General features: G+C 49.8%; 2 protein-coding genes across 5 annotated transcripts in view; one reads left to right on the top strand and one right to left on the bottom strand.

Moving 5' to 3' along the window:
- Positions 1–31,209: 31,209 nt before the first annotated feature.
- LOC119110180 (dihydrolipoyllysine-residue succinyltransferase component of 2-oxoglutarate dehydrogenase complex, mitochondrial) lies at positions 31,210–43,139 on the top strand. 2 transcript variants are annotated; one of them, XM_037233920.1, is made up of 10 exons: positions 31,210–31,313; positions 32,442–32,586; positions 34,003–34,106; positions 34,647–34,782; positions 36,627–36,926; positions 38,212–38,329; positions 38,758–38,956; positions 40,542–40,635; positions 41,930–42,087; positions 42,321–43,139. In XM_037233920.1, the coding sequence occupies exons 1-10, from the start codon at positions 31,254–31,256 to the stop codon at positions 42,453–42,455; spliced, it is 1,449 nt and encodes a 482-aa protein (XP_037089815.1). In that variant the 5' UTR covers positions 31,210–31,253; the 3' UTR covers positions 42,456–43,139. The 2 variants fall into 2 exon arrangements, with proteins under 2 accessions (XP_037089815.1, XP_037089821.1); XM_037233926.1 differs by having other exon boundaries at positions 36,630–36,926; positions 42,321–42,455.
- A 15,199-nt stretch (positions 43,140–58,338) lies between these two features.
- The window catches only part of LOC119106907 (putative E3 ubiquitin-protein ligase sinah), a 24,639-nt gene continuing 10,888 nt past the window's right edge, over positions 58,339–72,089 (bottom strand). For 2 of the 3 annotated variants that reach the window (XM_037230258.1, XM_037230265.1), the window contains exons 2-3: positions 64,090–64,488; positions 58,339–59,394 (exon numbers count right to left, since the gene is read on the bottom strand). In XM_037230258.1, the coding sequence (XP_037086153.1) occupies positions 59,233–59,394; positions 64,090–64,362 (435 nt within the window). In that variant the 5' untranslated portion in view covers positions 64,363–64,488 and the 3' untranslated portion in view covers positions 58,339–59,232. Of the gene's footprint in view, positions 59,395–64,089; positions 64,489–66,999; positions 67,082–72,089 lie in introns of those variants that run through there. The other variant, XM_037230273.1, reaches the window with a different exon arrangement.

Here is a 72,089-nt window from a genome sequence, read left to right as displayed (position 1 = left end):
CGATTAGATCATGCGAAGCAACAATATTTGTGGAACAAACCAATCAATTGGTATACTCAAGAATGTTTTCAGCAGAACTGCACTATGCATAACAATTTGCTACAAATGCACATTTGCACACCATACGTGCAAAACATCTATTTCCCAGGATGAGATTCAGCCTGTCAGCAAACGTGGCTGAGACCATCCTGAGACCAAACAAGACCACAGCTGGCTAATCGCACAGGGAGGGGTAAAGTTTTGTTCCCACATGACCAATGTCTCCTTGCATTGAGGCAAATATGTCGCCTGTTGACTTTTATTATGACTTATGAGCACCAAGCTACACATGACTCCAAGCACTGCCCGCTAAAATCATTGTCTCTTTTGATGCACTTGGTGTCGCACAAAATGCTAATTGCAAACTGGTTTAAAGCTCCTGTTGTCAGCTATGTTTTACAAAGGGCTATTAAAAGTGATTTCTGAAACACCCACTTATTGCATATTAGCCACACGCTGCTGCTAGCATGTGCCAGTATGCTTTTCTCAGCACTTGAAATCCTTAGCACCAGCCAGCACAGCTTTGCCACTGCAATGTGGTAAATTGGAGCGTGTATCTAAGCTAATTTCACTGCTGCCTTAATGTCTCGGTTATTTGCGACAGGAGCTTTTTATTTGTTCATTGGAGATGGACACGGGCTATCGAAAGCTTATGTTAGCCGCTGTGTTCATGGCGCCGCGTCAGCCTTGTTCCTGGCTTTTGGCAAAACGGTGGCACGGCCACTAGAGCGGCTCCAGCTGCAGAGAATGAAAGAAAAGTCATTGAGGATGCATGGGCTGCCCAACGTGATCGGTGGGTGATTCAGCGATTCCAGTTTCTGGAATGCATCTCATTTGGTTCCTTCCCCCAGTACAATCCTGGTGGCTGGTTGCGATCACACATCATATATGGTTGACTGCAGACCTGTACCCCTGCTTGCGATTGATATTTAAGAACAGTGTAGAGATATCGGTGTGTCTTTTTCTTGCCACGTTGATTCGAAATGCCAATATATATATATATATATATATATATATATATATATATATATATATATATATATATATATCTATATATATATATATATATATACATATTGTCGCGCTAATTTGACATCTTGGCATGCTTATAACATATCCCTTTCGGCGTTCCTCTCCCTTGAGGGCTAAATGACTTTTTTAAGCATGATTTTGCAGTATACTACTGAAAATTCAGTGGCGTTACCCCAGAACAGAAATCGGTCTGTGAAAAAGCCAACGCAATGAGCTTAAGAACAAAAAAGAACAACGAAGAAAGCTCCCGGACTTGACTTGCCCTTGAAATCTGGCGTACCGGCGGAGGGGTGGCCGACTGCGCGTTCGTCTGAGATTAAATTATGCACACCCCAAAAATATTGCCACCGTCATATATGAGTATTTTATCAAGGTGTTAATTTTATTTTTCATTGCTTCGTCTTACACATGGTGAGTGGTACCGCCATGACCACTGATTAGAGATATGCACGCCTGGTTGTTACCGAACAGGGCCTTTCCGACGAACGTCCATGCTTGAAGCTGGACACCTTAGCGGTACAGAAATGCTAGTACTCATATATCATGAGCTGGCGCTCATGTGCAGGTTATTAGTTGCATTCATGTTAACAGCTCTGGAACACGGAAACATTGGCTCGGGTTGTGTCACCCACATCGCGGTGCATGAAACGAAATGAGGCATAAAGCTTCGCTTAACTTTCCTTTGCCAAAAAAGATTCCACCACCAACTCCGTACATCATTCGCTCTTTCAGCATCTATGGGGGAGGGGTTACCTAGCTCTTGAATAAGGCTCATTTGGAAAGCAAAATATTTAGGTACCAACGACCTCCGCCCCCCCCCCCCCCCCCCCACTCCACGTTATGGTACCCAGCGTCTCAGGTGACAGGGGCCGGTGGACCGCGCATTTTTTCTGAGTTTACCACAGATGCCTTCCGACTGTTAAAACACCTGTGACGCGAACTCATCCCGACCCCCGCACCGTTAGGAAGACCTGGTCGCGCCCCTTGATACACCTATGCATGCGAAAAACCTTTACGGTCGGAAGGTTTTGCGGATTCCTCTTTGAGATGAAGAGATGCATAATCGAAGGAGTCTAAAAAATCAGGACACATTTTCTAGCGTCTGCACCGCCAAGCCGACGTCAACGCAGCCTGTGTTTTGGATCAGCCCTCCCTTGAACGTATGAGTTTTTGTCATTGTTGGGGCGGGGGGGGGGGGGGTCAAAACACGAATGGTGGTCGCATCTGTGGTCATATTTCATTAGCAAAACGATGTGAATATAGAATGGTAGAACAATATTTTCTAGGATATATTAACGGCATTTACATCGACGTGACGGTACTTACCAGCATAGAAAACGTATATATATAAATGGGAGTGTTCCATATTTGTACGGGATTTTGAAGTGAAATAGCCATCTTGAAGATCATTTGGTGCAGTTCACAGCCCGGCCCTTTCAAGACCTAAGCCCCTCTAGTTTTCGAGCTACACGCCCGCGAAGGTGCGCAGACTTTTTCGCGGAGACTATTTCAACGTCACCCAAGGCATTCATGTCGCCATAATAACGTTATGACAAGTCAAGTCAAAGGGTGAATGGCTTTTATTGCATTAGCCTGCCTGGTTATCACGAGAAATGAGCTCAAATCCAGAAATAAACAAACTACGGCAAAGGAAAGACAGGGTGAGAAAGGCCTTCAAAAGCTGTAACACATGCGACATTAAAACATTAATTGTACGCCTCAGAATGGTCAAATCTGGTAACAACAGCCCGAGTTGGTTCTAGCCTGACATCTGATGATCTGAACGTAAAGAAAAACCAGGGTTTTAGTAGAAGATTAATAATGATGCAACTAAGACGCGCAGACTAGAAAATCTCCGACTATAGTAATGTATTCAGTGCGATACAGCTAAGAATCACGGTCCAGAAAATCTCCTCGTAGTATCCTTCCTGCGGAAAGCAGTTGTTAATGGGCCCTTATGAGGATAATGGATCAATATGATCCACATTACCCACATGTTACCTATACTATGCGGTAGCAAGAGGTCATCGCTGACGAACTGCCATTTTCGGAAGCTGCAAATTTAAATCACGTGGTTGACATGCTGTAAACTCAGCCAGTCAAATTTCAGCACCCTTCTCCAAACCGCACAGAAATAGTTACGGCAGACCGTAGGGATGGAAACGGGGGGGGGGGGGGGAGGGGACCTGGGGTCTACCTCGCTAGGCCGGGGATAAAAGACAACTAGCTTTCCGCCAGCCGTGACCGGCGCCGCATGGCCATGAATGGCATGATAATCATTGGGAATAATAGGCTGCGCGGACTAGCATCCGAGAAGTTGACTGCTGAAGGATAATTATTTTCTCCAAAATTTGGAAGTTAGAAATATTTTAGCCTCACCAACTGGGTTCAATCTACCATCTATGTTGTAAGGGACCTTGTGGAATCCTGCCCCGATGTAAGTGGTCAGGCACAAGGCACTGCACCTAATGTGCTCCTAAACAACTGTCTGCTCGCAACATACACCAATGGTGGTGACAGGTTTTTGAGGGTTGGATGCACGATTGGCTGTGGTGAGGTGGGCTCCAAGTTAGGAATGTGAAACAGCTACATCCACATATGTGTGATACGAGTCATCTGCAATAATCGCTCCGGTTACGTACATTGTATAAGGCATTTCCCATACAGGCAGGCAATGGATATTTTTTCCAGAGCGCTTCCGTTAGGGACCTTTGACATTCAACGCGGTTGCAATTGAATGCCAATTTGGCGATCCAGGCATACATTAATCTATGGTTCTGGCAAGCATGACGTTCCTCATTCGCAGCATGACAAAATCAGGCAAAGAAAGTAAGGAGACAAGGAAGCTGATACAAGCACTCAAAATACACAAATGAAACAAAAAGGCACACTTTGTTTAAGACCTTGTAAACAGCCATCAACCAGCGCCTCAGGTGCATATGCCGTGTGCTAGATAGTGCGACTCACTCACCTTTTTTAACTTGTCCTTTGGGCCGGGGTGCCGCTACCTTGTACGAAAGGTCATTGAACTCTATGGTGACTGGTTGTGACTGGGGTAATTTGCTAAACATTGTGACGGCCTTGTGACTTGCAGTCGATCTGTGGAACGGAAGGCAATCGTTTCATCAGCAAATAGAACGGTAAGGTTTTGACGACACAACTAATTGAAATACACGGAAGTGCAGGCCACCCCGTGAATAGGCATACATGCGACGTTGCTTTATATCGAAAACAGATCAGGGTCTATGGGAAATTCAGCGACGTGGGTATATCTATCCATACAAACATAAGTATACGTAATACCGCTGGCAATGCATGCCAGGAGGAGGGAAACGAGGGACTCATGCTGAGGGGACTCAAACTGAGCAATCACGGCTATGGTTGACGAGGAACGCACATTATTCCACCCGATAAAACTTGAAATAAGAGCTGGCCGCTGTCATTGCCGGCCTGAAATCTGGCCTCATCAGCGGGATTTTGCCACGGGTACAAAACAGGAGACGAGAGAATGTCAGGCTTCCCAATCTCGTCAGGCGTTTTGTTCCACGTTACACCTACATGCGCTACATGAAATACACAGAATTGAGAAGACGTTTTCCTTTCCTTTTAGCAGCATGCATATTATAAGCTTTGCCTGCCATCGGAAACGACCAAGAGTACCTAACTCGACGCTATCGACAAGGCTTCACATCTCAGCGACGCGCCCGTGCCGACTCCCGGCCGGTCACAGAAAACACGCGCTTCAGGGCGGTCCTCCGATGTCTCACACGATCTGGCGGTCACCTATTCCCGGCACAAAACTGGTTTATAATCGTGAATAGCCCAACCCAGTGAAATGAAAGTGGAAGCCAACCCGACCGGCTGGGATAGGGCCGCGCGGGCTCCGATCCCGTGGTGTGGTTCGGGCTCAGCCCAGCTGGCTCCGGCGGCAGCTGGCACGCACAGTCTCAGACGTACGCCATCCTGCGACGGTCTCAGACACACGCCATCCTGTCACGGTCTCAGGCGTACGCCATCCTGTCACAGTCTCAGACGTACGCCATCCTGCCACGGCCTCAGACGTACGCCATCCTGTCACGGTCTCAGACGTACGCCATCATGTCACGGTCTCAGGCGTACGCCATCATGTCACAGTCTCAGACGTGAGCCATCTTGTCACAGTTTCAGATGTACGCCATCCTGTCACAGTCTCAGACGTACGCCACGCTGTCACGTTCGAGCTTCTATCGACGCACGCCAGCCTCTGGGTGGTCTCTGATACGCGACTTTATTCCGGTCCACAGGAGATCAGAAGCATCTCGTTCGGCTACGTTCAGTAAGATCACGCTTGGCACGGGAAGACACCTCTAAGGAACGGTTGTCACTTCTAATTTAACCACACGAATGCTGGCAAGTTTCACGCTAGGAAAAAAACAGACACGTCTCGCTCCGTAACGGCACCAGCGCCTGTTTGCAAACCCAGCCCAACCAGACTGCGAAAGACGGTAGGTGCGCCGAGTAGTCGGCAGATAGCTCACACATGTGACGTCTTAAATCCACACGGCAATCACACAGCTGCACCCACTCGAACCAGACACATGCAGCGAAGGCGGGTCACCTCGGGGAAACTTTGACACGACCTCCATTCAGCGAAATTTGAACACGTTGGTCAACCTGATCAAGGATTGCTGCGGCAGTGCTGTCTTCTGAAGGTGAGGTAAAAAGGTTCTGCACGTCGAGCCAGGTCATACATTGGTCACATCGTGTGAATTATTCGCCAGCACTTACTCATGCGGTTACGTATTTTACAGTCACTGCATACAACCGCGGCATATGGCGATTGCCTGAATCCTCCACATGGCCGCACTTTCTGGTTGACCCGACACACACACTCCAGATGGCCGCACTTTCTGGATGACCCGACACACACACTCCAGATGGCCGCCATTTGCAACTGCCGGACGCATTCCTAGTTCTCGAGTGAAAACAGCTACGCTTTCTTTGAGCATAAAAGGCTGCGCAGGGGTACAAAAAAAAAAACGCTATTTCGTTTTCACCGACATGGGGTTCACTTCACGGATTAAATTTCTAGGATCCAGTCCAGTCCAGTCCGGCCTGTCCAGATTCAGTCCGCCAATCCGCTTTCCCCAATTTATAAATTCAATCCCGTTCGGTCCGACTCACGAGAAAAATGCATCAGATCAATCCGTGCCGATCAATTTCCACATCAAACGGAGTGTACGACATTTGTATGAGGCTTTGAACTGAAATATCCGTATCAAAGATCTTATCACGGAGATGGAAAGATATTATGCGGAGTATTCGACATGTATGAGGCTTTGAACTGAAATATCCATGGTGAAGATCATTCAGGGCAGTTCACACACCCCGGCCTTTTTAAAGGGTGTGCCCCACCTTTCGAGCATATTTCAAAAACATAACCTAGAGGAAACTCAGTACTAGTTACATCCAATCAGAACACTGGGTAGTGTCATTGCCGCACCATCAGTATATAATGATATCAATTGTAGTTATTTTAGGGTCCAAAGAACGCTCTTAACGCATTGTGACAGCAATATGCTTCTTCCCTGCAATCGCGATCATCGTCGTCATGACACCCGCCGTGCGCATCTCTGCTCGTGCGAATAAAGAAAAAAACGTTTGTGGTTAACCCAGCGGGCAAGAAGCTTCTACTACTGAGAAGCGCACTGGTTGAAGTTTAAACCAGTGCGTCACATGGATCATGTGACACTCCATTACCAAAACTAAAGTGCACCTCGAAAAGAGTCACTGTGGTGAACGCCATGGCGGAGAAATCAAACCCACGATGTAACGTTTCGTTGAATTCACGGGATAATAGCTTCAGGTTTGGTCATCTTTTTGCCGTAACAGAGTGTTTCAAGCTTTCGTTACATATATTACACAACACATTCTGATATATTAGAGTGTTGCAAACATTACAGAACACACACGCTGCAAAAAGCAAGGCAAATGAAATGTAATGGTTTTATGGTCGTGAACGGGAAGTCGAACTGATTTTTCCCCCGCGGGGTCACATGCTTCGAATAACAATTCTGAGCTATTCAGATGAGTTTTGAGAAAACTGGTATACCGCTCAAATCGTACGCGTCTGATGTAACGGTAAGTGAAAAGTAAACAAGGGGTGAAATACTCCCTTCAAGACGTAATCACTTTATTTTCTGAGCTACACAACCGCGAAGATGTGGAGGCTACTGTGGGGAGACTATTTCGAGGTCATTCCGGCATCCATGACGCCATAATAACGTCATTCAAATCCTATCATTCCATTAACCATGCAGCTATTAAAGCCGAAAATATACTTTCCTTCGCTTTGAGTCGTTCATGTCTGCCGTCCGTGAGCGCGACTTCCAGATAGGACGGCCGTCAATATTCACTACACAAAGAAACTGGGCTGTCTAGAACAGTCTTTTCCACTTAAAAGTACACCAATAGTCACAAGTAAACTCATTTAATCAGGTATGATGCCTGCTTTAACATCTCGCAATGTGAAACATCCACCTTAAGGTGTTGCAGAATCTCAAGAGCAACTTTTGTTAGTTTTAATATTAAATTTAAATTTTTCTTTAAATTCCATAGAGAAGATGCGCAATAAGTTGCTGTAAGCCCGTGGGTGCTAAAATACTAAATATAGCTTGTTGCCTATTGGCAATGCAATTCTGCACAAAGATCAGAACAAGGCCCATCATATTGCTATGTAATTATATCACAATTATTGGACGAAAGCTCACAAGTACCGCCATATCGCAGGAGCCAAAATCGTTTCTGGTCCAATAACCTAAAGGCATGAGCACTTTGTCCAGCATTTTCAGACTCCAGTTAGGTGCAACATACCTATACTTGCCACTCGATAGTTTGAGCGGCACCCAATTTACAAGCATAGGGCAAACCCGATCTAGTACGCTACGCCTTCCAAAAATCTAAGATGACCATCTCATCTCATATAAGATACTCCAGGTGTGCATCGGTTTTCGGACACACCAACTGATGAAATAGTGGAAACTGCGACCATAGTTTCCTGCTAAACGACCGGCTGCAACACAATTATCGTCCACATACGGGACTGCCCACTAGTGCCAGCCAAAAAAGAAAGATCGGATGGCATTTAGTCAAAGTGTGGAACGTCTCTTGTGCATCGTGAGAGCCCCAGAGTCATACGCAAACGTGACTTAACAGAAACTATAGTGTTGCGATGGAGCTATGTTTTTATTTTTCTCAGACAGGAGCTTGTTTTTCAAAACTCGGTGGTGTGCTGCCTACCAACGAAACATGCTCCTGCCCAGTTTTTCAACTCTGAAATGCAACATCACCTACAATGTTAAATGGGGTTGTTGACAAGATCAGGAAGGCTGGTAGCTGTGCTATTGTGAAGTATGCTATTAGACCATTGAATATTTATGTTACCTTGGGAGGAATGAGAGCTCTAGATTTCCTATAGTATGCAAACATGAGTGCCACTCATTCTTTTCAAGTTGTCTATGTGATATATTCATCAGATTTTGTTTGTGAAATATGTGGCTGAGTTATGTTGTACGTAGCCTGTTTGTACCTTGCTGTGTTTTACTGGTTAAAAGTCCTTTTCTGAGTTGATGTCCTCATTGAGCAATACATGGAATATCTAGGAATAATTTCCATTTTATTGTTTTTCAACCATTCAATCTACGTGGCCTTGAAATTTGGAAATCCGGCCAGGTGGTGATCCACGCTTTGGTAAAAATATAATAAAATGAAATCTCATTGCATATATATGGTACTAAAGCGATGATACAATGACATTACGTCAGATATGATGATATCATATAACATATGATGGGCATCATATCTGATGATCATGTTTGCTATTAGGTTCCTCTGGAACCCAGGAACCACAAGTTTTGACGGAAGTAAGTTCATATACCGGCCAATCCATCCTTGAATTTGGTGTCTCTAGCATTCGTACTTTGCAAAATCGCAGGGTGTGTCCTTCAACCGGCCACACAGATACGTGCTAAAGCCTAAGATCTTCTGAGCAGCTGCAGGGCCCTCTAGCGGCGATCATAACGGTGTGTAGTTTTATAACCGGTACTTAAGGAAACGCTGTGTTCTGACGCTTTAAATCGTGTCGTAATGTCAACAAAGGTCATGAGCCAACGACAGCTCGGGTTGGCTTATGTTAGTTGCGTGCTGGCAATCGCCAGCGACAGGGGCGACCCCACGGCCGTTCTCTCAACTTGCTGCTGGATGCCTTTCCTTTCCAGGTGGTTGTCATCGCTCCCCAACCTGCTCTGCACGACAAATGGGGCGTCATTTGCTCGCACGCTGGAGAACAGGTTCCCCGCGTTCAAGCTGATCGTTTGCGCGCGAGGTGTTTGGCACGTATCATCTTTGACAGAAAGTGCATAGGATTGAGTCACAGAACAATAATATCACACGTGCTTTTCCTTCTTTGGGACTGTTCCACACGTGTCCATTCCCTCCAAGTCTGAAATCCACTGCAACGAACTGTAAGCCACTGGTTCCAGTTGGCACACTGCGGTTATAATACCGCAACCTGAAATATCACTTTCCACTATTCGGATTTCCACAACGAGTCAACTTGGTTGTTATGAAAGTGGAAGTCGTTGACAGTATTGCCGTGTTGCGGGACTCATGCCTAATGCAGAATTATCATACCAAACAATGCACAACCGTAATGCCAGGGAGCAATATAAAAATATCCATACCAGAGAATGACAGGGGTTAACCGCCCAGACCTATAGTCAGCTCAGGTGACTGCGAATGCATCCTAGCTTTTCCAGAAACCCGACCAATACCCACGGCGTGTATCGGCGTCATTTGCACCGCGTCGCCGCCCATCTAGCGCAATCTCGCATGCTCGGAGCACTCACCACGCCCACACACGCGATGTACCCTTGGCACGGGCCAGGCGGCCTCGCCCGCGGCGACTCTGGCTGCTCCAGCGCTCAGACATAGCATGGGCTTGCAAGTGCGGCCGCACATAGACCGAGCGTGATGCGGACCGCTGACCACAGACCGGTCACAGCTGAGCCCTGCACCGCCGCAACGCCTCGAGTCAGCGTCGCAAAAGTGGGCACCCCTTCCTATTGGACTCCCCGCCAAGTGTCGCGCAACGTTACGTGAGCGCAGTTAGGACAGGTGTCGAAAAAGGCAGGTGTACCAGCCTCTGTAATGACAGCTTATCAAAACATGACTTTGTTGGCGATTCCGGTGCTGAGCTGGAGGCAAACGGTTGACAAAGGCTGAATAAATGACCGGCCTGGCGCACCTGATGGCACCAACACCAGGCGCAGGAAATGAAAAAGCTAAGTCTTTTAAGCGCGTTGCAGCTTAATACTATGGCGGACATTTGCAGAGATGTGCGGCTTTTGCATGCCGCCAGCGGCAGCAAACAACATGGTATGCGCAACTGATGGCTTATCCATGCCCCTAACAGCAATGCATCACAATTCTAAGGTGTGGTGGTGCACATTGTCGTAATCGAATTTGTAAAGCAAAGCATGTTTTATGTGCTAGTCAGCAACGTAACAAATCAATTGGTCACAAGTTTTTTCCATAGACAAGTTTTTCGCGCAACGCCACAGAGCGCATATCAAAACTCAAAGGACTGTTCCGTATTTGAAGATATTGAAGAAAACATCAGTTATTATGAAAGAAGTTCACTCCTATCTTTAGAGTGAAAGATTGCTCGAGACAATACATTCTCACTATTTAGTAAAAACGCTGCTCAATAAGTTACCGTGTCTACCATAAAACGCTCTCATGATGTCATGTCACCACCAGACTGACCGTGTCAGAGTTGCCACTTAAGCGGACGGACTGATTCACTTGTAGTACTTCAATCTCGTGAGAGGTGGCCGTAGCGGTGTCGAAAGTGCTTCCTGAGCCGATTATCGTTACGTGCTCTTGTTTTGGCCCTTTTCATCGCATTCCTGCATATTGGCCAGTGATTGTATAGTGTTGGCTTGCATTCATGTACCCGGCTATGGCTACGGCTATGGCGCTTTTCTTCAGAACTAAAGAAGAGCAATAATAAGACTGGAAATCGAATAACTTTATTCGATTGTCAGTCTTAGTTTTTAATAACTCGTATCACTGCCAACTTCCTGCAATATATAACAGAGAACAGGAGTGGAATTCGAAAGTTGCATTAAACGCATTGGAAGTCGTGCAGTGCATTCCACATTCACAACTGCCCACAATGCGGCATTTGCGCCTCACTTCACCAGCATAGCACGTTAACCCTTTGAACAAAATAGTCAAGTGATCCTTCATATCTTAGGGACACAAAAATATAAACGTGAATTCAAAATGTAGTTTTATGATACCTTATTTGCAATCCATTTGATATCTTTAACTATCTTAAACTATCTTTATTTCATAAGCTGTTTGGTGCATTGCGAGGAGCATTATGCACACAAGTAAGGCAGTACTAATAGCCTTATTCCTCGGAGAATGACCAGGAGAATGGAGATACAGTTGCGTTGATGTTTATGCAACATGCCTGTATCCAAACGAATAGCAGAAGTAAATCAATTATCATTTTAATCAATGAATTTCTAATAATATAATTCACTGCTGCTATTCGTTTCGACGAAGGCACGTTGCCAAAATATCAACGCATTTATATCTCCATTCCTTTGGTTCTTCTCCCAGAAATAAGGCTACAACTACTGTCTTGTCTTTACTTCAAAGAGCTGATAGAGTATCGGGAGACATGGCCCACATTGTAAAGGCCCAGCCTAATACAGCAGGGTCCAACCAAATAGAGCCCCAGCCCAACATGAGGGGAGGGGGGGGGGGGCAGCTCAATCTCGCGGGGGCGATGGCCACCCCAAGTAAATACAAAGTTCTACCCCAGGGTGCAGACGAATTACGATTTAAAACAGGACTGCGTTTGATGATCTGGAACTTGATGCCAACATGCATCAAGCAAGGCGGTACGTTACTTCAGTGAAATCCCACCAACCTCTGAGAAACGAATTTATTGGGCAGCGCTTCAACCACTGCCAGCTCACTGAGCATAACAAACTTATGTAGACAAATGCACGACTCTACTTCATTCATAAATGTTCAATATTGGCTGAATCACATGGACAACACCATTTGATTAGGCTGAAAAGGTCACGCCATTATTTTGGCTGACCTGGGCGTCTCTAGAAAAGGCCGAAAACGAGAAGCGCTGTCCTACAATTCGAGTAACATACGGTAACTTTGTCATAAGAGCGTCTCGGTTTCAGAAGCAGATCGTATTACAAATGTAGACCTTAAGCACCCGGGCTGCTATACTTTGTCTCATCATGCTGGGGGTACGAAGATGATCAAATATTGAATCATGAGCATAAGCCGGCAAAAGCATTAAACATTACCATTGTTTGCCCGTTTATGACCACCGGCTTTTGTGCCTCTGGTTGAACCATTTCAAACATTAAACATTTCATGTACGTGAAAACGAACACGCCCTCTTTCAGCACCGTTGTAATTCATAAGAATGCCACTGCATCGGCACGCTGGCTTTTGTTTTACACGCGACCCATACGTTCATAGCTCACCGGAGTAAGCCCATTGAAACGTTGGCACCTGATGTACGGAACAAACGTCCTCGTCTCTGGAACAGAGCTGATAATATTTCTAACTTAATCTACTCGTGATGACTCCGGTTTTCGTCAATATCCTCAAGCTGTCGGTGCTCTAGACATCGCGCGGACAGATTCTCTTCCGCCCACATACAACTCAGCACATCATAAAACGGGCTTCCACCGTCGTTCTCCCACGCTCAGGCCGAGGGTTCCACGACTCGTAGCACACCGCGCGGACATCCCTCCTCACGCACAAGGAAGACGTTCTGCTTCGAGAAGCAAAATATCCGCTCCATTATAGGCAGTGCACATGAGTGATCAGTATAAGCGAGACCGCCTACGGGGCTAGCGCATGCCTGCGCACCACGCCGCAGACCTCACTCTCGCCGACTCTTTCCTAATTCATAACTACTCTTTTCATAATGATTCATCTATGCTCCATCGGCTCGTTCTCGTTGATGATACTTGCCTATTTTTCATAATTATTCATCTATGCATCAGTCGTTGAAGACTACTCCGTCAGGTTCACAGCCAGTTACAAAGTTTGTGCGTCACTAAGACGCCACGGAGCAAACATCATGTGACGTCAGCCACGAGAGTAAGCAAGGGACTTCAACGGCGAAATTAGACCTCACACCACTGCCAAGCATGAGCAAAATTGTTAAAAAAGCTATTCAAACTGCCAAGCATGAACAAAACTGTTTAAACAGCTAGTCAATGTGTTAATAACGACTTAAACCAACTTTTGAACAAACAGGGAATTTAGCAACGTCGAATGATCAGGTTTTACTAAAAAAAAGTGAGACTTTTCATAAAGTACTAAAGCACGTGAACCCATACATACGAAGTACCAAGAATAAAGTATTCGACAAACGTGTGTTCGACTGTGGCGACAACCCACGGAAAGCCTTTCCATGCTTCTCAAAACAAGCTTTTGCACCCTTGACATTTTATATGTTAATGATGTTTAAAACATCCCGTGAGGTCCGTGAAAAGCATACAAATCATAAGTAGTTTAACTCACCGTCTTTATCGCTACTTGCGACCCATTTGATGCTTACCATCTGATCAGAAACCTCTCCAATGTGAAATATGTCGAATGACTTAAAATCTCAGAAACGGTCAAGAATCTTTAGATGAAACAAGGTGATGAGCACGGCAGGTTTAAATGAAAAACTGCGCCGTCGCAAATCAAATAAGTTTGTGAATATATGTAAAAATGTGCCTTAGATAAAAACGCATGTCTGCCCCGGTGGCTCATCATCATATCTTAAAGATGTAAACATCCGATTTAGAAGGGTAAAAGGATGGTCCATAAACAGGCAGCCATGGTACAGCAAAACATCCGAATCTGCACTCCCTTCAAGTTCTTGCCTGATTTTCTTGAAATGTTTACCAAATGTTTACTGTGCCATCCGAATAATCCGCTACACTGAACCTGGCGACCTCAAGCTACCATAGTGAGCTTCAAATGAACGGGAAGCCAAGGGATGTTGCTGCAGTATTCTCCAATCTCAGAAGCCGACCGCATGTCCTGGAATAGAGGTGCCTTTTCCCGATTTTTCAAATTGGCCCCGCGCACAAAACAGGAAATTCTGAGAGCCTATCTGGCACCAAAGGAGATGTTTTCAGCATAGAGATCTTTTCAGCATAGTCACAAGCGGCGAGGAGAAAAAAATTAAGTACGGTAGGTCGAAAATATTCACAGCGACGCATATTATGTACTTGAAGGTGGCAAAAACATCGCGCGTGCCCCTGATACGAGGATACACTGTGTCCCGGCGCATTTAATCATTTAGTCAAAGGAATTGAATTGACTAACAACTTTGGTGGATCCGTCATGTCAGGGTAAGCAGTGGCGTGGCCTGGATTTCGCCCAGCAGGGTTCATGTCGGGTCAGAGGGAATATTTTCAGTCACGGGGCTCTTTCTTACTATTGGGACTTTATTGTTTCATTCGGATACTTTTTCTGACTCGGGGCCCTATTCGGATGCTTTATGATCCATTTTCATGTTCAAGAACTCCTTCGAGGGCATTGAGTAGTCAGAAATTACTGGATACTTCGACCCTAGACAGCCTCCACCAAGACTGCCACAGAAATGCCCCTTACGCAACACCGAACATGCATAGGCGTAGCCACGCCGCAGTAAAGTCTGGCGTAGCACCGTCTGGCGTAGCAGCGTCTGGCGTAGCAGCGTCTAGAGCAGCAGCGTTTGGCGTAGCACTGCCTGGCGCAACAGAGTCTGGTGTAGCAGCGTCTAGCGTAGAAGCGACTTTGCGGCAGCAGTTTCAGCGCATGCAGGCAATAAATTCGGATGGTCCGGATTCGGCGCGCGGCTACCATGAATTTCAAGACATATAGAGTCAATGTTTCAGAAGATGATGATAGTCTCAAAACACCTGTAAGCAAAATTATCCAAAAGCATTCTTTTAATAACAGTCCAATGTGGCCTGGCCTGAAATCGGCGCTAGTGTGCTTCCAGTTCAGGGTACTGACGTCACGGAACCGGCCGGCGCCGTAGATACAATTTATTGTGCTCACTGTGCTCCCACCATCTCGCGGATGGGCGTGGTCCGAGAAGCTCACCCCCTGGTGACGCCACGCGGGAACGTAGGATTGATCATGGTACAAATATGGAACTGATTTCAAGACTCATTCGGCAATTTGGCACGCCGTGAGAGGCTAGTGGGGCACGGCGGACGGGCTCATGGACGAATATTGTCTAAACTATACTGTCTCCCGAGCAATCGGTAAAAGGGTCGTTGGGATTCTTCCACTCATTGCATGGGCTCGCAATCGGAAAGAGCGCGACGAGGACGTTCCTTTAATGAATGGATTTCAGGCTGAAACGGACATTTAGATCCAATGTCTTGCAGTAGAATTTCAAGGGAACTTATGCAATATAATGAGGGTGGCACCAATCATTTCTAGCCATAGTGTCCAGTCCAGCCCACTAGAAACTGGAAAAGCACGTTAGTACGCCTCGCCGTGTATGCCTGGACGGACGACCTCTCGGTTACGGGTCCAACGCACCACCAACCGCATCACCCATCCCAGACCCACTTATCTCGTCAGCCAAACAAGCTCGCTAGTGGCGTCACTTTCAACTACATCTGCCGAGTAGAATTGGTTGCACAACTGCCACCGTGGAGCTTTAGTGTTGCAGCCAAGTCCTGCAGAGGCCCATTCCTCCAACGCCACAACACGCCACCTTGTGTGGGTAAGCCCACGCCATAAACATTCTCGAAACCAGCGTCACCAGATACACTGCTATGTTGGCCCCGTCATGGCCTACGCGATTTTCCACACTGGCGTGCACCCATCACTGCAGATCATGACGCCAGCCGTACCACAGTCTGCACTGCGCACACAAGGTCGTCGGTATTGGCTCACGTGAATCAGTGGTAGCCCCGCGCCGTGTCCCAGTCTGGTCCAGAGCTGACGCTCCGAGGTCGGAGCGGCACCCGCAGCCTCCGCAGCTCAGTGTGCGCCACAGCGCTGCCTCTCACTGGGCGCACCCAGCCGCAGACGCGCACTTCTCCCTGGCGGGGCCGGAGACTGTCTGTGGCCGGCGCCGCCTCCCGCCGTCGGCTGGCCGGCAGGGACGGCGCCAGGGACGCCCGGTTGGGGGGTGGTCACTGGCCCGCTCTCACCGGCTGGCCCTCCGCGCCGCCGTCACGGACGCGCCAACCAGGGGCCGCCCATCAGTGGCGTGGGATTGGGAGGGAGGTGGGCACAAGGGGCACGTGCCCTTATATCCGGGGGGCCCGGATGGACGGTCAAGGGCCCGATTTGAGAGCCCGATGGGCTCAAACATTTGGCAGACGGTCGTAACAGGCGTCCCAGTCTTGCGGGCCGGGCCATCAGATGCCATCCAGAGGGCCCTTTGCGCCGATTGGGGACTACTGAACCAATGAGGGCCTCTGTATCGGTCAGGCACCACCAAAACCGAGCAGCTCCGTGTCAGTCTGGGCTGAAGGTCCATTTCCCAAGCAGTGACAAGGCTTGGGCCCGTGTTTACAATGGTCGTGACTCATGAGTCAATGAGGAACCCCCGGTTTTGGACAGGGGCCCACAGTGCTTAACGGTGGGTCCTGTGATGGCAAGTTACGCCGATTCGACTAGGGTCAGTGTTCAAAGAGACCTGAAGAAAGGCCCAATGAACCCTTTGGGACCCACGATCGGGGGGCCGATCGCAAGGCCAAAGGCCCAAAGGGCTGGCCGCACATTGCATGAAGAACCACAGCCCGAAGGGCCGCAATCAGCCATGCCAGGTCAGAGGGCCTCTTGCACCGAGTGAGCACTCCGTGGGATAATGCGGTTCTCTACGATGGCCAGAGATTACCATCACCAAACTGACGGCTCCGCGCCTGTCTGAGCCCCAGGGCCTCATTCCCCGAGCAGGGACAGCACGGGGCTCGCGATTGGCATTGGTCGGGGCTCCCGAAAAGGTGAGTGTCGTCTGAGCAGTATGTAGGAGACAGCATGAGCCTTGTCGGCCAGAGACCCACAGTGATCAACAGGGGGCTTGTTTTACATGAGGCCTTGGATTGGCCAAAGGCCGCGCTCAAGGGGGCCGAATAGAGGGGAACGAAGAGGGGTGAGAAGGGCCCCTTCGGGACTCAAGATCCAGAGCCTGATTAGAGCGCTGAAGAACCCGAAGGGCTGGTTGTAGGTCGCGTTAAGAACTCCCCCTCGCAGGGCCGTGGCCTCAGATGTCAGTCGCAGGGTCTCTTACGCCGGTACAAGACTTCTGGGACAATGCGCGGCCCTACTTCTGCCAGAGGCTACCAACATCGAGCAATCGGTTTCGTCTCAGTCTGAGCCCCGGGTGTCCATTTCCCAAGTGGTGACGAGGGCGGGACACGCAATTTCCATTGGTCGGAACCCCTGCTGTCGAACCGAATCCAGGACTGAAACTGAATCAAGATCAGCTGAATCAAATCAAGATCATTGAATTGAATCTGGAACTGAATCAAAGGTCCTGCATCAGTTAGGGGCCCACAGTGCCTAACAGGTGCCTCTGCGCCGACAAGGGGTCCCAAGTCGGCCAGGGGAACATTTGTTGAGGACAGGGACTGAATCCCGAGTGTCGTCGGGCCTCTTGCATTGGCCAGTCTCCTGACAATGAAAGAAGATGTGAGGGCTTATGATGAGTCCACAATGAGACAGTGGAAGAGTCTTGTGTCAGGCAGGGCATTAAGTACAAAAGAGTGGGCCCTCTATGCAATTTTAGTAATGGGCCGTTTAAGGGAGAGCTCCACATTTCGATGGGGTTTCGACCTGAAATAGCCGTCTCGAAGATCATTCGGTGCAGTTCACAGCCCTTCCCTTCTTAAAACTAGAATCCTCTAGCCACTGAGCTACACGCCCGTGAACATGTACAGACTTTTTCGTGGAGAAAATATCAATGTTACCGAGGCATCCATGGCAGCATAATGACACCATTGAAATCTCCCCCCCCCCCCCATTCCATTGGGCATGCGGCCATCAAGGTCAATAAAAATATGATTGTCGGGTCTCTCATACCTGACGTTTGTGAACACCATTTCCAGATATGACGGCCGTCAATTGGCTCTCAATCGATTTTGCGCAGGTTGCGATGGCGCAATTAGACAATGACGTATTGATGAGCATGTTTACAAAATACGTGAATTGTGTTGTCTATGGCAGTCTGTCACATCAGACACATGCGACTTGATTAGCAGCACCCGTCTTCTCAAATTCCTTCGAAATAACTCAGAATTTCGATTTAAGGTTTCTGACACTGCGTAAGAAATCTCATTTGGCTCATCGCTCACCCCTATAATACTAATGTGTTTTGTTTGCACATATTTCCCAACGTGCGATTTCTGTAATGCTTGCAGCACACCGTCGTGTCAGAATGTTTGCGTAACAAATGCTACAAAAGCTTGAAACACTCTGTTTGGGCAAACAGGTAGGTTACCATGAAACTATGACCACCGCGAATTCAACGAAACGTTATACTATGTCTTTGATTGCACCCCTATAGCGTTTACCACAGTATGGGCGCGGGAACAGCGGGGGGGGGGGGGGGGGGGCAGGGCAGTTTTCTCCCTCCCACGTTTGAACTGGGGGGAGGCGATGCTCTTTTTACTTTGACCGGGTCAGGGATCACTTTGCATAGCAACTGATCCCTGACAGGGCTGATACTAAGGCTTTCATATGGCAAATCAAGTTTTTGTTCTTAAAGGAATTCTTGGAAAATGCGAGCCGGTTATGCTTTTCCTTCACAACGTTCAGAACAAAGCATTGTTTTTGGCTGCCTTCGGTTTTTTCCTTTACGTGTCTTCCGTGTTTTTGTGGAGACAAAGCTTCAGCTTGGCAGCGTTTGACTGCTTTTGCTTTCCTGGTCAAGATAGTGCATTTACCGGCGGTGAATAGATTCTTTATCACCGTTACCAGCGCCATCATGTATGGTAGTTGTTGCCGTTGCCACCAGTTTGTTCCAAAATGACACGCTCAGAACAGCCGACGTTGTTCAGATTCTTCAAGAAGAACCCCACGCGCCAGGCACGAGCATTTTCTTTGGCTAAGCCTCACAGAGTTCATCACAGATTTGTCGGGAAAAACCGTGCCTATGTTCGGCCTGTTCGATGCCTTGAGTATAATTTATTTTAACAGGACAATGCGCGAGATATGGTGTCTACCGCCTGCAGGCTGCCTCACCATTTGTTTTCTGGGAAAAAAATAATTTGATTATTAAAGTTTGAAAATTCAATTTTATGTGTGCCGTGCTGCACCATCTTATTGCTGGTACCCTTCCATGGGTACCAATCCTCTACTACCAATCATCAATATTGGAGATCATGTGTGATCAGAATATTTGGCCATGCCTAAATCAAAACATTGTGTGTGCGTGTGCATGTGCATGTGCGTGTACATGTGAGTGTATTTGTGCGTGTGTGTGTGTGTGTGTGTGTGTGTGTGTGTGTGTGTGTGTGTGCGTGCGTGCGTGCGTGCGTGCGTGCGTGCGTGCGTGCGTGCGTGCGTACGTGTGTGTGTGTGTGTGTGTGTGTGTGTGTGTGTGTGTGTGTGTGTGTGTGTGTGTGTGTGTGTGTGTGTGTGTGCGTGTGTGTGTGTGTGTGTGTGTGTGTGTGTGTGTGTGCGTGTGTGTGTGCGTGTGCGTGTGTGTGATAGCAAAGTCTGTCTGCAAAACCTTGGCATTTGATTTTGACAAGCTTGTAGGAAACTTTGGATGTTGACACTGGCTCTTCATCACCAATGGTGATGAAGAGCACATAGCAAAATATGTATGTCAACGTTTCTAAAATTTGCATGAACACATCAACCCGCTTTTCTGCATTCGGTGAAGGTGTGGGGCAGCTCAGATTTGAGTGAAGGGATGGGATCTTGTTGGGCACCAATAGTACAGCAAGAACACCACCCTGTGTAATGTCAGGCCTACCGCACTGGGTCCTTAATCTTTTGTTAGTACATTTGCGAATAAGTACTGCTTTGCTCTGCTACTGTTTTCGCTGAAGCATGTAAGAGTTGAAACTGCACTGATAACTGTACCTGCAGGTGCCTTTCTGGAATCACGTAACTAGCCAGATCTGCCCAACACCCCTCCCCCCCATGTTATAGACTAGGAAGGGGTAGATAGATATGGCAGGTGTCAGCGACATTGGTAGGGGTGGTAGGGTTGGATAAACTGGTGCGTTGTTGAATTTGTATTATCAAGGAGTAACCCACCTCAGCTAAAAAAAAAAAAACGCTGCAGAAGTCAACATCTCCTCAGATAAACTAAAGACCTGTTACGCAACGACATAGCGAATACCCAAGACAGAATGTATCTAATCTCATGCAAAAGACGGTGTGCACTCAACACATTTGTAGATGCGCATTTGACTGCAGTATATTCTTGTTATCCAACCTTGGGCGGTAGGCAGCTGATAACCAATTTGTAAGCAGTAAGCAGTTGGCCCCTTCGGTTGGTAACGAGAGAGGGTCGATGAGACCGCCTTACGGGTTTCTGAGAATATATCTCCGGCATGTTGTACAACCGCGCCAAAATTTTTGTTGGCTGAAAGAGCTATTCTGGTTACCTGAACCGAAGTATAATGAGGCATATATTAGCTCTGATGCGTTAATTGCGCGTGTTTTGACACCAAAAACGTGTCTGTAGCGTTTCTGGTTTCGGAGAAACGACGGTTTTTAGGAACACTTCGCGGCAATCCGCGGCTGGCGCGGACGGCAGGTTGCAACCGATCAGGCCGCTGATCACGCGCAGCGGGCCTAGACTGTTACATTAACGGAACCCTACATCATACATATATTCTCAAAGCACACATAACTACATAGTGCTGTGCTCAGAATTACACAAAGGACACGTCTGTTTCAGTTTTATGTTGTTACGCGACATCATTTTGTAAATATTAACATATCAAACTGCAGTAGTTCGGTTTTCGGGTAAATTAAACTGTTTTTCTAAAGCATTGACCTTTGACTTCGTTTTGTGGGGCCAATCATTGACAGCCGCATACAGATTATTACCAATCGCGAGATCTCGCTGAGACCAATCCACCGGCTCTTTCCCGCGCGACCCTATCTTTCGTAGCTTGGAGACGGCAGGGAAGGGGGGGGGGGAGGTGGAGTCGCATTGACCCCGTTCCCCGTGTTAAATGCATTCCAAGATGAATTTCTATATTTCATTTCCTACTAACGCTGGGCCCAACCAGGAATAATTCTGAGCAATCGCCGTGGTCGGAGCTAAGAAACTGCTCTTCGTTCCGGATCAATGCTCTCCAAAAATGGCAATATTCTGTCGCCTAAATAAATTTCCGGTTCAGTATAAGCGAAAATGGGTCCCCAGATGCCATGAACACTGCCAGTAACGCTACAACCTGCTTGCTAAAAGCATGTTGCAGAGTCCCATTCAGTCCTCTTACTAATTTTCTACCCTCTAAACGAAATGACTGAGGCTATGAGAGAATATGTTTGTTGCAGTTTGCTCGTCAAACGTCTTCTGTTAACTCGATGTCGTAATAGCGCGAGACCGTAAAGCATTTTATTTGATATCAGAAAGAAAGGTCTTGATCTCCCAGTTCTTCGTTATTCTGTGTATGTCAACGCTTACTCGGCAACGCTTAGCCATTGCCTCAAGGTATACAAGAACTGAAGGCCGATTATTTTCCAAATAACTCATAACCCATAAATGTTATGAGTGAAGACGCGAAGGAATATATATATATATATATATATATATATATATATATATATATATATTGATGTGGATTTGCGCGTAATTTGCTAACCAGTTGTAGCCAGGTCAATGATTGAACCTGTGGTCTGATCGCATTGGAAATGATTACAGCAGGGTGAAAGTAGCTATGAGGGTGCAAGTGTCAATACAATGGCAAACAACCTTTTCATAATATTTCGATGGTCATCGCCAGTCAGACCAAAAACAGACCTCCGCAGTGGCTAGCGGTGCACTGGTGCTGAACCCCAGTGTACGAAGTGAAAACAGCGTGAAGTCACCGCAGTTACAAAGCAAAGTTACTGCGAGCTCTACCTCGAGATGCGGTAGATCGTAGCTAAGCATATCGTGACCGTCGTTGGCATGAAATAACTATGGTTTCGTAAACATCTTTGACATTTCCAACATCATTACTTTCTTTCTTTGGTACCGTGATTGTGAAAGCCGACGGCATTGGATTTTGGGATATGGATACCATGATGTGCTGCGCTATCGTTGTATGAGAGCTCATTTTGTTCTTAAATAACTATTTTTCCTAAAAAAGATCACTTTTTTCCCTAAGAGGCCGAAATTCTGGGATGACAGAATGCGGAGAAGGCTTATTTTTCCCCGCATCTCCGCTTTATAACCATATTTCGTTTGCCCCCTCCCAAACTTTGAAATTGTTCCCACCCCTCTGGACCACATTGTCTCTTTTCAAAGTGTACTTTGGCTTTGGGAATGGGGATATCACGTGATGACGCTCCGGTTTGAACTTCAACCAATACCTTTTCGGTAACAAGCCCTTGCCCGCTGGGCCAATCACAAACGTTCTTTTATTCGCACCAGTAGAAGCGCGACCGGTAGTCGTCATGACGACGGTGGGTCTCGATTGCAAGGAAGAAGTGCAGTGCTGTTACAAAGCGTTGACAGCGTAATTTGATTCGAAAATATTAAAATTGGCGACCTTTTTATGTTTTTATGCAGTGACACTTCCCAGAGTTATTATAACATATAACTAATCCTGATGTTTCACTGAAGTATATTTTTGAAATATGCCGCCAATATAGGACCTCCCTTCAAGCTGAAATAGAATATGTTTGCTAATTGGTGGACTACCTGCGTCGATAAGAAATCTTGTTGCGTCAGTGAAGGCTCCAGCATCAACCTGGGGCCATCTAACCGGGTCAGAGGGACTCTTGCGTTGGGGATGGCGTCATAATGCATGATGAAGACGCATTCCTCTAATGGGATGCAGCCCACGTGAGTACCTAGCCAGGATGGCAGCTGAAAGAGATCACACGCTGGAACGAAATGGTCCTTTACCCTTGGCTGTAACGATAATGTGTCCCCTAGTGTTTCACCTAGAGGCCCCTTGCTCGGAAAAAGCGGGGGTCTCATTACCGTTCCATTGAGAAGATCGAAATAAGGTTAAAGAATGACGGAGAGACCAGCCCATGATTGCCTAGGAACGTCCGTCCTTTTGCAGAATTGGCTTGTGAAACAGCTAACATAAAGTTTTGATCCTACAGTAGCGATCTTTGGAGTAAGAACAGCTTTGGCCAGGGTTGCATTTGCCGTCAAACCGAACGGCGTTGGCTGTGCAGATTACACCAGGCGGAAGGCGCCGGCGCGAAAACGGCCGTCATGAAATAATGTTCCCAAAAGTCTTTGAAATCAGTTTGTGGCCATCAAACATCTAACCGGGGCGTAAACCTCACCATAAGGATTTTGGAGATATCCTCTGAACAGAATAACAGTTACAGCGAAAAGAGAAATAGATATTTTACCTTTACTCTCTTAGTTCCACCAGCAGATTCTAGCACAGTTTGACAGTAATCCGTTCGTATTAGGTACATAAAATTCAGACAAGTGAAACATTCGATAGGAATAACCTCTAAACTTAAAACATTATGTCCCAAAACGTTCAAAGGTACTTCTGTCAGAAGTCAATAATCTGCATCCGCCCTTTGGCCGTCACCTGGTGTTAGAAGCGGTACCAACACCATATGAAGATTGGGGAAGCATATGAAAACATACCGAGATTTTGGTTCCCATGAGTATGTATATATATGTATATATATTGGACATGTGTGTATAATATATAAATATATATACGTATGTATGTATATATGAGTACTTAAGGGGAAGTTTTCTATTTGTTCAATGCTTCGATCAGGTCCATGATCATCTTGAAGGTAATTATTGCATTTTAAATATGCAGTTACAAGCACGGTACATATGATAAAGTTCGGTTCCATCCCATCAGTACAAAATGCATGCTCGAGATTTTGACACGCACCCGGGTGGCACAGAAAACAGGAGCGCATGCCTAAAAAAGGACAGGATTGCAAACAGCATCGAAATGTCTTCAAGATAGCTGATGTCGATTTCAGTGCAAAACCACATATCAATGTTTGTACCATCTCCCACATCATGTGCCACATTCCCTTCAAATGCCCTTCGCTTCGCTTTGGAACGGCCTAAATTGCCACCTGCAAATAAATATATCAGACATAGTTGCAGCATATCTCTCGATGCAATGAACCTCACAAAACAAAACGAAAATTAAATAAAGTGGAGTGCGCCATGAACATTATGAACCTTTTCGTTTCGAAAGTTTACTTTGCAATTAATCGTCATGTGCCGGCCATGCCCAGAAGTCCCGGTGGTTAGGTCGTGGGCATTAATGCATGAGTGGCCGGCGCAGCGGGCTTAAGACCGGTGGATGCATACGTCGGTTCGGTTCCGACCCGCCCGACCCTCCCGACCCGCGCAGGTCCGTGGGGTATGCGGCGCTCGCTCCTTCGACCCCCCCCCCCCCTGGCCCGCACTTCATGCTCTTCAAGCACGACAGCAAAGTAAACCCCTTTGCCGATGCGCCGGGGTCTGAACCTCACCAGGGGCTAGGCTGCGTTGCCCAAGCTCCTGAGATGAGGGGCACCCCAGGTGATTACAGAGGTGATCACTGTGATCACAGATCAGCTCAGAAGCTGTGACACCGCGTCCGACTCTAATCTGCCCTTTACAGGACGGATGACCATACAAATGTAGTCCGGGCGCAGCGGCCACTGTGCCGTGAGCATAATCACTCATGCGCATGTTCGCACTGATGACGTGTGGTGTTACAACATTGTCACCTGGAATGCCACTTCTGCATGTAAGAATCATTTCAGGTCCAACGTGAGACAACTGTCGGTGGCCTGGGGTGCAATTAAATGATTACGGTTACGTTACTCCGTTACGCGAATTCAGAAACGTGTTGGCGACACGCGCCATTGGGATCATTCCGTAAGCATGCAAAGCAACAAATACAATTTATCACACTTATGGTGACCTTGACATTCGCCGCAGATGGAAACGGCACCAGTCCATGCTGTCTCGTGAGAACTGTCCACGACGCTACCTTGGTTTGTCTTTCAGCAGCGACATTGCAGGCTACTTTGCCTCCTCAGTTCTAAGACGACGCGGAGCCCCCTCAGCGCGAGCTTCGACACCCGACCACGCTCAATTCAGGCGTGCAAACAAGGCTAAATAACGAAATCCCAAAAAGGCAACGCCGTCGCCGTTGCGCGCGTTGCTGGAGGCGCTGCAGCTGGCTGCGCCCCTGGCGCAGTCAGCTGTTCTGGCGCGGCCCACATGGCGCGCCGAGTCTCAAGGCCATCCGGTCGGTCGTCTCGGGTTGGCCCGAGGTAGAAAATAGAGCCGCCAGTTTTGTGCCCGCGGGCATGCGCAGCGCAGGTGGGAGAGGCCACAGGGATTTCAACGGGTAGCGCTGGTTAGGTGGCAGGTGTTGAGCGACTGCCGAGGCTGGACGACCTTTTTTAATCCCACAAGGCGTTGTAGGACAGAAAAGAGGATTTCGCCAAGGGTAGGGTATAGAATAAAACTGTATCCAGCGAACCGAGCCCGGCATGCGCGCTCAATTTCTTGCTCGTCGTAAAATCGCATCGCGTGTCCTTGATCTGATTATACGTGTCTGCCTGGAAAAGTAACTCAACATTCAGTTAGGCTATTTTAAATATGTGTCATAAATTTGGTGAAGTACAATTGGAGGGACACGGTAATGGACATGTGGCCCCAAGGCCCTCTGTATGTTTACACCCCGATACATTTTCTTTAATAGTTTTTGCGCCGACTGTTGTAGCCCGCTTAGGTTGCAGCCAGCACCGGGCAGCGTCCATGGTGGGTGCCAGGCCGGTGCTTGCAGCTTACAACTGCTTGTTTGCAGCGTGAAATCCCGCGGGCCAGCTACAGTCCGGCGCATACTCCGTTTGCTCTGGTTAAAACATTGTCAAAATTTGAACCCCTGACATGCTGGAAGCTGGCCGTTCCTGCTGTGTTCTGTAGTCCAACTGACACGCCGTTAAAGTTACCGCCAAAAGTTACCTGAGCATCTTGTTCTCGGCGTCCTGTGCCCGAAGCTAGAAGCTTTTGTTGTCGCTTGCCGCCTCACAATAAATTGGCAGGATGTTTATCATGTGTTTGTGAATAATACACGTCCCAACGCCAGAACGTGTTGGTACGAAAAGGATCGCCAGGGACGCTTTATCGATTGCTGACATTGACTTCGATCCAAATGGTCTAAAAAGTCATAGCAATGCACGATATGTGTACATATCTGTACATACCATATGATTTATGTGTACATATCTGTACATACCATATCTGTACATATCTGTACATATCATGTGTACATATCTGTACATACCATCTGTACATATCATATGATATGTCCTTGAAATATTAACAGAACTTATGAGTCATTAGGACCAACAAGAAATAGGCTTCGCCAGTCCCCGATCTGAACTTATTCAGGGTTTTTGCCAGTGTGTAGAGAACAACTTCCAATAATCGTCATGGTGGTGCGAGTTGTCGGAAAAATGACGGTTGTAGTAAGCACACGCCCCACCGACCGATCGGCCGGGCACAGGGCGGGGCGGTAGCTGGCCGGCCGCTCGGCCGTGCGAAGCCATCACTGCTCTCTCAGACACCAGGGACGGGGTGTCTCGCATTGTGTGCAGAGCAACACGGAGAGGACGAATAACCTGAACGCGTCATCAGTCCGCATCGCGCGCAAGCAGACTGACCACTTCTGTCTCTCGTCGATACAGCCTGGGTTTCTCTTTCCAGTACGTCATTCGCGTGTCGTGTGCTTCGCAAGCGATGACCTGAGCGCGGTCTTTAAAACACAAAGCGGCCGCAAATGAACGGAAGGAAAGGAAACAACGGCATGTTAGAGAGATGATGAGCTTGGTGGTTTGTCAGCCGAGATCAGAGGGAAACAACACATCAAACGACGGCAGCACGGCGCGTCGTGCGTTCCGAGATGTCAGCAAACTCAGTGAAGCCCCACTGGCACACACAGCCAGGAAATTAGGGAGGCGAGAAACAAACACAACCCGTGGTAAACCAGTTCCACTGGCTGCTATCGCCCGGCGATCCACTCTTAGCCAGAATCATCAAACTCGACATCGACAGACCCCTCCGCCTGCCGATGGCCATCACAAGCTAGTTAGGGCACAGTAAACAGAACCCAAGTCCTCAAGGACATCGAGGGATGAAAAAGTGATGCAAATGAAGATGAGGGGGAATGCAGCGACGCGGTCGGCGCTACGAGTTGGCCTTGCTGGTGTTGTTGTTGGCCTTGTGCAGCGTGTTTGTTCGGTTGAAGTGAAGGATGGGAGGTTTACGGCTGTTTTGATGCGCTGCCTGGATGTGCATTGACTGGAATGTGTGTCAGGATGCATGTTACCGTGTCTAGTAATGCTGTAGCAGGCCGGTCGGTGTCGCGGAACGTACAGGTTTGTCCTGCTTACCGGCTACTGCACACAAACGTTCACATGAGATTCGTAAGCCCGTGCGTGCTGCGCATCCTTCCATGTTCCTGGTCATTAGCCTTTCCACAAGCCAGACGTGTTTTGTACGTTAAGTTTCGGGTATGCCGAGTGTTATCAGTACCTATCTGCAAGGCGCCTGGTGGTTTCGTCGGTACGCTGGAAGGTTCCTTCAGCATCGTTCCAGTTTTGGCCCTGCCTCGACACAGTTCACTTTTGTTCGGCTTACGACTGTTACGTGGATTGGTGGTGCGGTCTGTTACGCGGCTGTGATGCGGCAGTTATGCTTATGGTGTTCGTCCCGCGGCTGGTCCTTCTCCGATGGTGCCGTGCTGTCCGCGACCGTGCCGTCCGCGGCCGTGCTGTCCGCGACCGTGCCGTCCGCGGACGTGCTGTCCGCGACCGTGCCGTCCGCAGTCGTGCTGTCCGCGACCGTGCCGTCCGCGGCCGTGCTGTCCGCGACCGTGCCGTCCGCGGCCGTGCTGTCCGCGACCGTGCCGTCCGCGGACGTGCTGTCCGCGACCGTGCTGTCCGCGACCGTGCCGTCCGCGGCCGTGCTGTTCGCGGCCTCACTGTCCACGTCCGTGCTGTTCGCGGCCTCACTGTCCACGTCCGTGCTGTTCGCGGCCTCACTGTCCACGTCCGTGCTGTTCGCGGCCTCACTGTCCACGTCCGTGCTATTCGCGGCCGTGCTGACCACGTCCGTGCTGTCCACGTCCGTGCTGGCCACGTCCGTGCTGACCAAGTCCGTGCTGACCACGTCCGTGCTGTTCACGGCCTTGCTGTGTGGCTGTTGGACCGCCGCGACGGTGGCTGGTGAAGCGTCGCGAGGTACTGCGGGAAAGCGATTGTTGTTGCCTTTATGTGTGTGTCGGTTGTCGGCGGCGTCGGTTGTAGTCTGGTGTCATGTTATAGCGATGGTCCGTCGCCGTTACACTTAATTTGAACGTAAACTGCTTCCTTGTGGTAGCACTTGACTCAAACTTAACGCTTTCTTTGTAACACTAAATCTAATCGTAAGTTGTTTCCTTGTTGTAACACTCAATTTAAACGTTACCTGTTCCCTTGTTGTAACACTTATTTGAACGCAAACTGTTTCCTCGACGTAAATGTCTTGCCACGTAATAGGTAAGGTTCCTTTGACTAATTTGTAATGTAACACGGATCCCTGTCATCACTGGAACTGTTTTCATCTGGTTTCTGCCCCAGTATTGGTGTTTACGTTTACCTCTCGTCATGCACGGTAGTAGAGAGTCACGGTCCAGACCTGCTGCCGAGCGGTCGTGATTCAAGACCTTGCAGAGCATAGCCCGGGTCACTCGGCCACGTCTACAATTGGGCCCTTGCAGCGATAAAGAATCTTTTTGCATCGATGGAGGGCCTCCAACGTCAGGAAGGGGACCAATGTAAGATGCATGCATTAAGGACCTGCGGATCGACCTGGGGGAGGGGGGGGGGGGGGGGGGCGCCATCGCGTGCCGAGAATGAGAGCAGGTAGGTGTCACGCGTTGGGACGGGATGGTCAGTCATCCTTTTCCCGAAAATAGTAATGTGCCCCTAGCGTTCTACCCAAGAGACCCCTTTTCCGTGGAAACGTAATGTATCTCATTGGTGTTCGATAAAGTAGATTAAAATAAGGCCTCAAATGGAAATTACGAGACATGTCAGCCTGAGAACGTCCATACATTTGCCGAATCCACTAGTGCGACAAATCGCATGAAAAGTGTGCGCCTGCGCGTAAGCAATCTTAGGAGCAAGAACACCGATGACAGAAGTTGAAGTTTCCGTCAAACCGAGCGACGTTGGCCGCTGCAGATAACATCACGCGTCAGGCACTAGGCGCTGGAGCGATCGTTTTAAATAAATCGCTCGGAAGCATTTCAAAGGTACAACAGTAAGCACCAGAAGTACAAGTACAAAGTACAACAGTAAGCGCCAGCGATTCTACCCGTTCATTTCCAGTTCTATCGCCAGATGCCACCACCAATTTGCGGATTTCCTATATATGTATTGGTATAATACGTTCTAAACGTACGAGTTGATGTCGTAAAGCATTCAAAGGTTCTTTCATATGCGTCATCAGTTTTTTCCGCCCTTAGCTAACGCCTAGTCTCAGCTGCGGGGTCGATGCTGCGCAGCCCGCGTTGATTGCAACGCCGGGCGTCGGGTTTTTGTTTTCGAGGCTTGCCAGCGCGCGTGCGGACTGTGTGCCCCGGACAGGGCACACAGTCTGCCTCGCGGCCTCGAAAGACAGTGGGGCGCTCGCCCAAACGGATCAGGCGTGTTTCCACGTGATGAGCCAGTGAATGTGCTTTAGCAGTCAGGCAACTCTAACAAACGGTCAAAAGGAGGCGTTGGAGAGACAGACCGCTCCACTGAACGGTGATTTGGGATGGCGGCAAGACAGTGCGACGTTGAATTTCGTGGGACCTGGACTAGACGTTCAGCGGGCTCCACCAAATGGACACACGGAAGACACTCGAGCGGCTCCTCTGGACTGCCTAACGGCAGTAGCCGTCAGCCAGACAAACATATACCGTCGGACCGTCTGCACTCCGGCGCCCCCGGCCCGCCCGCGCGCTTCCAGCCGCTAGCACCAGCGCTGGCGACACTGTTGGCACATAGGCGAGGAGCAGCGAGGTTAGCACGCCCGCCTGTTCAAACCAGTACGAGACGTCCGAGCTGGTCACGGTATGGAGCAAGACTTTCCCATTTTGGGGGACTATATATATATATATATATATATATATATATATATATATATATATACAACTTCCAAGAATGAAAATTCTGGACAAATTATGTGTTTGCTGCGCTACCTACTTTACCTACATGGTCTATAAAACTACTGGACGGTATTCATGAGAAAGGTGGGGTGTTCGAGGACAGATCGACAGACATACGCGATGATCTTTCCACTGTCGGAAAAATTTGGTCACCGGGGAATCGATCACAGCAGAACCACAGTTAACACGCCTGTGAAAGCTGGTCTCCCAGGTGAGACGCTTCGAATTGATAGCCTTCGACAGTTTCGTGTCGCATTTTTTTGCAGCAGAATCTTCGACTAGCAAATTAGTCCACTGCAACCGACGAATGCCGACAAAATCTACGCAACGGCAAGGGTTGGAAAAATGTGGTTAGTATAGGCATGACACTCATTAGCTCATAGCAAATCTATTAATGCTGTTAAGATCAAGACAATTTCTGAAGATGAGTAAAGGAGTGATTTCTCATGCTAGTTTGCTCTTCATTACACACATTAAACAACGTAGAATGCTCTTTGAATAGCTACATATAGTTTGACATGAAATATGCCATACATTTTTTCGTAACGATTTGCTATCGTTTTAATGCATCTTAAAAAGCTTACGATCTCGGACGCCCTTCCAGGGGCTCAGCAGCCAAGTGACCAAGTAATTCTCAGTGACGTCACGTAGCTCGCCGCGGAGTGGAGGCAAATTGTTTCCTGAGCTTCACACATGCATATGGCCTTGCGCTCGTCCGGCTTAGAGGCGGTGGGGTCGTGGGTGTCGGGTGGGGTCTGGAAAATGTCGTACGTCCGGGCATCAAGGAAAATTTTACACTTTTGTGCGGTGAAATCAAAGCAGGTAATTTCAATTTCATGGCAAGCTGCCATGAGCTCCTAAAGTACGTGCGGAAGTGGGCGTACTGTACTTTTGTATGCTTGGGGGCATTAATGGCGCGAATGCTGCTTTTCCGTAGCCGCAAATGCTGATAAAATAATAGTGTTTTGGCACAGTATAATAAGTTAAAGTAAGTTGTTGTCATTTTGTCAGGTAGTTGATTCTAGCTTTCATATCCTATTATTGAAATTGGACAACTTGCAATGGCTCAAATTGGCCGTGACTTGAAGCTGAACCCAGCCAAAGTGAACCACTGAGAGCTAAAGTTGAGCCCAAAGGCCCTCATTCCGGTGCCTACTGCCTGCTGCATTAAGTTCAGTGTGGGATCCATTTTTACACTGGGCCAGATTGTGAATGGGCCAATACCAGGATGATTAACAATGCCTGCATCAGGTTTTAAGATGGAAATCAGTGCATTACTATGAGAAAAGGACCTCTATTATGTATCCACATGTTGGATGTTTTTGAAACCAGCTTAGTGGTCATACTCATTACAGATGTGTGTTGGGAAAGATTTGGTTTTACATGTAACTGCTTTTAGCTACATGCCAAGATATGTGGCAAACTATTGCTTACCAAAAGTTGTGTCTCAAATGCTTAAAATCTCTATTTTTGCATATGCTTTGCCGCCATTTCATGGACCAAGTTGCCATATGCTTACTTAAGCAGTCTGTTGTTCACATTGTTGGCCTGGTGGAAGCTGGTGCTGGGATTTATGACTGTAACATTTAGCACAAGTCCCTAATCAGGCATACTGCTTAATCTCATTCAACTGGAGCAGACAGTAGCAATTGGCCTAAATAATTGTCTGCTCATCAATGTTTTGGCATTCCCTTGTACACAAAGCCCTTTGCAGCTATGCCAGCAAATTTTGTGAGGACAAACCTTTCTAATAAGCTGGAGTGGCATAGTTTGGGTAGTGGGTGCAGAGTAGATGCTGCAAAGTTTGCTCAGCAAATGATCTTATTCAGTCATTTGTGCATACCATATAGAATATGCTCCTTTTTCCCTCCTCTGTGCATCTCTTAATAGGGGTAAGCAGTGTGGAGTGTTTTGTGGCAGGAATTGTTGAATGTTCTGGTCATGTTGCAGTGTTCCACTCCATGCCGGACATATGGTCTGGGCCCTGCATTATGGGTGGCCAGGACCGAGCTGGCTTCCCTCCGACCCGCAGAGGTCACCAGGAGGTGGCAAGCTAGTCCAGGCAGCCGTACCATCCGCACATCAGCCATACTTGGTGGGTGCTGTGGCTGTGTTTTGTTGGCTGCCATGACCTTGACTTTTGCTAGGGTGTAACTGCCAGTGACCATGCAGACATGCTCAAACAAACTGGGTGTAGTGACCAGATGTAGCATGAGATAAAATATGCTGCAGGATGCCACCAAATGTAAGCCAGGTGTCATGTGGTAAGATCAGGATATTGTGTGCCCTGTACTAATTGTGAGAATGAATGGATTTGGAACGTGATTGCGTTTGACATTTGGAAAAACTGACATTGTTAGGTGGAAACAGTATAAAGATTTTTGTACTTCACGGCTGTTAGGAGAATGGAAATGTTTTGATCTCTCATAGTGCTGCAGTTTATTTTTGTCCATCTTGGTGGGCATTAAGCTCAACTTTGATACAAATTAGTCATTATTCCACTTGAACCAAAGTTGGTTCCATTTGAGCCATACTGATTTGGTTGCCATCCATGCTGCAGCATGGCAGAGAGGGTCTTTGACTTCAGTGCAGACTGTTGCCCTCTCCCCCCCCCCCCATTGGCACAAACAGTTGGTACATTCCAAAGTTGAAAGAGTTTATTATTTGCGGCCACGAAACAAATGTGAATATCCCACAGTGTGGTATTATCACATCTGTCAATGTGGGCCATGGGGAGACACGCAGTGTGGGCGACGGTGTAACGGAAGGGCGGAGCCAGGCCAGGCATGTGACGCTGACGGGATCGGTACCCACCTCCCCCTCGGCACAATGGGGAGGATACTCTGGATCACGAGCAGTGTAGGCTGCTCAGCCGCCGGTGGACACGTGCGCGGGCTGGGAGATTCGTTTATTGGACGCCATGTTTCGTTCCGAATAACAAAGGGAAGGTAAGCTGATGCCAAAATATCACTGAGATGAAATAAATAGCTTAGAAATCAATAGTTTAAAAAAAACAAAGTAACCGAAAATACCGAAGGAAGTTAGACAGAATACTGCAGTGATGCCACAGATGCTGCAACGCAGAAAATGCAAAAAGAAAAAGAAACTAACATCGAAAGTGCCACCCTGTGACACGTGGAGGCATCACAAGTGTTGCGAGCACTGTCGTACCGACACGCTGTTCGCTACAGCTGGCGTGTGTTCAGAGGAAGTGACCGGTACATATGAACTTTAGCACAGACAGGTGCTCTGAACGGCGGTCTGTGTTATATTTGAACGGTGGCCTGTATCACATATGAACAGTAGCCTGCATCACATCTGAATGGTGGGCTATATCACATATGAACGATAGCCTGCATGACATCTGAACGGCGGCCTGTATGACATCTGAACGACGGTTTGTATCACATCTGAATGGCGGCCTGTATCACATATGAACGGCGACCTGCATCACATCTGAACGGCGGCCTGTATCATATCTATACACAGGTCGGTGTCGCCTTGTCCGCAGGTGGTGAGGTGAAGGTGGTACAGGTGCCTGCGTTCGCCGAGTCTGTCTCTGAGGGTGATGTGCGCTTCGAGAAGGCGGCCGGCGACTCCGTCAAGGAAGACGAGGTCAGAGGTCACTTGCACTGCCCTCCCCGATACATTATCCATATAGTCCATGCAAAGGCAATGCAGTTTCTTGTCACTGTTTTCTTTTGTAAAATAGTTTCGTTTTGCATAGTTTTGTGGATGCAAAGCGATGCATGCATTTTTGTTTTTATGGAAGGTGTATTGCTTTGTCGGGATCATATCGTTGCATGTTTAACAGACAGCGCCAGTCAAAATCTCGCCCTGCTGATTTTGACATGTTGCGATATGCTTAGAACCTCCTCCGTTGGCATCAGTTAAGGGTCATAGCAATTAACTACTGCCTATTTACACCAGTATCGCAGCGCATTAGATCAGCTGAGCAGCCTCCTGTTATCCCCCGTTTGCACTCCGGCGGTAAAATTGATACCTGAGAGGTTTCCGAGCTTTTTCACCGCAGCTGCTCAGCGCGCCGGTTGCGGGTGTTTCTCCTGGCTGGTGTCGCCGGCGGCCGTGCGTCCAGCCCACTTCACTGACAGTGACAGTGGCGGTTTTGTGTGACGGGCCAACTCCGACCGGCAGGTGGTCGCCGAAATCGAGACTGACAAGACGTCGGTGCCGGTGCCGGCGCCCGTCGCTGGCGTCATCCACGAGCTGCTGGTGGCAGACGGCTCCACCGTGAAGCCCGGCACAGACCTGTTCAGCATCGAAGTGGGCGGTGAGTCCGGCCCCGGGCCTGCTGCACGTGGCGAAGCACACAGCGCTGCCGTTCAAAAGACAGGAGCGTAACTCGCGCGCGATAACTTTTCAGGGGAGTGTGTTTAAGAGATTTTTCTTTCTCAATGGTGACCGACGGACTTGAGATGTCCTTACGTTACGTTACGCAAAAAAGCACGCAAGTAAAGTCCCCAGATGCGATGTTCTGCTTCGTTTGTGGTCGGACGTGATAAGTTTTGTCTTTCGTGCCACCAGTGCCCAGGTGACTTTTCCTCAAACACAACTGTGTGACGTTAAAACGGCGTCTTTGAAAGTGGTGGCACTGAGCTGCATAAATGGCTCTGTGTAATGAAGAGTTTGCCGAACTGTTTTTGCCAAGTTGCAGAATGCAGGGCCACAGGACAGGTGTCAAGCTGTAGTCAGATGGTGTTCATGGTACCGTCTTTCTAACAGCTGGAATGGTGGAGCACGGTCATTGGGGTCACGTTCACAGCGAGCAACATTCGAAGTAAATGCCCTCCAACATGTCAGTTGATACAGGTTTAACGTTAAGCACGGCTGGTTGCAAGGTTAGCGTTATTTGAACGTGGTCGTATTCTAAAATAATACCTGCAATTGCGTAAACGCTTGAACGTGGTCGTACCCCCAAATTATGACTCAAATCACGTGCGATGCTTACGTAACGCGTTCCACTTGAATCATGACATGTACAGATCGCGCGCTTCGCTTTTTTGTGATAGGGCCTTTACAAGGTTAACAAAACACCAGCTCTGGGACAGGCCCGAAAGCATTGTTAAAGTGAGAGAAGATCGAGTCCACTTACAAGATTTAAGTGGCCAAGATCATCCAGCACAGTGGATTCAGCGTGTATCTTAACTGCTTTGTTTTTTTTTACTTTGTCTTCTGAACTTTAGCAGTGCATAGCCTTTTTGTTTTTTCAGGTTAGAGCTTATCATCAGCGGCCGTCAGCTGCCCGCAGTGGCGGTGCGCTAGTAACGTGCGTCTGTTCAGTCACGTCGTTCATGTCAGTTCTGGCGTACTGTGTAAGCTCCATGAGTATTATCAAGTGTCTTGACCTCATCGTGTCCATGCCCATGTTAGTGCAGTGAAATTGGTGGCCATAGATAAGACAGTAGCATTAGCCTCATTCCTCGGAAAAAACAGAAAGCAGAACTCGATAAAGGCATGTTGCCGAAATATCAACCCAACTGTATCTCCATTCTCCCGTTTTTTTTTTCTCCGAGGAATAAGGCTAATGCTACCGTCTTATCTTTGTGAACAAGGTCCCTCGCCAATGCACTGAGGAACTTACGTAAATTGGTGGCCAGATTCGTTTTACTGGATTGGATGTGCATATGTAAGCCCAAAGTGTAGTTGTTAAGTTTTGTATTGTACTGCAGGAACACATCCATGAATGCATTTTTACAATGCCTGCGGTGCTCGTCAGCTCTAGACATATCGTGTTCCGAAGTACAGTGTTTTTCTCAAATGATGCGGTGGTAAAAATCTAGTCTATTCTCTTTGTGTGTTGCCATGGGTGGCAGTAACAGTTTCAGGGCATTAGACATAAACATTCCAAAGCACCTCACGGTATGGTAAGAATAAACCCTTGGTCATGATGCTTGTCTGCCTGCGGCAGGCAAATTTAGTCCTACTTCTTGTTTGTCGGGCTCATACCATTTATGCTCTTCAAGCCACATCCATCGCAATTTGATAAGCTTTCTGTCCCATGAAATCCCAAATCAGGACCTGGGACATCTCTTGTGTTAAAAGTACGTGCCTGCCTGCGGTTCCCGACCGCAGTTATTCCGCCCATTGCGCTGCCACTGTGTTATTGTGTTTCAGCAGCAGGCGGTGGTGCCGCGCCATCTGCGCCCAAGAAGTCCGAGGAGCCTGCTGCGAAACCCGAACCGTCCGCCGCCCCCGCAGAGGAGATCCCTAAGGATGTGCCGGCAAAGGAGGCTCCGAAGCCGCAGGCGGAGCCGGCGACCGCGGGGCCGATCCCGAGCCGGCCGCCGGCGCCCGCCGCCACCCGGCCGGCGGCGCCGTCAGCCAGCATCCCGGTGGCGGCGGTGCGGCACTCGATGGCGCTGGAGAAGGGCGAGGTCAAGCTGCCGCCGGCCGACCCCACCGCCGAGATCACCGGTCAGTACCCACCTGTGGTGACCCTCCCGCTGAGGTCACCGGTCAGTACCCACCTGTGGTGACCCCACTGCCGAGATCACCGGCCAGTACCCACCTGTGGTGACCCTCCCGCCGAGATCACCGGTCAGTACCCACCTGTGGTGACCCTCCCGCTGAGATCACCGGCCAGTACCCACCTGTGGTGACCCTCCCGCTGAGGTCACCGGTCAGTTCCCACCTGTGGTGACCCCCCGCCGAGATCACCGGTCAGTACCCACCTGTGGTGACCCTCCGGCTGAGATCACCGGTCAGTACCCACCTGTGGTGACCCCACCGCCGAGATCACCGGTCAGTACCCACCTGTGGTGACCCTCCCGCTGAGATCACCGGTCAGTACCCACCTGTGGTGACCCTCCCGCTGAGATCACCGGCCAGTACCCACCTGTGGTGACCCCACCGCCGAGATCACCGGCCAGTACCCACCTGTGGTGACCCCACCGCCGAGATCACCGGTCAGTACCCGCCTGTGGTGACCCCCCGCCGAGATCACCGGTCAGTACCCGCCTGTGGTGACCCCCCGCCGAGATCACCGGTCAGTACCCACCTGTGGTGACCCCCCCCCCCGCCGAGATCACCGGTCAGTACCCGCCTGTGGTGACCCCCCGCCGAGATCACCGGTCAGTACCCGCCTGTGGTGACCCCACCGCCGAGATCACCGGTCAGTACCCGCCTGTGGTGACCCCCCCCCCCCCCCGCCGAGATCACCGGTCAGTACCCACCTGTGGTGACCCTCCGAGATTACCGGTCAGTGCCCACCTGTCGTGACCCCACCATGGAGATTACCGGTCAGCAAAATATATGGCTAGGTTTGAGACTGGGTGGGGGGTGGGGGAGGGAAGCAAATTAGAGTTGCATGGGTCAAATTGCTGGAGGGAACAATCTTACCTTTGCCTTTACTGACCTTACCTTACCTTTTTACCTTTGAATAACATTCGAATTGGGAAAGCATAAATTCTTGCGTTCTAGGTGCAAAATTGTGAGGATAGAATGACGCTGAAAATTGAATGGGACATTGTTCCCCAGCCCCACCCCCCTTCTTTCCTACCGTAATGATTACATGGTTGCTGGTCAGCGCCCGCCCGTGGCGTCTCCCCCGCTGGGACCACATTTCTGAGGCGACCCCTGCTGCCACGCCTGTGCATCGTCGGTTCGAACAGCCGACGTTATCGTGCGTCTTCCTGCCAACGCCAGCGCACGTGACGTTTCAAGGTCACGTGTAACTGATGGCTGCGCGCTTACGTCGCAGGCACGCGAACCGAGCAGCGCGTCAAGATGAGCAGAATGCGCCAGAGAATAGCGCAGCGACTCAAGGACGCTCAGAACACCAACGCCATGCTCACCACCTTCAATGAAATCGACATGAGGTGCGCGGCTGAGGAAGCGGCCATGGGTGGCTTAGCCTGAAGCGGTCAGGTTCCGGGAAGCTGGAGCGTTCATGGTTCAGGAAGCGGCCTGTGGATGGTTTATGTTCACGTCTTGCATGTTGGGCTCATCCCAAGTGTGACAGATTTTTTGGGTAACTTGAGACTTGTTGCCAACGTATGCTGCTATTGTTTACGATGAAAGCACACATTGGACTTAAAGAAAGGTTTCGGTAAATCTGTATTTCGCTCCACCAACCTGTCATTCTGAAATTAGAATTATAATCCTGCATGGTGATAAGTAGCCCTGGTTTCTATGGTCAAGGTGAGTGGGGTATTGTGGAGTATTTAATCGATACAGGTCTCCATGAAATCAAAATTAGCTCTCAATGCCTCTTTTACGTCGATGATATGCTGTCCTAAATCTGCAGCAACATCATGCAGCTGCGGAAGCAGCACCAGGAGGCATTTGTGAAGAAGCACGGCATCAAGATCGGCTTCATGTCCGCCTTCGTGAAGGCGTCGGCGTACGCGCTGACCTACCAGCCGACGGTGAACGCCGCCATCGACGGCAACGAGATCGTGTACCGCGACTACGTGGACATCTCGGTGGCCGTGGCCACGCCCAAGGTGAGCGGACTGTGGGAGCCGGGCCGGTCGGCGGCTGTCTGGCCGGCGCTCCCTACACCGGTCCCTGGCGGCATCCACTGCAAACGGTCGTACGGACTTAGCAAGATTCTGGGCCTAGGTGACTCACGTGAAGGTTATGCGGTACGGGGACAAATGCTACCACCAGTTGCTCCATGTCTAGTTTTGCTCAGCGGTATGATTTTGCATGCGTTTAGATAGATGATGCTGTGCAATAAGTCAACATCGTGTCATTATTTCAGAGCGATCACATCAACCCATTTTCCGTAAAGTGCATGTTGCCTTATTGCATGTGCATGCACCTTATTCCCAGAAAAGCAAAAGGGGATATTTAGGTTCCTTTTTCCCGTTACTCTTTGAAACGACGTTTCTTATTGCACGGCCAGAGCTTTGGAACAGCTTTACAGTGTTTGACATGCGGGGGTCTCGGAAATAGCTCGGGGTGTCCGATGACGATTCAGACGGAGCATTATCGGTACATTGGTTTCATAGTGCGTGGCTCTCGGTCTAGATCACAGATAATCCCACGAGATATTTTGCGAGATTACTGAGGAATCTGAACCTTACCGGTCGGTAACAAGATAAGCGTGGTCTCTACAAGGTACAGGCGAGCCAAGGGACAAACGAACACCACGTAGCCGAACTGAGTCTGAGAGAGAGTCATTGGAGCCTAAAAAGCCTGGATAGTCCAGTTATGAGCGCTTAAAGAGATGTCTGGAGCTTTTAAATACGATCGAGAGCGTGTGGCGAGTCGGTATCAGAACAAAGTGGCCTGTTATCGCGACACCGAGACTTCCAGACTATTTTGCCCCGCTATAGCCGTCGCTTTGCGTCAGGTCGTTGTAGGGTTAGTTTCTGTGACGTCGCTCATGCATTGATGTACTGATGGGAGCGGTGCATTGGACCTAACAGCGGAGCGGTGCGTAGCGCCTGACAGCGGAGCGCATAGGGCCTAACAGTGGAGCGGTGCGTAGCGCCTGACAGCGGAGCGCATAGGGCCTTACAGTGGAGCGGTGCAAGGCGGCTAACGGTGTGTAGGGCCTAACAGTGGAGCGGTGTGTAGGGCCTAACAGTGGAGCGGTGTGTAGGGCCTAACAGTGGAGCGGTGTGTAGGGCCTAACAGCGGAGCGGGAAAAAGGGCAAAGGGTGTAAAATGGTGCGACGCGTGGAGTTCCTCGAAATGTCATGACCCCGCCATTCGTTTTGTCCCGTCGTTTCACTGGAGGGGTAATGCAATAGGCAATGGGAAATTTAGTGACTTACATGGGCATCCACCTCGACTGAGTGGGCAATGACCTGCTCAACTGGTCTGCTGGCTGCGGTCCTGGCGTATCATGTATGCCCCAACGATTGTTTTCGCAGCCCCGTTACAGGCCGAGGTCCAGTAAACCCTTCGAGCTGGAAGGTGGTAAAGGCATCGATGGTTGCTCTGGTGTGGTGCCACGTTTGTGCAAATGAGAATCGGCTGGACGTTGCATTGCCATTGCACGGTCTGTATGTATTCTTTGTATGAAGCTCACCGGCACAAGGTGTCGTGATTGTTCCACTGACGCTGCGTGATGTCCAGGGCCTGGTGGTGCCTGTACTCCGCAGCGTGGAAGGCATGAGCTACCTGGACATCGAGAAAGGCATCGAGGCGCTCGGAGCCAAGGCCAAGGACGGTCAGTTCGCGCCGGCTTCGCGTCCGGTGGAGCTGCATCTTTTATTGTTGGTCGGGAATGCTGTAGAACGGTCCACCCCTCCAATGATTGTGGTTCCTCCCATACATTGTCCTGATGTCTCAAGCGACGTTTCACGCTTGTAAAGCTATGGCGTACTGCATTTCCTTTTATGAATATGAGTGCTCTTAACAGCGCAAATGACACCTCAGAAGCATTTAAAGATACGGTGTTTTCTTGGGCGCTGTGAATGTGGTCATTGGGGTTCACACACACACACCCCTTCCCTCCCCATCGCCGCCCGCGCGCGTTCCGTAGTCACCTCGGCCAGTGCCACGTGTGACGGTGTGGATGGAGTAAGTGTTGAAGTACCTCAGTGAAATATCCCGAACTTGGAGTGGAGCACAGCAGGAAAAATAGTTCACAGTTTTACAAACAATCATGAATTAGCTGATCGTGCGAATATTTAACACCCGGATCAGGTTAACTCCCCTGATGCGTATTATTTTCCTCGTGCTCTGTATGGGCCATGTCTTGAATATCCTCTGAGTGTATGCTATTTCTAGTCAGACTGGTGGCCTGCTGGCTGCCTTGTTCCTCCATAGCACCCAAATGGTGTGATGTTAAGCGGTAATGGGTCCAGGCCAGGGTTTACATTTAAAGCGCCAGATAAGAGCCCAGGGACTGTTTTATTATTAAGCGCATTTATCACTACAATCAATTACTTGATGGAAAGTATCTTTTTTCCGAGCGGAGTTAACAAGTGCCCACCGTCCATGCCCTATGTGAAGACGCCAGAATGACGCGCGAGCTAACATATGCTGATACGGAGCTAAATTACGGCCCGTGGGGACCAATGTAAATAAGTCATGCCCAGTAAGTTTCAGATGTTTGATGCGCCCCATAGGCATCCAAACTTGTTTCCATCAGATACGGACTTCGCTTACCGTAAAGGGGGCTTGATGCCGGGAAAGTTGTAACTGCGCCACTCAAGTCAAGTTGGTCAACTATGGCGATTTTTTTCGATATTGTGGAGTGGACTGGGGGTCCTCTGATATAGGTGGGGGCCCCACCCCCACTGACAATGCCCCTCCGCTTGCCCAGTTTAGGACTTCGTCTCTGTCACCAGGCGGCTCGCTGTCCGTCCCCTGACCACCTGTCCTGCCTGGCGACTTCCTGTCCATCTCCTGACCCCCTGTCCTGCGCTGAGTACTCGCTGTCCGTCCCCCGACCGCCTGTCGTGCTCTGGCGGCTCGCTATCATCGCTTGACCCCGTGTTGTGCTCGGGCTCTGGCAGGCTCGCTGGCTGTGGAGGACATGGACGGCGGCACGTTCACCATCAGCAACGGCGGCGTGTTCGGCTCCATGTTCGGCACGCCCATCATCAACCCTCCGCAGGCGGCCATCCTCGGCATGCACGGCATCTTCCAGCGGCCGGTCGCGATTGACGGCAAGGTGCGGTGGACTGACGGTCGCGGCGGGTCGAAACCCGCGGACCGCGCCGACATGGCGCTGCAGGAGGGGGGACTCACAGGCTGCAATCCGGGCTGACTGCTTTGGGCTGACGCGTTCGCCTCGGAGTTCTTTGTGAGAAACGTTGCGCTCGTGATGGGCATCATGCGCGGCCCGTGTGCCGGGGCCATCTCGCGATAGGTTGGCTAACCCAGGCTTGCCCGGTTCTCCGCCAGGTGGAGATCCGTCCGATGATGTACGTGGCGCTGACGTACGACCACCGACTGATCGACGGCAGGGAGGCGGTCACCTTCCTGCGCCACATCAAGGCGGCCGTCGAGGACCCGCGCGTTCTGCTGCTCGGCCTCTAGACGAGCGGCGGTATCTCCCCCAGGCGGGCTCGCAGGCGGGCCCCTGACGCTTGGCCCCGCCGCCTCCAAGGACGGCGAGCCGGCCGCGGGCCCGCTGCTAGACAGGCGTAGGTGCAATGGGTGTGCCGCGTGCGGTGGCCCGGCACGTGTGACTGCGACCGGCCCGTGTGCGGCGTGGGACGTGGCGCTTGCCTCGACTCAGCAAGGCCACCACACCGACCTCGGCCGGCGTCGCGACCGCAGCGCGCGCCACCACCGGCTCTCTCGGGAATATCGTCAGCAGTTGACGCCATTGTCGGGTTTTGTACGCTGGCAAACTGGTCCCACAGTGGACCCCGGTGGGTGCTAATGGCGGCTCCTCCGTGCTGTCGTTGCGCCGAGTGCCGCTTACGGAATTTAACGCGAGTTAGCTGGCTTCAAGCGAGTTTTAAAGGAGTCGGCCAAGTTCGCTATTGATGACCTTTCAGTGACCACATGCACAACGGCGGCTCGATGCGTGCGATGGACCACCCCTCCCCGTGTACATATTGTTATCACCCCGTGCGGAGTGAAAAGACGCGTGCCTGGTGCCGCGGCGGGACGGGGTTGCGTCCTGACTGGCGCGGAGTCAGTCGGGGGTCGGGCCTGACTGCCATTCTGAACCGGTGCGAGTGAAGCTATTAATACAGGATTCAGCGATCACTCGGGCGGCGTTTACCGTCGACGCTTCGGAGGGTCGTAAAACAACTCAATGGTGAGACAGATCGCGCTGTTTGTTTACGAATGCTCCGCTATCGCCCCAACAGCCCTAGAGTCCATTAGATATGTATGTAGGAGGCTCGCAGGCGTTCAGCCGCTAAACCTCGTCTCCCCGTCTCCCTCGTCATCAGGGGCAGTGGCGTAGGGTTCATTCGCCCTCCCGCTGTTCCGTGGTTGAGGCTTTTGCGGCGCGCCAGCCGACGGCGGCATTGGTCGGTCCGTGCCGGAAGCTACACGGTTCCCATCTTCTGCAGGTGCCCGTAATATGCGTATCTTGAGTCATTCAGCTCGTTTTGCCCGCTCATGCAGGATGTTTTAGTTCGGCTGAGATCGTTGGATCGCGCGAGTGAGACCATGGTGCGCTGTTTGGTGCCAAACCATGCTGGCATCGCCGGTAACGTGCTGGTGGGCGCAGCTGCAAAGAGAGCGGGTTGTAGACAGCACCCCGTAGGCGTTGCACGCCCGTTCCTGCCAGAGACTTTCACCCAGCCGTGGCGAGCTGGGTTTAAAAGAATGGCAACGCTTCTGGGAAAGCATGAACGATCAGCTTAAGGTGACAAAGCCCCGTTAGGTGTACGATAATCGAGTTCGCCGAGTTGCGATGGGAAGTGGCTGTGAGGGGTGCGAGTCGGTCACGCGCACGCAACGTACGGCTACCTGCTTTGTGACGGAGATCGGCCGTGTTGCCACCGCTGCAAAGCACAACTCACCGCCACATTGTTCGCACACGCTTAAAGTTGATCCAAGAGCGCCTTCTCCATTCCGTCCGACATCTCACCTTTTTATAGGCTTGACGACTCACATAGTTGCTACGGATAAACAAGTTTACTTTTAACTTGGGCATTCCACAGTACATCAACAAGTGCCTCACACCCTCCTCCGTCCGATTTTGATTAAATTTGGCCACGACTCGCGATCAGCGCTGAAGGCGTCTGTGACGCATTCATGTCTCAGTTGCGCTTTTTCGGTGTTAAAGCCTTCGGTAATTTCCAGTTGCGTGGTTCCAACGCTACTTTCGGTGGCGATTTTTCCTCCTGCTTGAAAGATAGCAGTGCAAACCTACGTCAAAATGATCAGTAAACTATCCAGAATATTTGTATGCCATTCGTGAAAGCGTTATTGTACAAAAAACAACACTGATCACGGTATGGACTTAAGCAAGGCACGGAACAATTTTCTAGGATATTCGTCTTTTTCTTATTTGCGTGAGAAAAACGTTATAGTCTGGTCCCCAGATTCCCTAAAAACAAAGGTGGCCGCCCGCTTGGAAAGACATGGTCCCACCGACGAAACACGCGTAACGTACGACGGCGCCGCGGTACGGCTGCCTCCCCTCCCCCTCCCTCTCCCCCCAACCTCCATGGGGCTATCGAACCGGGGTAACTGGGGCAGGAGAGGATAAGAGGTGAGTGCGTGCTGCGAAGGTGGCGTCTCTCGTTCATGTGGGTTGACTCAGCAGTCGGACAAAGACCCAGTGATCGGGGCATCGGGTTAGTGCCTGTTCGAATCTCAACGAGCTCTGACTACCACGACTCGGATATAGCCGGAGAAAATATTTAAGTCGCCTTGGAGGGCCTTGAACAAACGCCAGTGCAGCGGAGTAGGTGCCTGCATCACTTAGCCATTCATCTTCATTTTCCAAAACTTTCAATCTGGTCTGCGCTAACCTTCTACACTTACTGAGAAGTGAAACAGTGCCCGTACGTTTACTCGCAAAGAGGACAGACCTTATGTGAAATTCTTAGCGGGCATATTGTGCTGGAAGTATAAGCACAGGTTTACTTCCATGCGTGTAACTTCCTCTGCAGAATGCCGTTTTCCCAACGAACATGATTTGTTTCGCTGTAGAAAGCGTAGCGGCATCTCAAAGGCAGACCAAGGGAGCAGATAAGTTGACGGAGGTAACCAGGTCAGGCTCCCCGTTCAGGTTCCTCATTCCCGCTGGTTCCTTCGACGAAACGAATCCTTGGATCTTGATTCTCACCGCTTCTTTCAACACAAAATCCTAGATCTTGATTCCTAATAGCTTCTTTATCAAAAGCCAACCCTGGATCCTGGTATTCTCTGGTTCTTATGGCAACACAAAAATTTAAAGCTTGGTCCTCACTTGTTCTTTCGACAAAACAAAAGCTAGTATCACAGTTCCCAGTGGTTCTTTAGCATACCATAGGTCTGGTTCCTGGTTTATTGGCTCATTGGAAAACATTGGACCTTGGAAACTAGTTGTCGATTTTTCATACGTACAAGCCCCAGACTCATGATCCCCAGCCACAAAGTTATACAAGTCTGACAGGATAACCCCCACATTTTTGTTCTCATAATGATTTAAAAATCAAGCATCACATGCAAGCCAAACAATCAGTATCCCTGACACCATCACAAAAGCTGACAAAGATTAAGTGTTAGTTGAAAATTATTGCTTACAGCTTGGAAACGAGTGCCTGACATTCAAACCGTCACCCCGGATAACCACACAAACATGCTCGCACCGCATAAAAGTCATACTTCAGGCACGTCAAGTAGTCAGCATGTCCTGCTTCCGCCGCTACAATTTACAACGTTTTTCCGCTAGTTTAAGACCATGGCCTAAAATTTGCAGCGGAGTACATGACAGCAGAAACTGCGTGCTTCAGTTAATTTAATTCCAGGATAAGAGGAGTGCCTACTATGACTGATGCACTAATCAATATCATTAATTTCCCGCGATATCTCACTGTTCAAGGTGTTAGAAACATTCAAATTTCCAAGTTTTCAACCATCAGTCTCCCTACAATGCTGTCAGAGTTAAAAGTTTTTTTGCGTAAAAAACTTCGTATATTCCGTCTGACAAAAGCGTGGCGACTAGGAGAGGCAGGAGAGACTGATATCTTTTTCTTTGAGACCACTTTCGAAAAAATGTATATCGACCATTTCAAGTTGGGTCCATTGTTCTCCGAAGGGCTAACCTTGACTTTGCGTTGACTGAAAAAGGTGTGCCGATAATATTTATAATACAAATGCTGCGATCCGCAGAACTTCCACTACATCACGTCTACATAACAATACTTATCATTCAAGAACTTTTAATGGCAAAATTCCACGCGACAGAACTTCTAACGCAAAAGCACACGCGCGACAATGCTTGTAATGCAGGAACTTCCAATGCATAAATTTCGACGCGAAAAAACTGCTACCACGAAGAAGTTTGCATAGCATTGCTTCTACGTGACAGAAATGTTTTCTACAACGTCGACCACTTCCACTCACGTCCAGTCCAGGTCTTTTCGGATGGTGATCACGGAAACTGACCGGGTCTCATATTTTACTTATGCTGGGATGGACATCGTGCGCATCTTCACTATGTTGAGGTACTTGATCCTTGCCCCCCCCCCCCCCCCCGCCAGTTGTAACAGTTGTTAGTCATAATTTCTGCTAGACAGATTACTCTTTTATTTGCCTTCCGACGTTAAGTTTTCTTTGCTTAGGTCGTCTGTGTCTTCTGTGTCATCTTGAGCCACCATTTCACGTCTTGGGGGATTAGTACGGCTGAGGCGTTGAGTGCTGCCGCCGTTGAGGGGAGACTGTGTCGTATCGTCCCCCATGCGTGTGTGCGGGTCTTACCTGTTACACCTGCTACTCGTTACTCTCGTTACACCTGCTACTCTTCTTGAGCTGTCAGGTGCGGTTAAAGCAGCTGGGAACATCGAAAACCGGTGGTGTTTTCGGAGTTACAGCTCATGTGATCAGACTGAGTCTTACTGTAATTCGGCCTCGTCTTTTGTACGTTGTTAATAACTCGCTAGTGTCAGGAAATGTACCACCTGCGTAGAAAACAGCTACCGTGATACGTCTGCATAAAAGTGGTTATCTAAATGACCCAAATAACTTATGACCCTTTTCGATTGTGTCAGTGATGGTAAATTTTTGCGGGCGAATAGTCGACGATCAGCCTGCATCATGCCTGTCCACACAACCTGTGCTATGTCCCGACCAACATGGTTTTCGCAAAGGTCCCTCCACGGGGTTGGTGACGCTGAGTGCTGTTAACTTGGGTCTTGGTCTAGTTCATAGTTCGTTTATTAAGGGGGCTTCCACGTCGTGGCTTTTCTGCACCCAGCCAATTTTATACAAGATGGTTAAAACATAAAACTGTGTCAGAAACATTTCTAAGGTCGGCATAAGCACACACGCGCACACAGCCACACTTCTCAGTCTCAGAATCAGAGTCTTAAAACCGACAAGAAGCCACGCCTCGATGAAGTGTGGGCGGCCGCCGGGGGCAGGCAGTCAGTCCCGTGCGGCAGCCGCCCGGTACGGAAACCACGGCTGACTGACGGCAAATCTGACGCATTCTAGGTGCAGTGAATCTTTACGACGGGCCGCGGCTCCGTTATGGCATTGGAACGCCTCCGCGCGCATACAGAAAGCAAACGCATAGAAGCGGGCGCCCCAGTGACATGCAATCACAATCCTAATCACAACGCTGACGACGGCGGACACATCGAAAACGTTTGGCTGTGTTCGGCATTTCTGTCGCATGGAGAAGCTTGGTTGGCGACGGGCGTGAAGCGAGGTTGACGAGCTCTGGGCCGTGGATGGCCTTAGGGCCGTTCAAGGCGTATTTTGGGTTGCAAGATTTCGTTTTCGGCCACGCGCGGCGTCGTTCAGGGAAGCATTTGAGGCCTGATTTGGTTTGCACTGTTAACCAGCCTTCTTTTATTCACTACGGAAAACTCATCACGTATGATGACGACGCTCAGTTCATTGCTGCAGTAATTCCAGACAATATCGGCGACCTTCGTGGTAGGATGGAGATAACCCTGAGCATCGTTCTAAATCAGTTTACGCAACTTCGTCTCAAAATTGGTTATCGTACAACTGACTGTTGCTCGTAAGATTTCCTCGACTCAGTTACAAGATTTTTTGTCCGGTCAACTTTAGACAAGCACAGATTGAACCCTCAACTTCGGTGAAGTTTTCTCGAATTGGCGTTGACGCTGGCCTAAATTGGGAGTGTCAGATATCTGCCACTGAAATGATGTTAAAACACCTAGTCGGTCTTGCCGAATTGAACCATCAGCTGCCAGCGGAAATTCAAAAGATTGTGATTGAAGCTCTCGTTCGTTCTCACTTAGGATGCTGCTTAACAGCGTTGGGTGGCTGCCCTTAAACACAAAATACGACATCCAAAAAGCTGTCAATTTTAGCACCATAGTTATCAGTGGAACCAAGAAATCTGAACACATATATTCCCCCCCCCCCCCTGAAAACGCTCGGGTGGCTCCAAATTAGCAAATTTTTGACGAACATGACCATCTAGCTGTCCGGCACCTATAAACGTTACCAACGGCACCAAAGAGTTTACGTACCCTGGTTGTCATGCGCCCTGTTTGTCTTCCCGCTTGCGCAAGGTTCTGAACAGCTTCTGTTACGAACCTCGTGTATCCGAACTGACCTCGCCTGGCGGTCATCCGTGTGTCACGCCGTTACGTACGTACAAGAAATCGTCTACTGCCAGATGTTAGGGCCAAGCATCGGCAAGACATCGGCGAGGCATTTCAAACAGGGTATAACTTGTCACCCTGGTTCTTGATTAAAAATGACGATAACACGCAAAATGCAATTGAACTAATGAGTTTGTGGCGGTGTACACGTTCTGATTCAGAAGTCGGAAGAACCACGTGTCGTTGAGGTCGTTGAGATATTTGCGAATGTATATATACACACACACATACATACATATATACATACATACATACATACATACATACATACATACATACATACATACATGCATCTATAAAAGCGTAAAACAATTTTTCAAAACATCTGACTCGCGAAAACTCGATGTGTTTGACCCATACACCCTCCAAAAGCTTGCCGGCTGTGGGCGGAACAAGAATGGCTGGTAGGCGAGTCAGGAAGTTGCACCTCTGGCTTATAACATGTCCGGCGCTAGTTTGACAGCATTCCTCTTTCTTTCACTATGACCTTATGTTCCTTGCTCTTAAAGACGACGTGGTTTGTTTATTGGCCGTATTAGTATGTTGCATGGAAGCTGAGAGCAATAAACCCAGTTTGCTATTGCTCATAACCACGCTCCACCGTGGCGTTTTCCTCTGCGGTTCCGTTTGTTTCCGGGACAAATGTGTCAAACCTACATGTCCACGTCCCTGAGTCCGTGCACAGGTGGCCATGATCTGTTCTGAAGAGGCGAGCGTGCCAGCTGGCCGCGCCGCGGCGTCAGTGGTCGGCTGTCACCGACCACTGATCGCCAGCGGCGCCGACCTTTGACCCGCTGGCGGACGCCGGCCCGCTGATCAGCTGAGCGTCGGAGACAACTCGCCGCACCCTGCCGTCATCGCGCCCACTGGTCGAGCGCCCGTAAAGTCGCTGGCGCGTCCTGTCACGGTGCTTTTTGGGACCACATTTCGCATTTGATTTGCCTGCAGCGTACCACGTAGCCGTGGTTATGATCACGCCTTAAATGAACAGTGTAACACTGAAACAAGGGGATTGGGAATGCATTATGTCTCTCAGAAGTTTAATGATAGCCCTTGGGTGTTCCATGGAAAGTTTAATTCGGAAATGGTCGGCTGCATTCTAAATTATTCTGTCCGTTCTTACGACTTGAGACGCCTTACCAGGACCGCAGCGCTTGCTTGGGAGGCAAAATTAGGCGAATAACTGTCAAGGAGGTCGATTGAACAAGCATTGTCTTTCCGTGAAAATGCATCGTGCTGAAATGAGTGTGCATTCAATTTGCATGCGTTTGAACTCATCTCTGAAACTAAACAGTCATGGCAAAGCCCCGGCTTTCACCGTGTGTCAGGAGCTGCTAAACCTGTATCAGAAAGAGTATAGAGCCATATGTGGCCAACATCCCCAGCATGTAAAGCATACATCAGTGACGATAGCTTCCTGTGTCGTGTCACGGACGACACTGCACGTCTGCTGGCACGGATAGTACCAGCAGATGGATGTGTTGGCCACTTTGCAAACACATCCTGCCAGCCAGCTGCTCATGTACGGTGGACAGGTGATATCGCGTGACCTGTGCTTCGTAGCTCACCCTGCGCGGCCAGATTAGATAATGACGCAAAAGGTCAGCCAAATCAGCGCAGATGCAGATTTTCTCCACACGCAGCCCATCCTGCTAACGTTAACCTTTCAGCAAGTGTTGCCTCCCTGACTCAGACTGAGCCCCTTCGCTCTGCCCTTCCCGGCCAATAGAAGCTTGAATACAACAGAGGTGATGACGCTACCGGGCACGGGTCGGCTGCGCACCATGCTACATTGGTGAAGTGGAGTCATTAGCCTCGGGTCATAACATTTCACTTAGAGATTTTTAGATTGGTCATTAGGAGCAGATTAGCATTTCTAGCGCCGTGAAATCGTGCTGAAGTCTGGTGATGAAACGGGAACACAAAAGGTAGAGCTTCTTTTTTCCGTGGTTACCGGTAATCTGTTCAAGTAGCAACCTCAAGCTTATAAAGGCAAAGCATGCGCCTTAGTCTGGTCTTTGAATGGCACGAATTGCTTTCGAAAGGGATCGAAATCGTCCTTTCGCGACGGCTGTTCTCGCACGCCCGTCGCCCGCCGCCTGGCATCATCCGTAGCGGCCAACGGAGGTTTCAGGGCGCATCGACTGCTGTAGGTCATGCAGCTGTAGCGGCCAACGACCTTCGGTTTTACGGAAACTGCCACCGCTGCCATCGCCTTCCTGCTGCAGGGATTATGAGCGTCCTGGCTAAAAACGTTTGATGGAATTTGTTTCACAAGTGTATCCCGTAAAGAGATGAACATTCCCAGACAAACATGGATCGTCTTTTTTCTTCTTTTGTTTTACCTAATGCTGATCCACTCTGTTGAACACTAATGAGGCCGCTTACCTTATTCTGTGCAAGCGGACCCGTGGGTAGAATACTAGGAGGCCCATCATCATTTCCGGCCAAGTGCTGAAGGCCATTTCGTCCCAGCACATTATACCTGCTGGCTGCTATTCTGGCAGCACGGGGCCGGGCTCCACCGTTCGATCCGGAGACACTAAGAGAGATCCATCATGCATTGGGCCCCCCTGGTGCGAGATCGACGCAGGAGTCATCGACGCAGGAGTCCCCAATGACGCAACAATGTCCCGCGTCGCCTCAGGTGGTCCAAAAATTAGCACATGCCCCAATTCTGCTTAATGGGCCCGTGAGTGAAATGGGGCCAAGGCCTCCACCCGTTCTTGTATCACCGTGGACTATCGAAATAAGTATTTACGCGTTCTTCATCGTGCGGGGCATCGCCCAACACCAGAGGGTCTCTGGCCTTCGAGGTCTTGTTTCTACCTCTTCTTCATCGTTGCAGGAGCGCCGACCAACGCAAATAGCGGGCCCCGGCCTCGTTCCGTCACCCCAGGGGTCCCCAATAGGTATAAGGGGCACAGTGACGGATCATTAAGACCACCGCCTTACGTGCGGGAGGGCTTAACTGAACCGATATCCAGCCCTTCGCACCTTTCAACGTTCCAGCCGGGCCCTTTATCTTTGGCTTCGAGGGGCCCTGGCTGACCCGGGGCCACTTGCCGACACAACGCCCTCTGTTAGGCCCTGTGGATCTGGAACCGACACGAGGCCTTCTCCATTGTGTCAGGGACCCGACCAATGCAAATTGTGGGCCCAGCCTTGTTGCTGGTAAAGAGATGGGCCCTCAGGCCCACACCGATCCCTTAATGCAACCTTCCGTCGGCTCTTTGGGTCCTTCGGATCTCAAGGGTCTCTTAGCGGCGTAGTTTTGCAAGGTGGCGGTGGGCTTTGCCAGGACGAATGATGAAACCTTCCCTAAAACCACCAACAAACAGGTTTCTCCCGAATTTGACGCACATTTTTTCAAAGTTGGGGGAGGGCTGGAGCCTCCAGCCTAAAGAGAAACCCATTCCTGGTTCTGCTTCGTTCGAAAAGTGTGGTACATTTTCGCGCCGCATCATCCGACCGAAGCTTGCCATACCACCCCTCTCAGATGCGGATCCTCAGCGGTCCTCACACACCGATCACACCGAAGATCCGCGCCTTCTTTCGGCTTTCGGCCAGCGTGTCGTTTAAAACACCTGACGACAAGCCTGTCAGTAGATGGCGCTGAGCTGGCAGCTGGCCGCGGGTGCTGGCGGCGGCGGTGGCGGCGGTGGCGGCGCTGGCTGGCAGCCCCCTGCCATCTATCTCTGGTCGTCGATCGTATGTGTCGCGGCGGCGGATACCGGAGAACACCCCCGCCCCTCCAAGGGCCGCTCCCACGCTAGGCGCCCGGAGAGCGGCCACCGGCGCCGCGGCTTTGAAGTGTGTCGCGTCCCACAGCCCGCTGATTTCTCACGCGCCACTATCGTGGACAGATGAGTCACATCGCGCCTGCGAGGAGGAGATGGTGCGAGCGGTTGATGGAGGAACTACAGTGAAATCCAGGCCTGTTTTTCCGAAATTCGTACCAACATCCAGTGGCGTTACCAAGGAGAGGGGGGGGGGGGGAGGGGGACGACATTGAAGTTATGCTTCCCCTAGGAGCCGAGCGGGCCCCTCCGGTGGTCAAGCGGGTCCCTTGAGCCGAAAAGCACGGGGCCGGGGACCCCACTGCTTTAATAGTGTACGGCGTCCGCATAACGCCTTACGCTCTCCAAAGCAGACTTTGAGCAACAAATGTAGCCCGTCCCGATAACTCAGTTGGTTTTAATTCCCTGCCTTCCGCTCCCCCACCCATGGCGGGACGGTTTCGGGTCGCTTAGGCACTATCTATTTGCTCTATACAAATATGGTCTGCGGCCGCTGGCAGCGGCCACACTTGGGATCAGGTAACATCAGAGGGCAGGAAGGACCGCGCCGAGGATTGCGGCGCGTTAAACTTTCGCCCTCAAATGCTGCCATTGACCTGGAATTGCACGATTATATGTGAGGGACACTCAAGGTTCACTCAGCGTGCGCTGCTAAGCGTGAACTCCGATCCCAGAAATCGATTCACTCAAGAATTTTGAACTAAATCTTAACACCGGTCATGGCAGCACATGGGCCTGGCTTAGCAAGGTATGTTTGGAAAGGATTGGAAAGTATTTTTGACGCTTTGAGGCACACCTATTGATGTAAAAAACGTACTCCGAGTACACTCCAGGCTTGATGCGTGCAGTGGCGAGAGGCCCGTGCAGTGGCGAGAGGCCTGTGCAGTGGCGAGAGACCCGTGCAATGGGATGGAGGAAACGTTTTGAGCCTGCTGTTTTCTATGGGACTCATTGTTCACCTTGAAATGGTCCCATCTGGCCTATGACAGGTGCCTGTTGGTCATCGAAAAACAATATTTCGGCGTTGTAAGGGGGCTCTCCTGTCCCCCAGAGAGACTCCTCGCCGACTTGCTGAAGGATCCCACTGAGGCGTGAATGGACCGCGGCTGTGAGCATGCTGCTACCGACCTGTGAAGGACGCCCTTCAGTTCGGGAGGTGCATCTTCATAGGCAAGCAGGGCTCCTTACCACTGCAGTGGGCCCCTTCAGAAGCCGACAGAGTGCATCCGTGCTGTACAGCGGCTACGTTACAGACGGCAGCAAGACTCTCCAGATGCCAAGAGGCCCTTTATGGGCCGGTTTGAGCCCCTGCAAACAAACGGTGGGTTCTAACAGGCTAACACGTACCCCCGAGCGTTCACTCAGATTGCCCGGCTTACCTCTCGTGCCCCTGCTGATATGCAAGGGGTAGCCATCAGTCTGGCAGGAGTATCCTTATAGACAGGCAAGGGCCCCTTAGAAAGACCCCTGTCGGCCTTTCTCTCGACTTTTAAAGGGGCCGCACTAGAGGGTAACATGTCGACTAACAGGGGCCAGGGACCTTTATAATCCGGCAGGGGGAGGGAGGGGGCTTAACAGACAACCAATGGGCTTCCTATAGGCTGGTGAGGGCCCCTAAATGTTCATTCAAGGAGCCCTGCTTGCCGATAAAGATGCCCCTGCCGACCTGCAAGAGATGTCTGTTGACCTGTACAGGCAGCCCTCTGTCGACGTGTAAAATGGGTCTCTGCTGGGCTGCATCCTGTGCGTGAATGGGGCCTCTCCAGCCTTTAGACCCAGAGGTGTCCTTGCCATCGCGATAAAGGGCTTCCTGGCGTCTGAATGTCCCTTGTTCTAAAACATAGTCCTATCGTACCAGAAAAGTGTCCCAAATAAGCAGACATGCATGCATGCAAATTTAGTGCTTTTTGTTCCTTCACCAACAAGAGATTTGCTTTTTTCTCGTCCCATTAATATGGCGAGATTTCGTAGCATCGCAAACGAGCGACAATAAAGGATCGCACAGTTGTTGGGACTACCGCCCTCGTCTGGTGCCTTAATGCGTAAACAAAGCTTCGGTTAGTTAAAGATAATGTTTTACATTTCAAGCTATTGAAGCAAGCCTCAGATGTAATGAAAAAAGCTCACTTATAACTTAAAACTCATTGAAGCGTGAAAGGCTTCAATAAAAAACCTAATTTGTCTACATTGAGTCAACATGTTCACCAATACGTCATTGTTTAATTACGTCACAGTACCGTGCACAACATTGATTGAGACCTAATTGACGGCCGTTATATCTGGAAATGGTGCTCACAAACACCAGATGTGAACGACTCAACAAATATATTTTGTTTGGCCTCGATCGCCGCATGGCCAAGAAATAGAGGAATTTGCATGACGCTGTTTGGCCTCACGTGTACCTGGGTGACCTTGAATTATTCTCCCCGAAATTGTCTGAACATCTTCGCGGGCGTGTGGCTCAGAGAGAAGAGGAGTTTAGGTCTTAAGAAAGGCATGGCCGTGAACTGCTCTGAATGATCTTCAAGGTGGCCATTTCAGTTCAAAACACCACACAAATGTGGAACACCCCCTCTAAATCTTTTTAACATGTCAGCCCTTGCACCTACCCGGGAAGAACTGGCTCAGTTGGTAAAGCACCGAACTCGGAATAAATGACCTGGGAATAAATGGTGTAAAATAAATAAATGGTTCGAATTCGAACAATGCCAAGGTGATAATTCGGGATATGACATGTACGTGGCAGAAAGACAGTCATGGCCCAGTCTTCCCAAGGTTCGGTAACACCTGACTACAGACGGAGGGTTAACGGTTCGGAACGTTGCGTACACAAGATAGTACCATGCAAGAACGATTGTCCGAACAATTCTTTCACCAGCGACTGAAATCTCATCTCAACCCTTCCGAGAGCTACGAGCGGCAATAACTGCCAGCGTGCGTTTCCGCAGATGGGGTAGCGGTGCGACGTCTGGACTATGGAAGAGATACACTTCCAGGGAGGCTTTGAGTCTCCCACGGGTTCATCATCCTATCCACTCAACCCAGATCTTTTGAGCCCATGTGAGGCTGACCTAGACTGTGCTGATCGTTACCACACTCCAGGTTTGTTCATAAGACGTACGTGGTGACTTATGGAACGGAAAAAAAAAACATGAGGAAGCCAATTCTCTTCGCAAAGGAGACCGAAATGAAGTGTTCCACATTTAAATGGGGTTTTGAATTGAAATAGCCATCTTTAAAGCCTTACTGTGCTGTGCACAATCCTGCGCTTCTTTAGTCCTAAGCCCCTCTATTTTCTGAGCTACACGCCCGCGAAAACGGGGGAAAGGTTTATCGGGGAGGAAAGTACTTCAGTCAACTTGGCACTCATGACGTCATAGCAGCTTCATTCAAATCCTGCCATTCTATAAGTCAAGCGACGCATATTCTAACCAGAGGGCCTCCCCACCCCACTGGCTACGAGACCGCCCGATTCCACTCCCTCCTCCGCCTGGACGAAATCCCGGCTAGCCATTGGTCGCATCCGAGAAAAATATGGCCAGCTTGCCGGGGTAGTGAGGACGGCGCAAATCCCGGCTAGCCATCGGTCGCATCCGAGAAAAATACGGCCAGCTTGCCGGGGTAGTGAGGACGGCGCAAATCCCGGCTAGCCATTGGTCGCATCCGAGAAAAATACGGCCAGCTTGCCGGGGTAGTGAGGACGGCGCCTGGGACGCTTTGCGCCGCTTGTCCGGCACTTCAGCTGGCAGCACACCGCCGCGTCCCTGATGCCTACTTCCTCACAGAACCAGGCCACCTCCTCACAGAGCGTATCTGCATACTCTGTGCGGTGCGTTAATCCTCCACACCGTTTATGAAAGCGGCTGGCCCTGGTCAGTTCTCGTCGCAACCATCAACAATGCGAGACGGGTGAATTGCAGCCGGTATCAATGACAAATCGGAAAGTAGGAACTTGAGACACAGAAGACAAGACTTGTCTTAATTCGATGGCAGTGTTTTCGTACCCTGCGTGAAAAAAAAAACAATTGCCACGTTTCGCACACTGCTCTCGTATTTCACTTATGTTACCAGCAACGATTTCTAACCAGCTGGCAACCCAAAGTGTGCAGTTCAAATGTAGCAGCGCCCTTGCCAACCTGGGACGAAGAACTATAAACCGTAAGCCAAACTGTCACTAAGATCAGTGAAATTATTTAAATGACCGCAGCTCGCGACTAGAGGTTCTCGCTCTATTCCGATCTCGCCAGCGGCTCTTGTGCCCACGACGCACATGAGGTGGCGAATGGAGCGCATCTATCGTTTTCAGTTTCAAGTATACCTGAAAGGCATTCGAAAAATTGCTATCTTTTTTGCTATCTTGATCGACGAGGCTATTGCTATCTATTGCTATCTTGATCCACGAAATGAACCAAAAGGGCATTCGAGTCGGTCATAACTCCTATTTACACATGGTGTTCTGCTTGCTCTAAAGGGATTGCTTCACATTTATATGGGATTTTCAGCGAGACAGGATGTGCCAGGAATCCCAGCTCGTCGGCTATGACCTACGAGCACAGCGTACTGTGGATGGGAGGTACAGGTCAGGCCCTAGGAACCGCGCACAACGGGTTTGGTTTGGTATAAGAAGTGTGTGGCGGACGTAATCGCATGATGGCCTTCGGGCGTCGCATCAGGGATCGAATAAGTACGGGTGTGTGACGGACGTAATCGCATGATGGTCTGCGGGCGTCGCATCAGGGATCTAATAAGTGCGGGTGTGTGGCGGACGTAATCGTATGATGGTCTGTGGGCGTCGCATCAGGGATCTAATAAGTGCGGGTGTGTGGCGGACGTAATCGCATGATGGTCTGTGGGCGTCGCATCAGGGATCTAATAAGTGCGGGTGTGTGGCGGACGTCATGGCATGATGGTCTGCGGGCGCCACATCAGGGATCTTATAAGTGCGGGTGTGTGGCGGACGTAATGGCATGATGGCCTGCGGGGCGTCGCATCAGGGATCTAATAAGTGCGGGTGTGAGGCGGACGTAATAGCATGATGGTCTGTGGGCGTCACATCAAGGATCTAATAAGTGCGGGTGTGTGGCGGACGTAATGGCATGATGGTCTGTGGGCGTCGCATCAGGGATCTAATAAGTGCGGGTGTGTGGCGGACGTAATGGCATGATGGTCTGTGGGCGTCGCATCAGGGATCCAATATGTGCGGGTGTGTGGCGGACGTAATCGCATGATGGTCTGCGGGCGTCGCATCAGGGATCTAATAAGTGCGGGTGTGTGGCGGACGCAATCGCATGATGGTCTGTGGGGGTCGCATCGGCGATCTAACTTCAAATCCCATACGCACCACCTCGGGCATGCTTAAGCATTTGCGGTTCCCGAGCAAAAAACCCGGTTCTAATTTCGACTGCGTTATGGCCCCTGAGCACCGCTGACGATCCATAAAGGGGCACGCGGCGACGTCAAGCTCGATTTTTTTGCAAAATTATGTTGGGTTGCGGCAGAGTATGGCCGGGCTCATCCAGGACGGCGACCCCACGGTGGCGACACCACCAAGCTCGACATGTTCCTGGTGGGACAGGAAAAAAGTATGAAAGAAAGAGGCGCATGATACAAGGAGGCTCAGCCGTGGCCCTCAGATGGCAAAGTGACAATGACTGGATGAATGAATGACTCATTTCGTGCATTTCTTCAACTTCGTTTTTCAGCCCGGCTGGTCCTGTAAATTCCTCAGGAGTATCGTGCCTGTTGATGTGTTTCGCGTTTTTCAAAAGAATCTGTTTTCGAAGCGGATTTCGGGCTCCATCTTTGCTATTCCCATGCAGTCTTCAGCAAAACATTGCCGCACGTTGTTCCTGTAGATCTACGCTGCATGATATCTGCGAATATGCCGATTGTGTAATGGCTGGTTATGGACTTTGGCTTGAATGAATTTCACTCGGCTCTTACTATTTCCACGCTGATGATGGCAGCCGTCACGAGTCTCAAATCACAAGAAACTCGATATTGCGTCAGAGACACGGAATAGTCATCGCTTATTGCGTTCGCACTGCATCCTGTCCGATATCGCTGTAGAACATGACGGGATGACATCGGACGTGAGCATGGACTCCCGAAACACGTGGATGCACAGAGGCCTTTTTAATCGTGCTCAAAACGCAAAAGCATACTTTCACCTGTCGTTGGGGACAAGAGCGTGCAATGATGCATGCACGGTAGCTCCACATTTTCTCGATCGAGACTATCAATTTTCGTTCTCATACTTGGCACTTCCGACTTTCCTGTGAGTGAGTCTTGTGTCATGGTGAGACGTAAAATGTGTGCACATATTGAAGTCCCGGTAAGCACAAATCTATCAAACCGGTCAGCAACATCACTCATGAAGGACACCGGAACATGGAGACACACTGGCATTCGTAAGTGTCTGGTTTGTTCAGCCGAGACTAAAATGCGCCCAGATGTACGGTTTTGCTCTCGAAGCAGGCTCTGGCGGAAGCCTCGACATGCCGGTCGGTGACATTCTGTTACACTTCAGTTCACAACCTGACACACCAGAACGTCTCGTGGCACTAGACGAGTCTCACAAGCCTGGATGCGCCTCGAGACTTTGGACGAGTCTCACGATCTTCAGCACGATTCTGACCTTGGACGTACATAGCAACCGGGCTTCGGGCCGGACAGATGTCTGCCATACCCAGGCTTTCGACTGTTCGTAGCGACACACAGGAACGGGCGTGACTTCGAGTGTGGCGCGCGGCGTGCTCAGGCCGGCCGGAAGTGACACTGCCGCACGTGTCCGGTCATATCCCGCAGCGGAAGCAGGGCGCCGCAGCCGCGGCGCGCGTACTCGCAGTGCACCGGTCGGCGGGCGCACGTGGTCTCGTGGTGGCTCTTCTCGCGCAGCGGCACCAGCTCGTCGCAGCCCTGCAGAGCAGGACGTGACGTCCCGTCAGTGAGGCCCCGGGCGCGTTCACGCCGACGCCACGACACCGTCAGTGTGGCCCCGAGCGCTCTCACGCCGACACCATGACACCGTCAGTGCAGCCCCGAGCGCTCTCACGCCGACACCACGACACCGTCAGTGTAGCCCCGAGCGCTCTCACGCCGACACCATGACACCGTCAGTGCAGCCCCGAGCGCTCTCACGCCGACACCACGACACCGTCAGTGCAGCCCCGAGCGCTCTCACGCCGACACCATGACACTGTCAGTGTAGCCCCGAGCGCTCTCACGCCGACACCATGACACCGTCAGTGCAGCCCCGAGCGCTCTCACGCCGACACCACGACACCGTCAGTGCAGCCCCGAGCGCTCTCACGCCGACACCTCACACTAGAGATTTGCGGCGTGGAGAGACGACAGCAGACGCAGACCTCACATACAGAGCGACAGCACATATGACAGACACAGCCGAGTGGTCATAAAGGACATCGTTTGATCGGAGACCCTGATCGGTCATTGTGTCCTTCAGGAGCCTCGAACGCGTGGTGAAGCAGCGCTTATACCACCAAGTCCTGGTGAACAAATAAGTTTCTATTCAAATAATTTCAATGGACGTTTGGTAGTCATGCTACGTTGGTAAATTTGTATCATCTGCCACTCAACGCTGCGCCCGTGGCATACTTCTATACAAGAAACAGCGCTGGACTGTGGTCCTCGATAACTACATGTAGCTGTGCGGAAGGAACGATAAGCAAGCGAGCGCCCTTCCGGGTGTCCACGCAGCCCATCAGCATATAGCCGGGGAAAATTACTGGTTGGAAGCAATGACATGCCGCAAGATGGAGTGTAGAATTTCTTTACGTTTGTAATGTTCCGATTGCCTCCTGGAACATGGGTCTCGTACCTCGTAACAACTGATCAATCAGTCCTTGCGAAAAACGGCTTCATTCTAGGAACTAATATCAGCCTGCATCAGCATGGAGCTGCAGTCTGTTATTGCCATTGGCGTTCACTTTTATGACTTACATGCATCCCATTTGCTGAAATGCGTACTCACTGCAAAGACAGTCACGTCGCAAAGGTTTATTTGGTGCTCTGGCGTGTTCATAAGACTTGCGAACCCGATGCCCCCAAAAAGGTGATTAAGTCTAATTTGTTAAGTGAACCTGTGAGAAACATTATGCACACTATGCATACTAAGACAGTGGTATTAACCTTATTCCTGGGAGGAAAACCAGGAAAAACCTTTATCTCCATTTTCCTGTTTTCTCTGCGAGGATTTAGGCTATTACTCCTGTCTTATCTATGGTCGCGTCGTCAATAAACGGCCATGAACTAATTGGTATTGTTTCAGAAAGGTGCGGGGAGAAGTGATTCCAATATGGCAACGAAGAAGTACACAAGAAAACAACGTGTGAAAATCGATCACAAGTGAGTAGAAAAAAGTGTGCAGGAACCGGTGGTTGGGAAGGAATCGAGTCAAAGAATGAGGTTAGCTTGAAAAACCGCTTGGAATCCAGATATGCATTACTAAGGCACCAAACATAGCGAAGACAGTAGTTTTAGCCTCATGCCTCGAAAAACTAGGAGAATGTAGAAATAGATTATTTTAGTACATATATATATATATATATATATATATATATATATATATATATATATATATATATATATATACATATATATATATATATATATATATATATACATATTACATATTAATTATGTCATATATTTAAGTTAGGTTAAATCTAATTACACCTCTATTCTCCTGGTTTTTCCGAGGGATAAGGCTAATACTACTGTCTTATCTATGTGACTAATGTTCCTCGCTAATGCAGCTGAATAACCTACACCAAACATAGCAAATGAGCCAATATTGCGAGACATCGGTCTCTGTTTCATACTCAGTTTGGTACCCATGCGTCTGCATTTGAGCCTTGGTCTTTACATCATTATATTCAATCCGAGCACGTTTGATACTTTGGTCTTTATTGCCAGTCAAGGCACGCTTTTCCATGATGTGCTCTTTACAGTGATTGTTCCGCATTTGCATGGGGTTTTGCACTGTAATAGCCATCTTAAAGATCATTGGCTGCAGTGCACAGCCCTACCCTTGTTAACACGCAAAATCCTTTGATTTCTGAACTACATGCCCCCAAAGATTAGCAGACTATTTCGTGCCGACTATTTCAAGGTTACCCGGGTGTCAACGACGCCATAATAATGCCAGTGAAATTCTATCATTTCACGATCCACGCGTTCAAGGTAAAAAAGTAATTGTCGATTCTTTCGTATATTGCGTTCGTGAACACGACTCCAAGATATAACGGCCGTCAGTTGGCTATCAACCAACGTTGTGCAAGGTATGCAAAATTCCACCACGAATTGCGCGGGAGAGACTAAGCGGACAACCAAACCTGTTGACAGCCCCATTCGCCGAGCCCATAACGCCAACCGACATAAAAACTCCACCAATTGATGCCGCTTGGTTGATAACCTACCCAGATGGTTACAAAGCATGGTGACCCTGGTTCAGGCCAAAGTTCACCAAAAAAGGAAAATAGGTTGCAGACAACCCCATGCTCCGAGCATATGGGACCGATTAACATGGAACCTTCACCGAACGATGCGCTATGGTCGAAACCCCATTCTTTCCTGAAAATGGTGATCTTCAGTCCGATCAAAGGTTTCCGAAAACGTCCAAACCACAAAATCTGGCTGAAGGCAACCCCACGCACCGATCAGCATGAAATCTTCACCTGGGGCGCGATGAGGTATCGACTACGGCGCATCGATTGGCGAAGGTTTCATACTGGTCGGTCCCATAAGCTCGGAGCATGGGGTTGTCTGGAGCTAATTTTGGTGGCTTTGATCGGGTTTGGTAACCTTTGACCCGACCCAAAGTCACTATGTTCGGAAAGGAAAAGGTTATCGACTTAGGGGCATAAAACGGTAAGATTTGATGTTGATCGGTGCCATGGACTCGGAGCACGAGGTTGTCAACAGGCTTGGTCGCCGTTCAGTTCCTTCCGAATAACACTTGTTTGTTCTTCATAACGCAAGAGGGCAGATATTCTCCCTTGATATCACGGAAATAGGACCTTCAGTCGATCGCTATTTCGCGATGGTTGGGCCTCGGGTCGCCACCGCACTTAGAGGGAGGTCACCAAGACCGCCAACCGTCCGCACGACTCGCTTCACTTTTAAGCCCGCTACTCTCCCTCATCTATAGTCTGAAGGTCTTGGGATCAGGCAGAGCAAGCGTGACACGTGCGCTCAGTCGCCCTATTGAGCACGATGAGGCATCTAACATTCTGCCAACAGAACCAAAACGTTGTTTTCCATGCTTAAATGAAGTGGATTACACTGACGTTACTGCGTATCTTGTTATCAATAAAAGAAGCGCTGCAAGCTACACGTATGCAGCAAGACATGGTGAGAGTGATTCGTGCTCAGCTTGCGGTGGTGGCCCGGCGGGCACGCTGGCGGCCAGCGTCGTTTGTCCCAGTGAGCCTGTTTTAGACCAGAATGCCGGCAATGCACCAGCTGTCGGGCCACACACGCCATTTGAAAACACCGACCTATCACGTGCACGGTCCGTCAGCGATGACAAATGGCGTGACAAACAAAACGCCGGTGCTCCAAGGACCCGGCGAATGCGGGTCACACATTTGGCGCCATGAACGTCCGCTCCACGCTGCCCCAAGAGCGTGCCCACACGTGCGCCGCCTGGCCAATGCTGACGGGACGACCCCCGTGAGAAGGCTCGGGAGGGGGGAGGGGGGAGGGGGGGCACGAGGCTCATCTCCTCAGACGAGACGGAGTGTGTGTCTAGACCGGACTCGCAGACAGGCGGCGTCGCTCCCCTTAGAGCCGGCAACATCCGAGGGTTATATCGGAGCTGCTTGCCAATTCTCGGTCGTATCGCCGCTGCTGGCGCTTCTGAAAACAAACTGGCGCCATGGGAGTACAGCACGGTAGCCCTGGGACTGGCACATGACGCAGCGCTGGCCGCTGGCCGTGCCGCGGAAGGGACCTGGCGGGCGCGTGGGGAGCACAGACCACAGCCGCACCAGCACCGCGGAGCTGTCGAGTCGTGACTCAGCGTTAAAGCCCACTGGAAACGGCTGTAAAGTGGTAAAGAGAGCCGTTCGTCTGAGCCGGCGACAAGTATGCGCTCATATACGTGTCTCCTCACTCGCACGTTGCTGCTTCGTAGACGTAGTCAGGGATCCCGTTCCAAGAGCAAAAACTGTGCTACCAGGCAGCCATGGCGTGGTGGTTAGTCCTCAAGGTGAATGACCACTTCATCCAAGTCCGTGGCGTTCTGGTTTAATCATGCAATAGGTCACACTGGGCCGTGACATTTCGTCTGATTCTATGTAATTTCTCCAGCCACGGCATTTCGTCTGATTCAAAGTAATTTCTCAAACTCCCCGCGCTGCCCTGCAGGGAATTAGGCCGGTGACACTTAGCAGCCAATGTAGTTGGCTGAGTTTAGCATGACCTTTCCGAAAGGTCATAACAAAAAGTTGGCATGAAGCGGACGATCGCTCGGGACGAAGCTCACGGACTAACAGATGGCGACAGGTTTTCCCAGAGAAGACGCTGCCAAGATTGCTTGGTAACGACGTCAACGCGACGACCATGTCCATAAACCCATGCTATGCTTACCTTCGGCGCGTAGACGCATGGAAACTTGATGAGAGTGCTGATCTTCTCCATCATAAGATTGGTCTGATTGGCGACCAGCTGCTTACACAACGGACAAATGCCCTTAACCTTGGGTCGGCATTTCTGGCAGATAACGTGTCCTTTCTTGCACTGGTGTATGGGTGGCCTCATGTACTCGTGGCACACAGGACATTCGAACAGCTGGATGAGTCTCTGGTAGTCCACCGCTCCGTCCGAGACAGGCTCCTTTGCCAGCACGCCGTTCTTGGACATCCCGAATTCCCTGGACACCGGGCCACGTGACGCCCCGCACACTAACGTGGACCACCTTGCCAGGGCAGAGCAGCGGCCGCGGCTGGTCTAACTGATGACTTGCAGCGTGGTCACATCCGCCGAGACCTGCAACAGAACAGGTCGTCCACTAGTTATTGTGACGAAGCCCTTTCTTTGCCGTGCGCAGAAACTGTGGATTGTCTGTAAGGCCGAGTTTTACCTAAAGTCGTTTCTGGTTTGCGCTGCCCGTGGTGACCAACCATTGGGGCGTGTGCACACCCATCATGATGTAAATACAATTTCCTAGATAGAGCCGGGGTCATTTTGATCATGTCTGACTTAAATTTTGGATTGGCTTGATAGCCGAGAATAAAGCCTCGTTCAGCCAGCATCACAAATCCACGCATCGGACACCGAGCCTTCGTCATTATCACAAATAATGTACCAGACACCTTGAGTCACATCCACTTGCCCCACAAAAAGGGAAACTAGTGTGTCGGTTGTGCAAGTGAAAAGCTTTGTACTTCCTAATGGAGCATTAACCTTGCGGGGAAGGTCGCATTCCACTCAGGTCTCAAACGAATGTTTTACGCTCGAAGATACTGAAGCAAGCATCAGATATGATGAGACAAGTTCGCTTATAATTATCGGTATACTAGTGAAGTGGAAAAGACCGCTCTAGACATCTCAATTTAATGTTCAGTAGCTACGCTCAATGCGCCATGGCTTGGTTACGTCATTGTACTTTGCACAACATTGGTTGAGAGTGAAGTGACGGCCGTTACGTCTGGGAATTGCGTCCACCAACGCCCTTTATGAGTGCCTCGACAGTTATATTTGTTATGGCCTTGATCGCCGCATGGGTTAAGGAGTGGCAGGATTTGAATGACGTTATTTTGACGTCATGAATGCCAAGGTGAGTTTGAAATACTCTCCGTTATGCCTTTCACCATTTTTGCGTGCATGTAGGTCAAAAACTAGATTGGCTGAAGTCTTCAGAAGGGCGGGATTGTGAACAACACTGAAAGGTCCTGAAGATGGCTATTTCAGTTCAAATCCCATATAAATGTGCAGTACTACCTTTAGCAAACCAGTTGCGATAACCTACTTTAAATTTGTAGCCATGAACGACATTCATATGCCAATGTATACTGGCGTGACGCTCGAATGCTCAGCTCTAATATCCACCTCATGCCCAGGGTTCAGCTGCCGCAGCTGCAGCTGTGACGCACGCCCTGTCATCCCGTCATTCTTGTAGCATTCAATGGAATACCGATCATCACCTGGACACATCTGGCCTCCCCTCGTTAACAGTCGATCCGTTCCCAATCGATTATCGGATTACAAAAATGTGCAGTCGACTATACCTCCGCGTCCTTTCCGGAACTGCCACTGAAACCTACTAAATCGCTGGAACCGCTATGGAAGCCTACTAGAGCATAACCCTGGAACCGAAGTTAAAACCTACTACATCACATCGTCGTCGAAAGACGAAGCAAGTCGCCAAGGCGGTCAAAGTCCTCCCAACGGATCTGCTTAATGCCTTAAGAAGCTTTCTGCAACGCATGGAACTCCTGCAGACTTCTAAAACAGTTTTCCCTCGAACTAGGGAATGACTGAGTGGCAACGTGCGCAGACAACAAAGATTCCCTTGTTGTTCTCTATCGATTACTACACATGTATGGTAATGCGTCTGTCGTAGCAACAGAATCAGAAAGGAAATGCATATGCCGGTGTTGTCGATGATAACAAGTAACTGAATAGACAGCACAATAGTAATAGCCTTATTCTTCGGAGAAAAAGCAGGAGAATGGAGGCATAGATGCGTTGACATTTCGGCGACATGTCTATATCGGACGGATAGCAAAAGTTATTTAGTCAGGGTGTCATGCTTGTACACAACGACACCCGGATATCGTTCATAGCTGAAAGTCCAAATGTCATGGCTATGTGCACGCTTGTTCAGCCCACTGGAGGGAAGAGAAAGGTTCGGTGCGATATTGGTACAGCCTCGTCACGACCACGCCTTTATTTCAACTTGAGTGGTGGATGCTTAAATACTGCCAAAACAAAGCAGATATGCAGTAACAGTTTCGTGCTTTCCAACGGATATCAGTTTATCGCGAATAACAGCATCAAGATATTGCATTCTTGTGTTCGTCAGTAAAGCCCTATTGTCATCAACAACGCAATATAGTATTACTAGTGTTTCCTGTACATATCAAATGTTAAGATGTGCATTAATCATGTTTGTCATCTGCTCAGCTGGCCTCTCTATTGGTCCTAAAATTAAAATACTTCCTTCATTTCATCCCAGACTAGTCCCGGAAAAGGGGGAAAGAGATCATTGCTTTACCAGCGCGCCTCAGATGAAGAGCTGTTGACTAGAATCATCAGCGACCAAAACTTCCATAACATTGGACGTAACTTCTAAGACAGAGCACTTTAATACAGTGATTCAGATGCCTGTATGCCGTGCAACAGGACATGTTGCGACATTTCCAAAGATGTATGACAACTTAAAATACTTTCTACATGTTTATTTGTGCCAAATGAGGTACCAGTCTGCTTAAATGTCTTTCTGACAATGATGGGATGACGTGGTTTCACTGGAAATCGGCAACCAATAAAAAGGACCTGGTTTGCTGAGCAGAAGACCGTTCCACCGGCGTCCGTTCGATACCAGCCACCGGCGCACGCTGCGGTGGCGCACGAGCCGTCCGGGGGCGGCGGGCTGCGGGCAGCGGCGCTGGCTCCTGTCCAGCGGGGCACCAAGGCCAGCTTCGGGGCCGACGCCGGGTCCGTCCGGGCCGCCGATCATCCGATCACGAGCGGCGCCTGCCGTGGCCATCGCCGCGCCCGCCAGCCGACCACCGCCAGGACAGCGCGTACTGCGGCACACATAGCTTGTCTGCCAGGCTCGGTGGCTACAGCCATGAGGTGTTCACGGTACCGCGGGTACTTCCGGCTTTGACATCATGCACGCTTGTAGGACAGTTCGGGTTACGTAAATAAAAACAAGCTGTCACTTGAAAAAATCCGCAGTGGACTGCAACGCATCAGAACAGACCAATGGCATCGAATGACACCGAACGACCCAGCTGAAGACCTGGCGATGAGCCGAATCGAACGATGCAGCCGTTCACTATACGCTGCACTATGAATAACTTGGGGGGGGGGGGCGGGGGAGGGGCAGCCACGGCCTCGAGCTGTACTAACAAACAGGACTTTGAGCGGCACGCGGCAAGTGCCGCACGGACAAAGGACTACAGATGGGGATAACGGTGCAGTGATGTTCTGTATAACGTCACTGATGCCCTGCCCAATGCTGCCCGACTGGCCGAGGGTGGCTGAATGCATGATGTTCTGTCCAATGCTGCCCGACTGGCCGAGGATGACTGAATACATAATGTTCTGTCCAATGCTGCCCGACTGGCCGAGGGTGACTGAATACATGATGTCCTGCCCAATGCTACCCGACTGGCTGAGGGTGACTGGATACATGATGTCCTGCCCAATGCTGCCCGACTGGCTGAGGGTGACTGGATGCAATTGTCAGCTTACGTCTGGAATGGAGTTGACGCAAAGCGGCCCGATCTGAAGAGTATACCTGATAAAATCTCATCAGCCTCTGCATAACGGCTCTCCAATGCAATTTTTCTTCACAATATCGCCGGATTATGTTTCCATGCCATGTGCGGCAGCCATCGCGGACGTTCCGCCGAAAGCCCCACAGAAGGTCGTGTTCTGATCTGCTGCAGTCTCAGGCCTTTCTCCAATATGCTGCAGTCTCCGGAGGTCTTGTTCCGGCCTGTTGCGGTCTCCGGAGGTCTTACTCCGGCCTGTTAAGGTCTCCGGAGGTCTTGCTCTGATCTTTTGCTGTCTCTGCAGGTCCTGCTCTGATCTGTTGCTGTCTCTGCAGGTCTTGCTCTGATCTGTTGCTGTCTATGCAGGTTTTGCTCTGACTTGTGAACTGTAGTTTTACTCTCTTCTTCTTCCTTGAGCATAAGCTCGGCTATGATGCACGAGTTAGCAGCTTCAAGCGTCCATTGGACTTGCTTAAGATCAAATTTGACCCCTGCCTGCATTCACATGGCGGCGCTGATTGGCCAGCCACGTGCCCCAGCCGAGATGGTCCAGGTCAGCCCCGGAGCGCCCCGGCTGGAGCACACCGGCTGAGAGAGTCGCGGTCAGCCCCGGAGCGCCCTGGCTGGAGCACACCGGCTGAGATGCTCCAGGTCAGCCCTGGAGGGCCCTGGTTGGAGCACACCCGCTGAGAGCCGCGGTCAGCTCCAAAGCGCCCCGGCTGAATGTAATTCGGTGGAAGCCGCGAAGTTTGTTACGAGATCGGACAGGTTGAAGCCTGACATTGATCTCGGGAGTTCATAACAATTAACTGATGTACAAATCATGCGCATGTTTATCATACCGTTTACATACTCTTTGACCGCATGGCCGTGGTGTAGGCGAAGGCCGTCATCAGTTATAGTCTCGTATTTGATTTTCCCACTGCCACTGATGTGCGCGTACTGTCTTTCACATTCACATGTCTTTTAGCGTGGGACGAAGTAACCTGATAATCGCATTGGCGTGGTGGGCTGTGATAAACGCATGCATGCATGCATACAAACAGTACGCGATATGCATGCATACATTATGTTTACATGTGTACGACATAGTATTCACACATGCATACGCACGCACATATATCTACATGAATGCATGAATACCTGCATACATACTTACGAACACACCCACGAACATACATGCATACATACAAACATACATACGTACATACACACATACATACACACACGCGCACATGTAAATTCTCAAGCTCTCAAGCCGCGAGTCAGATCGAGGTTATTATGTCAGGACAATGAATTACATATTTTGGGGAAAAGTTTTCGGGTAAATCCTCTGCAATTGCCTCTGCCTCTTTGCAATTTAGGCAATCGATTTTAGTCCCTCGCATTACGCGTTTTGTGGAAATCTTCAACAAGGCTCATTCCATTTGTGGATAAACACACAGTCCGCGGAAGTATATATAATCCTTGAGTGGGATACCGCACAACCCTGACACGCAGAATGCTGGACGTATCTACAACACAGGGACTGCTACATAAGCCCTACCGTAGTGCCGAGTGACATCTCATCCCGGCGGCCCATCCATCGGCAATTACACATGCAGTCACCATGGTTATTGGCAGCTTAAGCTGCGGACATCGATCATGATAGCGATTATTCATGCAAATGCGATATCAGGAAGCCACGCGACCGCGCTTATCTCTGCAGCCGGGTGCTATATAGAGACGGAAGAAGGCAGCGGCGGCGGCCACTCCGAATGGGCGCGGTAGCGTGGCATGCATGCATGCATGCATGCGTAACATGGTGCCTGGGCATCATGTGTGGGTATCGTATTTGGGCGTAAATGCCGCGCTGTGTGAACAGTGACGGCCTTCTGCAATTTAGCAACGTGCATGCAAACTCATTGCACTTCGGTTTATGAAAGATCTGAGGGAGGCAGTTTTTGAGGTTGACCGCCGTGGTTTCGGCAATTGTGGTTTTTAAGAAAAGACGTTTTTTAGGGACACCGCATGGCGATCCCCGGCCGGCGAGGGCGGCGGGCAGCAACCGACAATTCTGGGGCCCGCGCGGCGGGCCGATACTGTTCCATCGACGGAGCCATCCATCATAAATATATGCTCAAAACACATGAACTTGCACACAGTTGTGCTCAGAATTAATCCAGGGTTCACTCCTGGATTCATTCTGAGCGCAAAGTGCCTTTTCTGTCACCGAAAAAATTAAGAACCTTTTGAAATGTCACCTGGGGTCTAATCTTTCAGAAACCGTTGCAATATATTCCGAAATGCAACAAACCACAAAAAGCAAAGGCGGGTTAAATACAATGCGGCATAACCATGAGCATTGTTGTTTCGGGAGTTAATTTGCACTTAAGTTTTATATGCTGGCCATCAAACACTGGATGAAGGATCAGACTACCCTAACATAGCCATCAGATAAAAGCATACTTAACATAACCAGCCTAAATGCGTGTAGTTTCTTATTCAATTGGGGGGGGGGGGGGGGGGCGAGAGGGGAGGTGGTATTGCACCTCCTAACCAGAGATGCAGTTTCCTATTTTAACCATCATCTGTGTCCGTTATTTTTTCCTTATTATAATTTCGGGGTTCAACCCAAAAACCTGTTCTTGAGGAACTAAGCCCCTGCTGCCAGTTGCATAAAATTGCGCCAAATCTGAGGAGAAAACTGTTTGAAGTGAATTCCGGAGGAAGGCTCAGCAATTTTTCTTCTGGCACCCTCTCCCTTCCCCTTCCATCCCTAACCCCTACGCATTTTACGAAACTGCAACCCTTTGGCCCTACATTTACCGATGACATGGTTCTACAAGCACCTGAAACAATATCAGGTCATTATTGTATAATATCGATTTCGCGAGGTCATCTTATAATCAGCTGAAAGCGTTGGCGACCTCCATTATCTTGGCATGATGGCCTGTGCAGAAGTCGCACTTTCTAATATCATCCCAATTATTAAGAGCAAAACCCACATAACATTGGTATCAACAGATGCAAACGACATTTTTTGAACACCTCTAGCATCTTCATCTGGCTTTATATGCGATATGACAACTCAAAATGTTTTATCTAAGCCCTATCCACCGATCAGTGCACGAAGTCTGAGGCGCAACGGGGAATGTGAGGCCTACAACAGCGATGTTCAGTCTCCTACCTCACAGCCGTTGCTCCTCTCATCAGCAGGAAGCCCCGGATGAATCCGTGACATGCGTCGCTCCAACGACCTCCGTTTGCTTCTGAAGCCACAGCTCAGGCATCCACAAACAACAATCCTAGATCGGCAGGGCATTTTAACGCCATTACCTTAAAAGCTGACGATTAGCTACTTTCTCCTTGCCATTTAGCTTCTCACGACAGGAACGCAACCAACAGCAGCCCACAGCCTTGCGCTGAACCCAACGCATCACCGTGTGGCGAGCAATCAAGCCCACCTGTCTCAAATGGCGCGACGCTTTAAAACGCCACGTTGCAAACTGATCACGTTCGTCGCAAGATGCCGCTGCCAGCCGCCTTGGGTCGGCCACGATTCGGGTGCGGCTAGAGTCTTTCAATTTCCTCGGGCCTCAAGAGCATTTTGATACGTTTGTGAACATATCAAACCAGCTGATATCAATGAGAAGATTTGACAATGGCTCAAATCTGGCGCACTATTGACGCATTTCCGGCGTAAATAGTGGATTAGCGTGCTCGCGTTGAATGTGTATAGGGGCCTTCGCATTTTTGTCATAGCCAGGCCGCTGAAGAGCACGCAAATAACGACTAACGAGTAGTCAGGTTGGCTTGAACTATTCCTCAATTGTAACGGCAAACTATTTGTGCTCTCAGAAGATGATTGAACCTGCGTCATGCACAGTGATATCTAAGTAACTCTGTCCGACTTGTGCTTTTAATGTTCAGTTTGGTTTGTATATGGTCGGGTCAATCTCACTGTGACTCTGATATGAGAGGGAGATCTCCATTCCCATTTGTGTAACTACTGGCGGGATAGAGAAGGGATCTCGAATTTTCAGTTGTCATTTTGTCTGTGCCAAGTTACACAGGGATGCATGCTAGTCATGTTTTCCCTTTCAAAACATTATTGACATGTCATCTCGTCCCCTCTATAATTTAGCTGCCACCTGGCAT

This window comes from Pollicipes pollicipes, unplaced genomic scaffold (assembly GCF_011947565.3).
Source record: "Pollicipes pollicipes isolate AB1234 unplaced genomic scaffold, Ppol_2.1 Scaffold_2555;HRSCAF=2994_pilon_pilon_pilon, whole genome shotgun sequence".
Classification (NCBI taxonomy): Eukaryota; Metazoa; Arthropoda; class Thecostraca; order Pollicipedomorpha; family Pollicipedidae; genus Pollicipes; species Pollicipes pollicipes.
Note: the sequence above shows the minus strand (reverse complement) of the source record. Positions and strands in the feature narration are given on the sequence as shown.

Excerpts from the sequence above, each read along its gene's own strand:
- LOC119110180 (XM_037233920.1), top strand. The coding sequence starts at position 31,254 with ATGTCGTACGTCCGGGCATCAAGGAAAATTTTACACTTTTGTGCGGTG. Across the intron at positions 31,314-32,441 it reads GTGCGGTGAAATCAAAGCAG|TGTTCCACTCCATGCCGGAC; the intron begins GTAATTTCAATT and ends GTCATGTTGCAG. Across the intron at positions 34,783-36,626 it reads GTTCAGCATCGAAGTGGGCG|CAGCAGGCGGTGGTGCCGCG; the intron begins GTGAGTCCGGCC and ends ATTGTGTTTCAG.